Source organism: Nicotiana tomentosiformis, chromosome 8 (assembly GCF_000390325.3).
Source record: "Nicotiana tomentosiformis chromosome 8, ASM39032v3, whole genome shotgun sequence".
NCBI lineage: Eukaryota > Viridiplantae > Streptophyta > Magnoliopsida > Solanales > Solanaceae > Nicotiana > Nicotiana tomentosiformis.
This window is the reverse complement of record NC_090819.1, coordinates 66,459,127-66,517,122: the sequence shown is the minus strand read 5'-3', so window position 1 is coordinate 66,517,122 and position 57,996 is coordinate 66,459,127. Positions and strand designations below refer to the sequence as shown.

The 57,996-nt window shown below is 37.7% G+C and overlaps 2 protein-coding genes and 2 long non-coding RNA genes across 5 annotated transcripts; 1 reads left to right on the top strand and 3 right to left on the bottom strand.

Annotated features, from left to right (window-relative positions):
- Nucleotides 1–10,575: 10,575 nt before the first annotated feature.
- LOC104116569 (uncharacterized) lies at nt 10,576–12,790 on the bottom strand. 2 transcript variants are annotated; one of them, XR_004512206.2, is made up of 2 exons: nt 12,340–12,790; nt 10,576–10,767 (listed from the first exon to the last, which is right to left on the bottom strand). It is a non-coding gene; the product is annotated as an uncharacterized lncRNA (long non-coding RNA). The 2 variants fall into 2 exon arrangements; XR_011410383.1 differs by having other exon boundaries at nt 12,437–12,790.
- Nucleotides 12,791–15,952: 3,162 nt separating this feature from the next.
- Nucleotides 15,953–45,711, bottom strand: LOC104116585 (nudix hydrolase 3). The gene is made up of 21 exons (XM_070182408.1): nt 45,476–45,711; nt 44,824–45,003; nt 43,833–43,910; nt 42,813–42,909; nt 28,614–28,747; nt 28,114–28,195; nt 27,131–27,217; nt 24,680–24,786; nt 23,589–23,760; nt 23,200–23,441; nt 23,037–23,118; nt 22,045–22,110; nt 21,157–21,234; nt 20,975–21,070; nt 19,633–19,739; nt 19,342–19,510; nt 19,029–19,112; nt 17,860–17,954; nt 17,675–17,765; nt 17,451–17,597; nt 15,953–16,369 (listed from the first exon to the last, which is right to left on the bottom strand). Exons 1-21 carry the CDS (start codon nt 45,568–45,570, stop codon nt 16,307–16,309), a joined length of 2,352 nt encoding a protein of 783 aa, XP_070038509.1. The 5' UTR covers nt 45,571–45,711; the 3' UTR covers nt 15,953–16,306.
- LOC138896881 (uncharacterized) lies at nt 19,910–21,069 on the top strand. Its single transcript, XR_011410382.1, has 2 exons — nt 19,910–20,162; nt 20,216–21,069. It is a non-coding gene; the product is annotated as an uncharacterized lncRNA (long non-coding RNA).
- Nucleotides 45,712–46,891: 1,180 nt separating the features above from the next.
- On the bottom strand, nt 46,892–49,144 carry LOC104116595 (protein TRI1). Its single transcript, XM_009627482.4, has 2 exons — nt 48,791–49,144; nt 46,892–47,394 (listed from the first exon to the last, which is right to left on the bottom strand). Exons 1-2 carry the CDS (start codon nt 49,010–49,012, stop codon nt 47,269–47,271), a joined length of 348 nt encoding a protein of 115 aa, XP_009625777.1. The 5' UTR covers nt 49,013–49,144; the 3' UTR covers nt 46,892–47,268.
- Nucleotides 49,145–57,996: the final 8,852 nt, after the last annotated feature.

Here is a 57,996-nt window from a genome sequence, read left to right as displayed (position 1 = left end):
GCGATTCCTGAGAGTTTATGGGCCTTCGTGAGGTGTTTCCATATTTTAGAGGTCGTCCTAATTGAGTTTTTACTTCTAGCCACATTTAGGCCACGTAGGTTATTTTGCAAAGATAGCCTCACTCGTGCCTTGCATAGCCCTATAGGAAGCATTATGGTCTCACATAGTGCATCGAGTCACTAACTCTATTTGGTCTTATTTTTCTTATTCAGGTATGGATTCATTTATCAGAGCTCGAGCATGACAGATACTCCATGACCATCTTAGTCAGGACCGTTGCTTTCAGCAGCTGTTTGAGGAGACTTTTTATATTTTGAGTCTATTTTATCTTTTATTTTACATGCCTTGTCCAGTAGTATTGATTCTTTTAGGTGGTGTCACAGTTTGTCATAGTCTAGTTGTGAAAACCAAAAAGAAAAGTTATAAATGAAAAATCCAGAAAAGATTTTATATTTTTAGTATATTTTGTCCATTACTTTTCCAGAACTACGCTTGGTCTGATTCATGTGGAACATGATATGCAGGCAACCTACATAGGGTTCGATCAAATAGTTTTTGAAATTTAAAAAAAAAAAGAAAAAGAAAAAAAAAGATGAAATTATGGAATGTGAGAAGTGAGAGGAAAGAAAAAATGATAATCAGAAAGAAAAAAAGAGGAAAGAAATGATCAAATCAAGGAGCGCAAGAGAGGAGATGAAGAAGAAAAGGGCAAAGAGAGTAAAATTGGGATGATGTCATATGACCTTCGTACCCTCGGAGTTATTTTAGAACCGATAACTGTGACTAGGTGCATTGCACATAATGTGAGATTATCTTATGTTAAATTCCCTAACGCTAACGTGATAACTTCATTTTGTTCCTCTTTGTTATCTTCATTATAGCAGAAGGGTGGTTGATTTGTGGTTCTTAAGCTGATAACTCTTTCCTACAACATAAAGTCGAAAGGCAATGGCAGACGACAACAGAGTTGAGTTGGTCGATACTGGTACCCGAAAGCAGTTGGTTGAACAGGACATTGAGTTGGTTGAAGAGGTAAGGATGTTGAGACAACACATGGCGGACACGTATCAGGCTTGGATGACTGGGAAGGCACCACCCCCGCCACTACCTAGCTTCCTAGATGCTACCCTTACCCAAGCTCCGATCGTAGTGTCAAATGATCCACCATATTCTCTGGATTTTGCCGCTTATCACAGCTTTACTAACCTCCCTAGTAGCTCTATCGTTCGTCCTCCAACTACCTTTCCCAAAAATAGCCCTCCTGATGTTGTTGAGCTCCGCCAACGACAAGTCCCAGTGGGCATTCCTGCTAAATGCTTTTAGCCACAACATCGACCCCATGAATATACTCGTACTCCAGATAATCCTCCTCGATGCTACTTCTCTCCACAAAATCCCAAAAGTCATACCTCACCTCCCCACTACTCTATCAATAATGCACCGCCATACGCTCCACATCCACAGGACTCACATTCGCCTGCACCACTTTCACAAATATTTTACCCGTCTCCTCATGCATGTCAACCACCTACCCGCAAGAGATTCTAACCGAGGCCGGAGTACAAAATGAAAAGGCAACAACAAAGAAAAAAGTCTTTCACTCCTATTGGAGAATCATATTCTAGTTTGTTCCAAAGGTTAAGGCAATTGGATATGTTGAAGCCAATTCAGATAAAAATGCCGAACCCCCTTCCAAAGAATTTTGATTTTTCTCAAAGGTGCGCATATTGCTCTAATGCCCCAGGGCACAGTATAGAAAAGTGTTGGCATCTGAAAAGAGCAGTCCAGAAGCTTATTGATGCATGTGACATTACCGTGCAAAATCCAGATGCAGCAGATACTAGCCAAAGTCTATCACCTGTTCATAATGAGATGCATTTGGTGGGCCTTATTTGTGTTGAAAAGGAATATGAGAACTCTTCTGAATCCCTTGGAGGGCCACTTGCCCGAAATTTTCAGCGGTATCAATCTCGGTTCCAGAAGTTGATCTTAAGAACGAGTTGGTAAAGAGGACCCAAAAGCAATCTGCTCAGGTCAATGTGATGGAGATTTGTGAAGGTCCTAGAAATGTTGATGTACGACTCAGTGGCTAAGATGTCGAGCTTGGTAATTGGAAATACACTCCTTTCTTGGCTAGCCAGGGAGGAATTTTGGTGGTTTATTTTGTTGTCATTTCTGTTGTCCGGGTTATTTCAGGGTTGTAATCCGGATATTGCCTTGTGGCTCAAACCCTTCTTCCTCTTATTTTGCCTAGTTCATTTAGTTGTAGTAACTCGTCTAGTGTTATCTAGGATTTTTCCAGGGTTGTAACCCATGTCTATTTTGCTTGTTTTGTTGTTCAAACCCTTTCACCGTCTGTCTAATGCAATCTCCTGTTTTCTGTTATTTCTAGTCAGTTTTTGTTTTGTTCTCTTTTCCTTTTATAGTTTTTTTCATGGTGACTCTAGTGACATGACATGCACGCGTAATTCTCAGCCTGGTCTTAAAAGTTAGTCTAATCATGAAGCAATGGAACAAGTTTTGAAGATGAACATTTGAGGAAAATAAGTAAAGATTTGGATATTTTGAGATCATTTAAAGCCCGAATCGTGTGAAACTGGGGCAGATAGTTTGGGGAGTTAAGAGGACGATAAGAATTTGTTACAAGAGAGTGCATCCCAGACAATTTGAAGCAAGCAACTTTGAGTTCAAGTGCATCTCAAGTTACAAGATAAAGCCAAGAGAGTTTGCTCCAAATTGACGGAGCACATCCATTGTGAAGAAGAAATCACACAACGAGAGTTCTGTACTTGACAGAGCACTAAAGAGAGATGGAAGGCATATCTGTGAATCAATGCCGATGCTGCAAAAGAAATGATATGCATGATCTTCATTTTTCATCCTCAAGTTGCATGTGTTGTACTTGGCTTTTTCAGATATTGGGAGGCTCTCTTTCAGCTACCCAAACACTTTATACCCTTCGGTACTCTTTTGAGCATATGCTGATTTCTTTGACCTCCCCTCTTTTGGAATCAAGCTAGAGTCATAAAAAAAAAGTTCATGTCCCCATAGGTTTGTTTTGTAAAGTTCATTCCAAAATAAAAAATAAAAAAAAAGACATAAAGAAGGAAAAAAAGATGGAAAAAAAAGAAGAAAAAGAAAAATAGCAACAAAGAGTAGTCTTTTAAACTACGTTCGACCTGATTCTTGTCACCACAAGATACGTAGGCAGCCTTACGGTTCGGTCGCACCAAATAAAATATTTCATAATCCCACGAATTCAAGAATGGGAAAGTTTTTTCTTAGAAATTCCATCTTTAAAAAAAATTCTCTTGTTTTAGAAATGGGGGCAAAGTTTTAAAATGGATTCCAAAAGTTGTAAATAAATTAACCCTATTGTCTTAGTTATTTTGAGCCTTTATGATATCATTTCTTTCTAACCTTGTCCAAAAGCCTCATTACAGTCCAAAAAAGACCTCCTAGATAATCTTTGAGAGTGTCGAGTTAGACATGCCAGGAGCATATAATATTTTTACCATGGTTAATGCTTTGTCATCTGCAGAATCAGAAGAAATGAGGAGAAAAGAACAAAATGAGAGAGTCTTATCGGTGAAAACCCTCACGGGCACCATAAGGCGACGGTGAGTTGACAGAAAGAACAAAATGAGAGAGGCTTGAAAGTAAAAACCCTTCAGGGCATTACAAGTCGAGTGAGGATCGTGAATTAGATAGGACAATTGGAGCATTGAAGCCTAGTTTCACAACTTAGAGGTATGACAAGAATGGAAGATTAGACTTGCTTGACAGATCAGGCCACTTAATCCAAGATGCACGTCATGATCATTAGAGTTGGTATCATATCAGATAACTTTCTATTTGGTAATTCTCTTGTTAGATGTCATCTCTTTCTACTGTCCCCTTACTTTGTTCTTCTTGCTTTGTTTAAGTCCTCTTTTTGAGTCTGCTCTGTCAGAACAAGTGAGAAATGACTTCAAAATTTGCTGTCAGCTTTCCAATTGCACAAAGCGGAGTGTGACTAGCACATCAAAGTGGCATAAGTCAGGGAAAAGTGGCATGCGTACTGAGTTGACAACAATTGAAGTGCTTTGGGATTCATGTGAAATGCAAAGGTTCGGTAAATGTCAATTCATGGGCACAATGCTACAGATAGAGGATTTGGGTCTTGAACGGATCATAGGTATTTTCTATGATAAGGGTGACCGAGAAAGTGGTTAGCCAATAACAATCAAGGTCTTCCAAGTTGAAATCAAAGTTATCATGGCAAGTGTAGGAGCAATCGCCCTCAAGATCAAGGCCACAAACCAACCACTATGTTTTAAACTCACAAGTCTTCTTTGCTTGAAACATGGACGAAGACTATGTCCAAATCAAAGATTGGAAGCTTGAAATTTTCAGGTGTCGTGCCCAAATTTTGTGAGCACAAAGGTTGTTTGAGAAGGTTTTTACCTAGTTGAGAAGATCATACCTCCTAGGCATTCTCCCAAGTCGGAAGAATTTTTAGTTTTTCCTTAAGTTCAGGGGTCCTGCCTGGAGAATAGGGTCAATTGTTAGTTTCCTTAAGTTTTAATCTTTAGTTTTTCTTGAGTTCATGGGTCTCGCCTGGAGAATAGGGTCAATTTTTAGTTTAGTCAAGCTCAGTTTATAGTTTTCCTCAAGCTCAATTTCAAATCTAGGAGATGCACTTCCTAGTTTGGGTTTTTCAGATTTTATTTCTTTATGAGACACACTTCCTAATTTTAGGTTAAAGGTTTCACCATTAGGAGATGCACTTCCTAGTTTGGATTTTTTAGATTTTATTTCTTTAGGAGACACACTTTCTAAATTGAGATTTCACCCCTAGGAGACGCACTTCCTATTTTGGGTCATTTAAGTTCATCTCTAGGAGACGCACTTCCTAGTTTGAGTTATCGAAGTTTCACCCCTAGGAGACGTACTTCCTAGTCTAGGTCTTTCAGGACATACTTTTAGGAGACGCACTTCCAAAATTGAGTTTTACAGTTTTGCTAACAACTCACAAATCCTCCTAGTGCAAACTGGGGTAAAATTTTTTGTTTGTTTTATTGTTTTGATTGCAGGCACCCACCTGGAGAACGAGGGTCAATATTTAAGAAATCAGTTTTAAGTTCAAGTCAAAGAGGCATCAGGAGCCCGCCTGAAGAATAGGGTCAACTTTCAATTTACAAGTTCAAGAGGCATCAGGAGCCCGCCTGAAGAATAGGGTCAACTTTAAATTCACAAGTTCAAGAGGCATCAGGAGCCCGCCTGAAGAATAGGGTCAACTTTTAATTTTCAAGTTCAAGAGGCATCAGAAGCCCGCCTGAAGAACAGGGTCAACTTTCAGTTTTTAAGTTCAAGTCAGAGAGGCATCAGGAGCGCGCCTGAAGAATAAGGTCAACTTTCAATTTTCAAGTTCAAGAGGCATCAGGAGTCCGCCTGAAGAATAAGGTCAACTTTCAATTTTCAAGTTTAAGAGGCATCAGGAGCCAGCCTGAAGAACAGGGTTAACTTTAAGTTTACAAGTTCAAGTCAGAGAGGCATTAGGAGCCCTCCTGAAGAACATGGTCAGCGTTCAGTTTTCAAGTTCAAGTTAGAGAAGCATCAGGAGAATCCCGCCTGAAGAACAGGGTCAATTTTCAGTTTAAAATTTCAAGTTAGAGAGGCATCAGGAGCGCGCCTGAAGAACAGGGTCAACTTTCAATTTTCAAGTTCAAGAAGAATCAGGAGCCCGCCTGAAGAACAGGGTCAACTTTCAATTTTCAAGTTCAAGGTATAGAAGCATCAGGAGCCTGCCTGAAGAACAAGGTCAATTTTTAGTTTACAAGTTCAAGTCAAAAAGGCATCAGGATCCCGCCTGAAGAATAGGGTCAACTTTAAGTTTTCAAGTTCAAGTCAGAGGCAGCAGGATCCCGCCTGAAGAATAGGGTTAACCTACAATTTTTTCAAGTCAAATCAGAAGTAGCACGAGCCGCCTGAAGGACAAGGTTTGCAAGCTCAAGTCTACCGCAAGTTCAAGTTTATTTCAAGTGCAAGCAACAGGGTGCCCGCCTGAAGAATAGGGTCAACTTCTAATTTTCTTCAGATTCAAGTCAACAGGATGCCCACCTGAAGAATGGGGTTGAATTTTGAGTTTCATGATTGAAGGATCAAGTGGATATTCAAGGAAGATTCGAGACAAGAAGTAGATAGGATCTTGTATTTTTCTTTTATTTTTGATGTAATTTTTCCTTTTATTTTTGATATAATGGCAGGAACCTCGGACCGGAACCTCGACGGCACCTCAATCGGCTCTCCACCTCGGTATACTCCATCACTCTTCTCACTTTTGAACTACACGTGGCCTGATTCCTTTATAACCAAAGATATATAGGCAGCTCAAATACCAGGGCTCGGTCACAATCTCTTGTCCATCTTTGTTTCGTTTTGAATAAGCGTCGGGTCATAAATCAATTACATTGCTTATAGTTCTTTGCTCAAAAAACTCTTCGAGTTTCCGAGCAAAGAGGGGCAGCTGTAAACACATAATTTTTGACCCGCGCAACTTTTAAAAGTAGTATTTTTAAAATATTTACTTATTTTTAATTTGATAGGATTTAGCCTATTTTTTACTTTTAATCTAATAGTAGAACATAAAATTCGAAAACATAAAAAATAGTTTCACTTTGTTTTTTACCTCATTACATATCTTTTTCAAGAATATTAGTATTTTTGGTAGAAATATTATTTTAATTTTATGATGATTTTAACCTAATCATATTTTTATTTTTAGTATGATATTTGAAAGATACCAAAAATAGTTTTGTTTTAACGGCTATTTTTATTTTAATAGTTATTTCTACTTAAGTAGGGCTAATTAATATTTTTGTAGTATTTTATTTTTATTTTTTATTTAATAGGCAAGAGTTGATGTGGAGTGGATAGATTTTTGGTTAATTAGGCCCATTTTAAACACAAATCTGGCCAAAAAGGCCCAAAGTGGACGGCTCATTCCCTCAGCCCACATACCCCATCAGATATAACACCCTAGAACTCCTCCATTCTAAAAGAGAACTAACTCTAGAGCCAGCGGCAGACCACTCCCAAGAAGAAAAACGGCCAGACCCCCTCATCTTCCTAAAAAAATCGGCGGTCCTCTCTGATTTTCCGATCTCCCTGACTTGAGCAAAGGACAAACGCACACAGATAGAGAGGGAAAGAGATGAAAAGGGGGACATTAGGGGAAAAGAGATTGATTTTCTTTAGGCTAAAACTAAGACGTGGGGAAACGAAAAATGGAAAAGAGAAACTAAGGCTTGGTTTTTGTTTCTGATTCTCTCTTTTCTGATTTTTCATTTAGTTCTTTGATATATATAAAAAAGAATTAAGTCCAATCTAATTTCAAACTCGAAAATACACAAAACATATTTCAGTTTTCATTGGTGGTTTTCAATCATGGAGTTCAGTTGAAATTCGGGTTGGTTTGCTGTTTGCGGTCTCAATTTTGGAGTTCGATTGCTGCCCAGTCGAGGTTGCCGTCCGAGGTTCGAGGTTTGCAGAGTAATTTTCTGTTGCTGCTGCTGCTGTTTTCCATCCCTGTTCGTGCTGTGATTTATTCGATTTTGGCCGGAGGTCCTTGTATATTTTTTCAAAGTATCAAGGAAAAAAGAAAATCTATTTTTGCTGCTATAAGGTCCGCTCGTACCTCTTTAACCTGCAGTCTCTTATTTGCTTTATTTGGTATTGAAATTGATTCATGAAACTCTCTGCTTACTTGTCTTGATTTGGATATTAATTGATGCTTTGTCTTCTTTGCTTTATCTATTTGATGTCAAAATTGATTTTCTCACTAAGCAATTAAGATGGATTAGCAGTTAATGAGTTAAGTGGCCGTGGGGTTTGGGGTACTGCAAATTGAAAAGAAGGATTTGAGAATGTGGGTTGTTGGGGATTAAAATTAATGGCATTTGGGCTTAAGATTATTCCAATTGTTATTATTTTATTCTATTGAGTCGACAGTAGTATCTTTAGGTCCGCTAACACTCGAGTAGGCAAATCGTAGGTCGCTTCTTTTCATTTTGTCGAGGTAAGAGGTTGTTCTCTTTACTTTATATTCAGGGGAATGCCTCGTAGAGTTTGTATATATTATTATTACCCGGGGTATGCCCCGAAGTGAATGTAAACGGAGGCCGAGACTACACTGTAGAGGAAGTATAGTGTAGGTTAGCTTGAGATTTTAATTTTTATTTTTTTATTTTTTTATTAGGCGGGGACAACCTCGAGCCTCTTCTGTATTTATTCTTGCTCTTTGTGTGTTTCTACCTCAATTAGAATATTTTAAAAGCCAACTTGATCATGTACACAACCGTACTAGTTACGGGACTCGGGGAATGCCTAACACCTTCTCCCCGAGTTAAATGAACCCCCTTATCTAAAATTTCTTGTGCAAACTGATTTAAGAGTCAAATGTGTGAAGGAAAATTATTATTTTAAAAATGGTGACCTGGCACACCGAAACCAAATGTCAGGTGGCGACTCAAAAAATTCTTTGAAACGTAATCTTTTTGTCACTTTCAAATTGAAAACTCTTTTGAGCTTAAAAATCTTCTTTATATTTTTAAAGAGGGTCAGTAAGGTGAAAAAATGGGTATGACAGTGTGAAGAGTAACAGGAGCCACCAAAATCAGTGAAGGCGGGAGTATGAAGTAAGGTCAAGAAAACAAAGATTCTGATTGAGGAAGGAAGAAGAAGATATGAAAATTCGATTTTTAGAATGCAAAGAGTGAATCGAAAGATTGAGTATCCCTATTTATAAGAATTAGGGCATCAATATCGAAGAAGAAAATTGTTGTTACCAGCTCAAGAATTGAAACGGCAGAGGCGCGAGAAACGATACAGGGTATCGAAAAAATGCGTAATAATGACGCATGATGACATGACGTCACTCTGAAACGATGTGACCCTAGGTTGCGTCTCACGGAAGGCTACGTTTCCATCCCGTCTAAAGCGCTACTACTCGACCTGCTCGCATAAAACTTCTCAACCCTAACTAACAGAGTCCACTCATCGAGGTTGCCCAAGATCGACATCATTAAGTAGAGGGATTAACTGTATAGGTCAAAATCTGCCTCAGTGGGATTTAGCATGGAGCGATATCATGAAAAATGATATGGTCGAGGTCGACTAGTAGATAACGGGACTCGTAGCCGAGCAATCAATAACGGCCGAGGTCGAGTATCAAGGGCAGTGCTAACGGCTAGTTTTTGTAATAGGATATTCAAGAGAATATTCCATTGAATATTCTTGGTATTTGTACTTTTAGGGTTGACTAGCGTATATCCCATATAAATAGAAAAAGAGATAGGGGGAAAAGGGCATGTAACATTCTCTAATAAGAACACTTTTTGAGAAGAAGACTTTCTCTCTAGAAAAGATACAAACACTACCTTTCTGAGAAGATTCGATTATCTATTATTCCACACTTTTTCATCAGATCCGAGAATAGTTTCAATATTATAGCATTTGCCTATCACTCATCACTATGAGAAGGAGAAATCATCCACCCCATTCAATATTGGGTGAATCATTCTCTTTCTTTACGTTAATGCCATTTATTATTATTTATTGTTTGAAATTCTTCCATCATTAATGATCTTGAAACATTGAATGTATACAACATTTAATCCTCTACCAACACTGTCCGATTTTATTTGAGTTGACTAGTTATAAGTCTGGGGATATTATTATTAACGAGGTTTAATCCCTTTTTATATAAAATTAATTAGTTTAATCAAAAGTTTATATTTATTGGTCAAACAACTCAAATGGTAATTAAGGTCATGTTTTCTTTTGATAGATACGGTTGTTCTTAATTAATGCACAAAACATGATGTTTCATCAGCAAACCAAATGTCCATCTAGGTCTAATTTCCACGCGTTAACACCATAGTATATATTAAGATAATGAAACTAATATATATATATATATATATACTCTAGGTACAAGTGGCATGCACCTCAGGCTTGAGCGTCAGAAATTAGACAAAAATTAAAGAGGTACTTAGAGCTAGACCAATTGCAAATTAAACTCGACATTCAATTCCTGGAATAGCTACTGCTGATAGCTAAGCACAACTTCGGATTTATACCGCTTATATTTTTTAGCTTTTTCAGTGCGTGTTTCAGTGGTGGTGTCATCGCACCATATTTCTGTACAAGTGTTCTAGCAGCTTCTTTGTCGCGTCTTAGTTACTTGTATTGTGAGTATTTCCCTACTCAAGCTTGCAACACTATCTTCAACTTTTGAATAGAAGCAAAACAGTGACTTCATTTGAAGACTGAGTTTTTGAAGTATGAAACAGTTAATTAGTCCCATACGTCATACCTGTTCAAAGTCAACGGCAAAGTGCAATGTCCGTCTGTCACGACCCCAAATCCCCATCTTAGGATATCGTGATGACATCTAATTTCTAAAACTAGTTAAGTCTAACACACATTGATAATTTAGCAGAAATAACAACTAAGATATTAAATTAATATGATAAAATGTCATAACATGCCAAAACGAAACTACAGTCAAGTTATCCCCAAAACCAATGGAACTGAGTCATAAGCTCTACTGAAAAATGCACGAAGAATCTCTAATACAATACTGTTCAAAAACAAAAGAAACAATAGCATAAGATCTCTAGAAGGTGACTACAAGGCCTGTGAGTATCAGGCAGGTATACCTTGAAATCTCCACAAATTATGAGTCAACTCACCGGCGTCCGGCACGAGCAAGAGTACCTGGATCTGCACAAAAATATACAAAAGTGTAGTATGAGTACACCACAACGGTACCCAATAAGTATCAAGCCTAACCTCGGCAATCTAATAATATGAAGCAAAGAAATAAATGACAACAAAACAGTATAATGATGTAAGGCTAACAACGAAAATTAAGGCAATAAAGGACAACAAAGAGTGAACATATGATAAGAACAAGTGATCAAGTACCGTAACAATACAAGTAAAACGAATGAAGGAAACATAATAACCGTTCAAATCAACAAGCCTTTTCAATATAGAATATTGAAAATTGATCAAAATCACTTACCCAATAGTTGTATGTGAAAATTCCATCTCCAAATCACCTCCTACCGAATCTTGGGTTCTAAAATATGAAAAATGAGACTAAATCCCGTCTTCCCAACCCTTTTGCTCACATGCAGAAGTCGCAATTACGACACTGGGTTTGCAATTGCGAACACTGACAAATGTGAAGAAGGACTCGCAAATGTGGCACCTAACAACCTAGAGGGATGTCGCAATTGCTACACCGACCTCGCAAATGTGAAGTCTGCCCTATTCGCAAATGCGACCAAATGGTCACAAATGCGACCTACCCAACCTAAGATCGCAATTGCGATAACTGGAGCACCAGCACGCCAACAAATCTGAAACCAGCTCAAACCATTCTAAAACACGTTCAAAACTCACCCGAGTCCCTGGGGCTTTACACCAAACATCCACACAAGTCTAAAAATATCATACGAACTCGCTCGTGTGATCTAAACATCAAAATAACATCCGAAATCACGAATCATACATCAAAACGTATGGAATTCAAAAGAAAACTCAAGAATCACTACAATCACAACCAAGCGTCTGAATCTTATCAAACCAACTCTGAATTACACCAAATTTTGCAGGCAAGCTCCAAATAGAAAAACATACCTATTCCAAGTCCCCAAACTAAAATCCGAACCCGATAGTCATAAAGTCAACCTACGGTCAAACTTAAGAAAATTTTTAAACCTCAAATTGCCAACTTTCGGCAAAACAAGTCAAATCAACCTAGGGATCTTCGAATTCAATTCCGGGAATACGCCTAAGTCCAAAATCACGATATAGACCTATCAGATTCATCAAAATACCGTTCCGAAGTCATTTTCACAAAAGTCAAACATCGGTCAACATTTCCAACTTAAGCTTCTAAACCAAGAACCAAAGGATCCAAATCATTTCAAAATTTCCCCGAATTGAAACTAACCATCCCCGCAAGTTATAAAACTACAAATAAACATACGGAAAACTTCAAAAGGGGAAACTGGACTCAAATACATAAAACAAACGATCGGGTCGTTACACTATCCTTTCCTGATTATATTTGAAATATTAAAGATTGATGTGTGGAAGGTCAAAGACTAAAGGGGATGACTAATTGACAACAAATGCATACCCATGAGTTTCCTATAATTCAAAGCGTACTGAGCGGAAACATCCAGCAAGAAAAGAGACATACATTGACTTGGCCAGGCTTCTCGGAAGTAAATCCTAGGCCATATAAGAACTAAAAGATCATTGGCTTTTGACTTTGATTACCATTAGAAAGATAAGGAATGTAATAGCAGTATTCATTTCCAAGTTGAAAGGTATAATGATCTTCAACTACCAACTTAAAATGGAGTTCCCCTGTTACCGTATTCCTCAGTTTAGAGTTGGTAGTTTCCATATCGATGTACTCCGAGACCCATCGGAGGTGGGGTTAGCATTGTAGCTGTTGCACCACTTGTCAGGGCCCTCAATACCTTTCCGATTTGAGCATTCAGCTGTTGTTACTATGTCATGAATTCTTTCACCGTCTCCTCCAACCTATGTCGTTCATTACCCCTGCTAGCAGATCTTGCAAGGGAATTTTCACTCTAACGAGATGGCTATTGGCTAGGTCCCAGTTGATTGATCATTTGAGGTCCATGTTCCTCCGGTTTGCTCCGCTAGTTGCCTACGGGTTGGTTATTGATTCTAGACATGGTATTTCCCTTGAATAAGTGAGAATAATAGAAAATTGAAATTTAGTAATACTACTTTGGATTAAACGCCCAATTGCTTGGACCTAGGAAGCACCAAATTATTTAACCCAAAAACTGATTTTAGGATAAATAATTGAATTTATATTTTAAAGCGACTAGCAGACAGTAGGGGTGTACAAAGAAAATCGATAAACCGTACCAACCTGATAATCCGAGTTAAACCGGAGAAAAAAAAAACCGATTGTGGTTTGGTGTTGAAAAAAAAACCATAATTTGGTTTGGTTTTAACTAAAAAAAGTCAAACCGAAACCAAACCAACCCGACAATATATTTATACAATTTTTAAAAATATTTTATACATATAAATATTTATTGTAATATAATTTATAAATATTTCTTAAACTTGTTCACAGTTTTATCTTTAAACGTATTATTTAAAATTTGGACTTAACATTCTTAAATGGTCCAATAAATTTTATAGCCCATAAAGGTAGTAAGTCAAATAAAGTTCAAATCAATACTAATGCTAATAAAGGAAATTCAATTCAACACTAGGAATGACAAATGTGTTGGATATTTATTTTTTAGTTTTGTATTGGTTTATAACAAAAATATATAACCTAATTTATCTTTTTCTTTAATACTTAGTTGTGTAATTAATAGTACTTATTAGTTGTACGTATTTTAGCATGACATATATAGTATTTTTAGATTATGTAAATTTTTATTATGGTGAATTAATTAGTAATATTTTCTTTGTGCGATTTTATTATCTTTGTTATTGAATATTTTAGTACAATATTATGACTCATCTCATATTATTATTATTATTATTATTATTATTATTATTATTATTATTATTATTATTATTATTTTATTTTCTTGAAAAATACATTATATAGTTGTATCCTACTAGGACTAAAATAAATATTTGGAACACAAGTTACATATTTTGTGCTATGAACACTTTACCGGAAAAAATTCGAAAACCCCAAAAAACTGAAAAACCCGAGAAAAAACGAGATTGAAAAACCCAACTTTATTGGTTTGGTTTGGTTTATAAATTTAAAAACCCAACACCATTGATTTGATTTGATAATTAAAAAACCCGAACCAATCCGATCTATATACACTCATAGCAGACAGATTAATCCAAAGTGTGTATAGTCAATCTAAGAACAATAATGATAAATAGAACGAAGATTAAGATTAAAAAAATCTTATTGATCGTTGGCCTTTGAAGTGGCTGTGTTAAAATGGAATACATCTTAGCAAGAGAGAAAGATAATCTTGCTAATGAACATAATAGAACACAATGAATGATCATACAATGTTATGTGTCATCAGATATCCTTGACAAATGTGTAGAATAAGGTATTTATAGGTTAGAGGGGATGAGAATGAATTTTGAGTCCTTAGTCTCCAGACCAACAACAACAACCCAGTATAATTTCACTAGTGGGGTATGGGGAGGGTAGTGTGTACACAGACCTTACCCCTGCCCTAGGGTAGAGAGGTTGTTTCCGATAGACTCTCGGCTCCCTCCCTCCAAAAAGTGTCCATCTTGCTATTGGGGTGACTCGAACTTACAACCTCTTGATTCAAAGTGGAGGTACTCACCACTAGCATGCATACCAAGTATGCGATTAGTGGGGTGGTGAGATCCTCTCCAATGACAACCATAATTGCGCAACAGACGGAGACCATAATCTCGGAAGGGTTCCTGATACAGTTGAGTTCAGTACCAAAAGTATTTGATCTACTCCGGGCGTGTATTCTTCCGGTTTGCTCTTGTTTCAAATTGAACAAGTGATTCCAGTTACGGTTCTTTTGCTCTCAGGTCTTGATTTCCGTGCTCATGGGTCCAAAACCACTATCACCACATGTCACCATTTTGTTGTGCCACGCAACAAGGCATCTTTTACCGAAATAGAGTATGTAAATACTGAGTATAGTAAATTTTTACTAGTGTACTAAAAGAACCACCACCACCACCACCCCCCCCCAAAAAAAGAGCAGGGACATAATTTATACTTGCACTATATGAGAAATCGCCCTAAAGTGCAATGTTCCTACAAATGTTTAGTCAACAGTTAAATTGGTTGAAGGGCAAAGCGTTGATGACTGACCAACTAAAACAAATTTTATATTAGGGATCTCAAGAGAATTTATAAAAAGTCATTAGATGGGCTGTGCATTGGTTTTTTAGTTTATAATAATTTGATTGTTAGAACTTAGAATAGCAAGTATACAGTTCAATTCGAATCAAAATAGCTCGATTTGATTCATTTTTTATATGGTACGCCACATTTTTCGGTTTGTTATTCTAATTTTCAGTATTCGTTTTGGCTGACCGATATATTTTAAATTTTCAGGTATCTTTTTGACGAACCAAAATTACAATTGCATTGCAAGCGCTTCATCATTCTAGTCTAACGGCTTTACATTGCATTCTCTCATATTGTTAAAGGGTCAGTCACCTTCTCCTGTAATCATGAAAAATTTAATTATCTTACTCTCCATTAAAAAAGATCTGCTTACTATCTTTCTACCTTCTAAATTTCTAATTTTAGTTCTCGTATTAAGGTCAAGAGAACTAAAATTAGAAATTCAAGAGACACCAATTTCCCCATCACTTCGTACAAGGACGTCATGATACTAATTACTAACTTATTGATCAATTTTGTCTGGCATTACTAATATATTTGTATTGTTGCTATCAAACAAACGGAAGAAATTTTCAAGAAATGCACAGAAAAGAAAAGAAAAATTCTTAGCTCGGGATTGTTATGATGGTTTTATCATTGTACAAGTGACCAAATTTTATGCTCTCAATTCTTTAAAATCCAAATGTTAAAACTATGATCTCAAATCTTTGCAACAAAATATTGAAGACTACTTGTTTTATACTAATCACTATTCATTTCTCTAATACAAACTAACAACATTTTCAACATCCATCCAAGTTGGCACCGAAAAAGCATCATTGCCGCCCTATATAAGAAGTTTACACTTGCAGTAGCAAAATCTCTGCTCCAAACATACATAACCCACCAATCCTGCTCTAACTTCAAATAGACGTAAAAACAAGAAGCTATGCAAAGCACAAAGTTCAACATCTTATTCACGTTTACATTAGTTTGGGGGGGGGGGGGGGGGGGGCAGGCTTATGCATTACTCAGAACTGCAAAAAAGAAAACTGAGACATCATATCATCACGTAGCCTAGGCCATGGACATTTGTATGTGTCTACACAGTACGAGAGAAAATATGATATACTTTTTGGAAAAGAACATTGTAACTAAACTCATGATAAATCAATTACATGCTTTGCAATCTTATTTTGCTTATGAATACTGGTTTTGGAGAGCGCATTAGCACTGGAAACAACATTCACAGAAGCTGGTTTGAGGACTCACCATCTATCACAGAACTGCAACTTCCGTGAAAATTACATTTTGCGCGAGGGCCAACCGGGGGGGTTCCTTTTACTGCCTCTTCCATGACAAAAAGGAATATGAGGTGGAATAATAGATTCTTCAATTGATATCGCGTAAAATTTGGTTAGCAATGGGAAAATCAGGAATAATATCCACCGGGACCTGAAAAATAAGAGGAACAAATGATACACATCCTTCAAAAATTCCTTCAGTTCAAATAATAATTAGAAGATTACACGAAACTGAATCACAATCAATAGTCGGTCTAGGACAAATACTGTCCTTTCAGAATTAAGTTCCCCCTTTTCATGCAAACTATACATACAAAAGGCCTAAACCAAAGATTTTAGCATTGCATTGAGGCACCAAACTAGAGAACAGAAATTTTGTGGACACAAGTAGAAAACAGCTGCCTCCTTCTATTTTATCACAGTATTATATCCGTCCAGGGCCATCTTCCAAGAAACCCTAGCTTTAGGCCTCAAAAATTAAAGGCCTACAAGTTACTGTAAGATATATCATATATATCAATAATAAAAGGTTTCAATTTATTTTTTTTTGGAGATTTGGTTTGAGGTTGTTCGGATGAGTTAGTAAATTATGGTGAATCTCTCTCACATTAATCAATATATTTATTTCCTCTTTTGATTATGAATTTCCTCCTGTGTACATTTATTCATTTTTCCTATTTCTGACAATTTCAGTTTTCGAAAATCAACTATTTATCTCTGTCCCGTTTGACAATATCTATAGATCACAATTCACAAAGTAAGTCTGATGTCTCAAATATATGAATTTTATTAAACAAGCTTAAAACCTCTTATTAAGGTTGACCTTAGACCACAAATTTCATTGAGCCGATTATTACGATTGCAGATAGTAGTAATACTCCATTTAAGTTAATCCTTGGAGTTTAGCTACTTGAGAACATGGAAGACGCTCAATGATAAGGTCATGCTTCTTTCCACCCCCCACCCCCCACCCCCCACCCCCCCCCCTTCTTTTTTTCCCTTTTGATGGGTAAGGTCATGCTTAATACAAAAATTATGATGTTTCATCAGCAAATACCCATCTAGGTCGAATTTCCATGCATTAGCAACACGCTTTAAAATATTGAAATTAATAGTATGAAGACTCCCCAGACTTGAATGTCATAATTTAGACAAATTAATTTCAGACCAATTGCACTAGGGATTCAGTTACTGGTATAGCTATTGCTGATAACTAAAATTAGGGATTATACCTGAACAGTCTCCAGCTTTTCCAGTGCGCGTTTCAGTGGTGGTGTCATCACACCATATTTCTGAAGAAGGGTTCTAGCAGCTTCTTTGTCGCCTCTTGCTTGTATTGTGAGAATTTCCCTGCTCAAGCTCGCAACACTATCTTCAACCTTTGAATAGAAGCGAATCAGTGACTTCATTGGAAGAACTGAGTGAAAATGAAACAGCGAGTCCCATTATGTCATACCTTTTCAAAGTCAACGGCAAATGTTTCATCAGGATGCAAAATAAATGCGCCTTTCTCGAACAAATAGTTAAACTGCAATGCCTGTCCTTTCCTGATTGTGTTTGAAAAATTAAAGACCGCTGAGAACAATACAATGTGGAAAGGTCAAAGACTAAAGAGGATGACAAGTTGACAACAATGCATACCCATGAGCTTCCTCTAATCCAAAGCGTACCGAGCGGAAACATCCAGCAAGAAAAGAGACATACATTGACTTGGCCAGGCTTTTCGGAAGCAAATCCTAGGCCATATAAGAGCAAAGATCATTGTCTTTTGATTTTGTTTATCATAAGGGAGAGAAGGATTATAATGCCAGTATCACTCTCAAATTGAAAGATCTTATAAACTTCTACCATAGTAACCTTCAGCCAGCCACATAACATATATTTGCCACAAGTTTGTACATGGGAAGGCAATAAGATAGCTAATAGACCATAAAAAATTCCTCTAACAAGTAATATTCTACCAGGTTCATACACTACTAATGACATATTAAATATATCTTCCACTTTTCTGATGATCCCCAGCTCCTTCTTGCAAACACTAGAAAATGGCAGAGATATACTTTTCTAAACTCCACATTGTAAATTTAATAAAAGAATAAGTTGGGCCAGGAAAGGAGCCCAAAAGAGTGACTAGGCTAAACACTTTTACAAACCATTAGAAGCTCATCAGAGAGAATAGCATGTTTTCTTTGTAATCCATATGGAGACTAGGCTTCGACAAGGATTGGACAAACTAGGCTTCATTGGAGGGTCTATGGACCGCCTTAAATAGAGGAAAAAGTCTCCCAAATAAAGATGCAATCCATATGGAGACCTTCTAAAACATAAGCTACATAATATTTATTGAAGTAATAAGATAATAGTAAAACGCTGATTTCCGTGAGAGGTTATAGAACAATCAATAAATATATTACTGATAGCTTATATGTATCTTGTTTGACCTCGGTAATTTCTTTAGTCGCCACACATAACACTGTTTTGCCAATCAGATTCATATTCTATTTAAGACTCTAAGAAGACATATTTTGAAAAAAAGAAAAGCCCAATTAGTAAAGGTAACATTTTTTCCAAGAGTTAAACTATAATATTCTACTTCTCACCAAGAAATAATCTAATTAACCTAAAGTATATTTTCCTCAATAAACCACAAAAACAGAAAAAACTAAGAAAAACAATGTAAATTAGCTAGTCTTCACTCTTCAAGCAAAATACTTTTTGATAATGATTTTTTTTTTGATAATGTCAAGCAAAATACTAACTCTATATGCAAGAGTGAACTGCTCTTAATCAGCTGTCATTTAGTTTCTTACCTTGTCCATTAGAAACCTAAGAGCCCAAAGCCCAACAATATCTGCCTTTGCTTCTTCCAGTGATGAATGAAGTTCTTGCAGCTCCTATAATATGGTGCAGGAGAATTTTATGTCAAGATGAGGTCATTAACAAAAAGGAATTTTCTGTCAAGATGATACGACAACAGATGAAAAAGATAACAGGAGTATTTAAAAAAAAAAATTATCCAGAAGCAATGAGATGGAATCTGATATTTCAAAAAACAATCAGAAGAAAAGTGATAGAAAAAGGAGGACATAAATTTGGAGAAATAAAGCATAGGTTAATACTGACTAGTCTGACAGTCGACTTCTGCCCATTCGGAAGTGTGATTGTGTGAGGCCCAATTCCATGGCAGCACTCATGACAAATTGTGTGAGTGAAGAAAGATTCAAAGTCCACAAAATCCCGTTGTTCTTCCATAATACACACATCAGCTATAGGCTTAAGGATAAGCTTGAACCTGATCAAAGAACCAGCGAAAGTACATAATCTCTAAATATAAGAATGTCAGAGGTGCTTACAACTGTTTGTTTGATCAGTGACATAGGAAATCACAGAAAAGGGAGGAGAAGGAATTTGTACTTTGCTTCTGAAACATTCTTAAGCATGACCATTGACGTTCCTCGATCTTTAACTATACGTTCATCGTTTGGAAGATTAAATGCAACTGTTTGAGGGCCCTTCACATCCTGCCAAAGAAAGGAAACTCTAAACAGTAATTGTCCCGAAACCTGAAGTGACCAATTTAGTGGTCTTTGCTCCCCACTTGTGTATACTGTGCTTTTGGCGAGAAAGAGAAGAGGTGCCAAGCAGGAACTACCTATGCTGTAAGAACAGAGAACAATGCTTTTCATTTTGAAAGTTCTTTAGCATCAGTTCGTACAAGGCTAGCACTCACTTTTGTGTGCAGTCAAAAACGACAATTTGCAACTTCTCAAACAAAATATATGTTGGGTTAGCTTTCAAGTTCGTAATCCAAGTATATGTTACATTGTTCCTACTTCAGCACCTGAGTTTACAGGCATTTTAGTAAAGGAAATAATAGTCCGACTCTAGTTTTCAAGGAAAGAAATCCAACTAAACAAGAATTGAGCCCCATTCGTCTTTGAAAAGTCCAGAAATTCTTTTGGGAGGCATCATCTCGTGAGTTTTTCCGACTCTGTAGCTCTTCTTTATCAATTTTTTTATGAAGCAATAAGAGATGTCATTACTGACATCAAGAAGATTCAAAATATTACAAAAGTTAGGAAAGCAAAAAAAAACTGTCATCTCTTCTTCATCAATTGTTAATGCTGCCTTTTGAAATTAATAAAAGCCTAGCTTGCTTTCACTCCCAAAAAGGAAAAGGAATCTTCATCCTCCCCCCACCCCTGCTTTTCTTAACTGACTTTATAGTCTTAAAATCTTCATTGGTGCTAGAAGAATTTTCATCAGTAAAAGTATCCTTTCCTCCATTTCCACCCATTTTTACATGGAAAAAGAGCTTGATATTAAATTTCTTTTAAAAAAAGATAAAACTTATTCCTCTCGGTGCATCCCTAAATCTTCATGGCATATTCTCCCTTTCTTTCTTTTCTTTTAAATTGTAAAAGTAGATGTCATAGAGGTTCCTGTCAGTCGTAACGATGTGCAATACTGTTCCAACTCATCCAGCAAAGGAGCAGAGATCTCAAGATTTACTCAGAAAAAAGCTTGAAAGGAATAATCCCTACAACTTTGGGAACAGATCTTACTTTGTGAAGACTTGGACTGCACAATCACAGACACAAACTCGCAGCACACATGTAAGACTTTTATCTGGCGTTATCTTCCCAAAAATTCAGTTTTTGTGAGATAAAGCTAAGGAAACATTTTCTTTTAGATGAGTTTCACAAGGAGAAAAAGATCTAAAATAAGCTTCATTGATGTAATAAAAAAGACTCACCCCTGCATTGTAAAGAAGCTGGATAACCCTGATGGGAGCAGCTGTAACATTTTCTGACTTGTAAATATTATCCATTGGCAGATTCTTCTCCAAAATCTAGAATAGCTTATTTTCAGCAAGTAAAGGGGGAAATAAAGATATAATGGAGCAAAAGTTGATATAGAATGGGGGTCTATAGGCACCTGCAGATGATCACCAAACAATTTGAGTTGAGCTGTTGCTTTGTCATCACGGACTCCTATAAATGCCTCAAATGTTGCCTAGCGGATAAGATTGCATTAGCTATATGCATCACAAGAAAAAACGTACAAGGTCCAAATTTCCCACAACAATTTTATTATCAGCAAGCAAAAGATTTTATTAATATCAAAAGAGTCAAGCTATAGGATCGTGCTGCACATTACGAAAGGATCCATCATTTACAAGCTACTTTCTTGTAATGAGCTAATGAATCAAAGTGGCCCAGAAGCTCTGTCCATGCCAAATTTAAATCAGCTATTTCGCGCAGCATATGAGCTGCTACATGGACACAGTCTAGGATATATCACCTATAAAGTGGCTACACAACGTAATGTCAAGTTCCACAAGACCCTAAACTGAAATGAGCTTCCCAAAAGGAAAGTAAGTCAAAGGCTAAGTACTGTATCTGCGACTACCATAGAAGAAAAATGCATGTGGCAGTGATCATTGAATTTATATATATTAAGTACTGTATCAGCAACTGGAGACAACATTAAATGAATAAATGGCATAATGCACCTCCCTTTTATATATATTTCCAGTTTACTAGTCATCTGAATCCATCAACATTATGAGATAAGTTTTTTGATAATGATTTTTTTTTTTTGATAACCAAAGTTTTTTGATAATGATTTCAATGTCTCAATCTTGGGTCTGCGCTGTTCAGCATTCAAAAACCAGCTGATCCAAAAGTTTGACCCTCATTATCAAACAGTAAGCCAATGTGGTACAATACCCAATTGTAAGTTTGAGCATTCTGGATGACGGCAGCAAATCCGAATCATACTAGAAATTGTAAGCAAGGATCGAGTTTCAAAATTAGTTGATACCTTGTATCCAAAAAGTGAATCTTCATATGTTTCATATGGGCCAATGGTGACATCTAACTTGGAGTCCTTCATAAGTTAGGAAGCAAAAGAATCTGTCAGCTCTAATAGTGACTGTCAAACCCAGAAGAAAAGCATATATAAATACTACACACTGCTTAAATAGCAAGCTGAAACTCATCAAGGCATTTTTTCCCGAAATCAAGGCATTTAACTTGGGAAGAATTGGAAGAACACATTAAGGAGGAAATTGGTTCCACACTTCAAACAAATATGTTAAGGACAGTGCAGGCACCAATATCAGTCTAATAAGTTTCATACTTCCCCTTTCCAATTTTTTTTTTTTAATTGTTAAAGGTATTGTATTGAATATCCAGCAACAAGGAAGTGCAGTAGGAATATATACAGGGGGAGCATTACTGCTGCAAATGTAATGAACCCTTTTCCGATTGGCAACCTTGTTTAAACTTTTAACATTATACTTCTGCTATGCCTAATAAATAAAGTAAAGACAAACAACTGAATTTGATAATCCTAACTTTGCTATTTCAGCCCTAGCCCATGAAGCATTTGAAAAAGAAAAATTAAATAAATGAGAGCCCAAAAACATAAGCAGAAAATCAACAAGATTCAAGGAAGAAAACGATTTCATTATATCAAGGACATAGCTGATATCAATTCCCAAAGTTTGGATACCAAAGTTGGAAATTCATTGGCAGTGAATTTGACTAATTTTGCTGCTTTCTATTCTGCGAGTACTATCTTACTCAATAGTTTGAGAAATCAATTGCAAAAGTTGCTCAAACTGTTACAGTTAAAGAGTAGTCTTGTGTAACATTAAATTTCATCGGATAGACTTTCTTAGCCATTGCATAAGAAATGCCGACCCATCAGCTCAAAGAAAATAAAGAGAAGTCATCAAGATAGATCTTCATAAAATTAAATAGTGCCAAAAATATGCACTATAGCCAGAGAAGCAGTAACAGCATCCTTACCAACTCCATCCAGGCGATATCTGAATCATAGTAGTCATTTGAAAGGAAGGCATCAGACTTGCTAGAAAGAAGTCTCTTTAAACTGAAAACAAGAGCAACTTACCAAGTCAACCTGTATATGCCAAGATTCAAAATAATTAAATACCTAAAACAAATCGAATACCTAGATGAGCTGGCCATTTCTCCTGCTTCACGAAGCAAGGTGGCTGCTTCAGCAAGAAGAGAGTTGTACTCTTGAGAATAAGGAACCACATACAGATCATGAGAAGAGCTAGTGACATTTTCCGTTTTTTGGGATATTGTATCTTCAAACAGTGATTCACTATGCCTTCTAATAACATTGAAAAAGCCCATTGCTTCTTCCCGTTTATCTTCTTGAAGACTATCTTTCCATAAGTTGAATTCCTTAAAGAAAAACAAAAAGGCAAAGACTACATGTTTTTACCTTGGTTAATATCAGCCAAGGATATTCAGAGCTGAGAATGGTTTAGAAAAATGACTGTAGAGAAAAGACTATTTTTAAGCATATGAGAAAGCATTGCCATGGTATACCATTTTGTCCATATCTGGTGGATAGAAATTTGCACCAGGAGGTTTCGCAGCAGGAAATGCTGTTCTATATTCAAGACCCTTCCAACCTGGTACAGGCTTTGTTGCGTTCGGAAGCAGCTTGACAGCTGAATCTGCAGTCGTCAGAAAAGCCTTGTTTTCATCCAGGCAAGACCTAACAATGCAAGAGTGAGCTCAGAAAGTTCCAATCAATAGTCACCTTGCAATAATGAATCCAAAAGAAACGAAATTGCCATTTGCGTTCAAAGCAGAGGATTATGATACAGAGGTATACTGCAACAGATCATAACAAATAGTGCTGGTAGAGAAACACTCTATTGCAGATAAGTCCTTTTTTTTTTTTTAATTAAGGAGTTATATTAACTGTCATCAAGAATCAATAACAGATAAGCCTTGTAGAAGTTCGAAGGATATTCAGCAGAAAATTTACTTCGATAAGGAAATCCTGAGGCAACTACTTGATAAGCAGTTCATAAAAAAATGGCAGCAATGATACCCAGAGATCGTAAGGTGACAACACGAGTGTGATGGGAAGTATTGAGTTGGTTTGGAGTACAGTGGTAAATATTGCATACAGTAAAGGAGATGCTTTTCAGCTGGACCTATAGAAGAAGGAAGAGAATACACAGGGCTCGGGGTGTTGCCTAACTGGCACTTTTTTAGGTCTCGCGGCCGGAGGGAAATAGGAGAACTTTTGATGAGGTAGAAACCGATTTTATACATATAAGGAATCGCCTTTTTTTAAATGTATCCATGAGGTTCTAGTCTGTATAAAAGAGTGGTTGCACTAAGCAGAAAGCTGTACTGTTTTGTAGGTTTGCTATTTTTTGGTATATTTCTTGTATACAAGATATTTCCCTTATTTAATAAAACATTTACCTAATAAAAAAGTGACTCGAAATATGCCCATTTTCTTTGACTTGTTTACATATAAACTTTCAACTAACAACGTTATTGCATTCACCTATACCCTGTTCAAACATACATATTCACCGGAAGCAAATAAAGACACAAAAACACAGAGAGGAAGAAGGATCGAAAAGGGGGCATAACTTTTCATAAGGGGAACATACCATGGACTTTTGTTTATTACGTAGTACATCCATTTCAATTTGTCCAACTGTGATTTGTCAGCATTTTCTTTTAACCAGTCTCTCAAAGATGGATTGCTATACCAAACCTATGTTATGGAATAAGAAAATGAAAGGAGCAAATCTATGAGCCACTGCAAGCACTGATAGTTGACAACATCACATAAATGACACATATTGGTTTTATTTCTCTGCGTGAATTTTATAATGGATCACTTTCCTCTAGGTTGAAAGAACATAATACGGGACTGGGATAAAATATTAGAAGAGTTATGAAGGCACCTTTAAAATGTAAGGCATCATTTAAGTTGAACCTCAAAATCACAGGTCGTATGTCAAAGTGTAAAATGGTTAAAGTTAATTTATATCTAATTATAGAATAAATACTTACCTTACTAGACCTCGAGCAATTACCTGTCATATTTAAATGGCCTACGACTCCTATATAAAGAACTCCTCTTGTACATTGCTAATCATCAATTCAACAAGTTTCTATCTTCTGTTTTCTTTTCTTTTTTAAATTATCTTCGCATGATTTCGGAACTTCTACAATCTTCATAGAGACGTAACTAACTTCTCATCTACTCAAAGTTTTTTATTCTTTTTCATAATATTCTGGTCTTTGTTATGAGACATTTCTAGCAGTACCACTTTTACTCTCGGTGACTGTTCTGAATTCTCCATGCCTATTTTTGGTGATCCTTCCGGGGGAACTGTCTCCTCCGACCACTATTTTGGCCATTTTTCAGAACATCTTTTTGCTTTTCTTTACAGGATCAAAGACTGGATATTGAGGTCTTCCTTTTAATATTAAATTTACAGTTTCGAAAAGGTCTTGTATACTTCTATATCTTAATAATATCAGAGTTTGGATATTGCGCTCATCCTCTAAACATTATTTTTATTCACTGTTCCAGGAAAAAAGTCTACTTCCCTCCCCATGGATATATAGTAGAGCGCTTAGCTAGTTAGTTTTGTCTGACTGCAGTGACGAGGAAATAAAAGCGATCCGCCATACTCAACATGGCTTTCCAACTTTGATTTGCAAATTCAAGTTATTTCAACAACTTAACTTTGAGGGAACATGTTGAAAGTCATAAGAACTAGAGAAGTTACATTTGTCTAGATTCACAACTTATCTAGTTTATTATATTTTGTGACAAGTCTAGTACCAACATATCTATATTCATTGAATTTGAGTAAGGAAAATATATGGAAGATACCGTATAATATTTATATTTAGTTATGGAATAATTGCTCACCTCAGTACGCACAGAGAATAATTAACTACCATATTGACCAAGCCTAAGCTCTAATGTAAGAACCCCTCTTGAACATTGTTAATGATCAATTCAACAAAATTAATGAGATACTCTCTTTACTTGCTACACACTTCCCGTCCCCCACCCATTTTTAGATAAGGTAAATAATATTATTGATGTTGGGAGAAAGCTACCATATAGGAGCAGTATACAGGTAATATAGAGAACCTACATCAATTTCTTTGAAATGAATCACAGTCAAATATTTACTAATTTCTTTGAAATGAATCACCAATAAGGACTTGGTAACACATGGTTTTAAACTGCCGTGCCCATGTCCACAAAGAAAGTCAACTGTTTACTAATTTCATAGAAATGAATCAACAACAAAGACTTGGTAACAGAAGGTTTTAAACTAGTCTAAGGTACTAGGATCAAAAAATTTGTTCAATTTCAACGTATCTAAATTATTTTCAGGATCTTCAATATATATGGTTAAATATATACATTTTGACCTAACTTGAAAATTGATTCAGTCCAACAAAAAAAACTAGCCTGCCTATGACTGAGACAACCAAATCCCGTCCTTCAGATTGATTATGATTCATTTTGCTGTGCATCTCACAAACCTAGGAACGTTAGAGCACATTCTTTCCATATTGAAGATGACAACAACATACATATCAGTCATGACAGTGATGATACTGCAATCTATTAAGGCTATGTCCTCAAGATTATACAGCACCACCGACAACCCCACACCAAAAAGGGAAAAGAAAGAAGAAATTGACTTCTTGCTTCATCAAAAAATAAAATCTAAAATTTTGGTTAACAAAGATTAATTGCAGAGGCTATGTGTATTGCAAATTTGTACTGTTGGTCTAGACTCTACCCTATCAATAATATCGATCATCTTTTGGATTTCATTAGTTCCTTAGCTCTGGCTTAGCCAATTAAGTATAGAAGACGGAATATTTTTTGTAAGCTCAAATGCCAAATCATGTACTTCTTGCATCTTCTGGATGCCATCTATTGAAATCACTTACTTTATCAAAAAAAGATTAATTGCAGAAGCATAGTAGAGTACTTGCTAATCTGAACTAATATACACTCTCTCAACCTTCTTACGCATCAGAATTTGAACTCTGACTAAAAGACGCTGTGATTATACCTGCAGATAAAAGATCTTGTCCATGATTGTTGCAGCTTTAACCAGAAGAGTTAAGGCTTCTTTGTCTGCTGCAGTCAGCCCAGTCAACTGTCCAAAAGAGCTGGCATCAGTGACCACCATTTAGGAGAAGCCATAACTGTTTCACTAACTCAATTTTTTCTTTAATTAAATTGTGTAACTCTGACATACAGAGATACACAAAGAAGATAGAGGAATAAATAAATAAAAAGCCCCCATAAGACCGGAGCAGAATTTCATTAACCGATAGAACCCAGAAAAAAGAAAGAATAAAAGAAACGACCTAACAAATGATCATTTCTTTACTGTGCAATACCCAACAAGATGAGATTCCGTCACACTCTCTTGAAGAAATATGCAAACAGCTGAAATCTGACACCCTTTCAGAACTATAGGCAGTAAGTTGTCACTATTAGCCAGCTAGTTTTGCTTAGCTTTTTACTAAACATCACAATTGTATCTAGGGTGTCAATGTCAAAACCCAAAAGCTCAATGAGTAATGTTAAACCTGTTCGTCAAATCTCCAGATCAATAACAAAAAATGGATTTGTAACAAGGAACGTGAAACTATTAAAACTACTTAAGGCATCACCTCCTCACCAAAATGGTAGTCCTACTTCCCTTTTTGGATTAACTTATAAGTGCTTTTAAGGATAACTAAGATATATAATGCTTAGAGCTAAACAATCGGAAGTTCACTAATTATGATAGATGCTCTGTACTGAGTTTCTTAATTTCCTTAGAGCCCAAGAAGCAGAAGAATATGACATGTAGATATAAAGATATGCTCTTTTATGAACAAGCAAATGCCACACCCAGAAAATTACCCCCCCCCCCCCCCAAAAAAAACCACCACCAGCACACACAATATAAAAAGAAGTGAATTTGGAGAGCGAGCATTTTTGCATCAGAGTTTGTGGTCAAGATTAACTGTGAGAATGATGCACATGATTTAGAATTGAAACCTCTGCAGAGAGGGAAGTACTAGCATAGCGGTTTAGCTGCTTGTCAAGAGTCAAACTTCTAGCTTCAGCATTTTCCTTGTACCTGTAGATATTCCATAGCAGCTAGCTCAGGTGCACAAAGTAATATAGTCGACAGGGACAGGAATATTATGCGATTGATTAAGGAAAGAAACCTGAAACCTTCACCTATATATGTTTACAGTGATACAAGGTTTATGCACAACGAAAAGGGAAAGAAACCAAGTTTGGAACATAGGACGCAATCTCATGCACAATTTATGGATAAGCTATATGAAACTAAGAAAACAGGTAATAAGAAATGTATTGAACTAATTACAGAAACATCACTGAACTACAAAAAAAATTGAAAATATATTTAAAAGAACCTGAAAGGAACCATAATGCACTTATATTTACAGCAAGCTGAAGTAACCATTCTCGAAGAAGAAATGATTAGGCAGTTATATACTAAAACTTTTTCTACGTTATATAAGACATACCTCTTTTCAATTATCGTAAAGAGCTGACCATATTCCTCATTCACATCATAAGGCACATAGTCAGGATGCTCTTGAGCAAGCACTTGTCTGTACTCCTCAAGAGAGAGATATTTTACAGCTGAAACTTCTGATTCCTACCAAGAAAGAAATGTCAATGTGACAATTTTGACTTTTGGTGCAACAGAGAATTTAGTTAAAAATGAGGAAGAGAAAAAAGGAGACACTTAATTATTTCAGAGCATTTTTACTAGTCAACAAATAAGCTTTCAGAAGCTATGGTATTGGAGCTTCAAGTTATTAGATAGTGCATGTATATATTAGTAGGCTTAGTGCCCCACATTGGAACATAGGTAGTATGTATTGTGTAAAGTATATGTATAAATAAGGTTGAGTGTAAGGAAATAGTTGAGATGCTTATCAATAATATTTTTCTGTGCCTATATTTCTCACATGGTATCAGAGCATTAGTGAGAAACATACGGGAAAGCCAGATAGTCATTGTGCGTCAATTTCTAGTAACTTTCTAGCGCTTATTTACGTCATCTCAGTTTCTATCAGTGTTATGCAAAACCCACATCATCACAAGGTTCAGTATCCTCCGGCAAGCACCCCAGTCAGACCCTCCAGCAACAAACACCACATGCACGTGCCTTCAGAAGGTAGGGCTCCGGCGAGCCCGTCTATTGCACGCGCCGGCGCGTGCGAGTTTTTCCGGCCAGATGTTTTAACGATATTCTTCTGTGGTTGTGGTTGCCTGCCTCTTCCGACTCTACCAATAGAGATTTGGCTATTTTTCAGTCACCAGAACAGTGCTTTTCCAGCAGTACCCTTGATATTCTCGGGCTTTTTCACTGTTTCCGCAAATGTTTGACTCTTTCAAGGTCGTATCAAGCATCTGAAGAGTGTTTAATCCAGTGTTGTGAAAAGCGAGCGCTTCCTCGCTTAAAGCGAGAAGCGAAGCGAGGCGAGCCATCGAACGCTTCTGTTAGCTGAAGCGTAGCATGTTTAAAAAAGCGAGTGCTTCCCATTAAAAAGCGAGAAGCGACGATGCGAAGCGATGCGTAAGAAGCGAGCGCTTCTCTGTATTACAGGGCTGCCAACCTATTTAATTAAAAAAGCTGTTCTTTTTTTAAAACATCATCGACCAGCAGCAACAAAGAAAGAAAGAGGCGACCTAGGGTTCAAGTTTTCTACACTTTTCAACTTCAAGATCATCGAGTTTGGTCCAGGTATGTGATTTCTTCTTCTTCCTCCTCCTCCTCCTCTGTCTTCTTCTTCTTCTTCCTTTTCTTTCACTGTTTCAGCGTCCAAATAACAGCGAAATGCTGGCGAATTTTTTTTTTTCCTTCAATTCTTCTTTCTCATTCTTCTCCTCTTCTTCTTCTTCATTTTCTTGCACTGTTATTTCGTTTGAAATGCTGCCCAATTTTTTCGTTTCAGTTATACTTATAATGCCCTTCTTCTTATTTTCATATCCTTTATTCTTAGTTCTTATTATCTTTCTTATGATGAAGAAGAAGAAGTTGAAGAAGTTGACGAGCAATATAATAATGATAGTGGAATACAAGAATTTGACAATCTTGTAGAAGAATAGGATGCTCATTTTGTGCTTTAATTGATGCTACTCTTTAGTTTTTACATTAAAGTATTGAACATTTGCTTACAGTTACATGTGTTGTCTATGCAGTATTTATTTTAATTTTTTTTTTTTTAAATTCCGCTTCACTTCAAAAAAGCGAGCGCTTCGCTTCTCGCTTTAAGCGAAAAGGGGCTTGTCGCTTTTCCTCGCTTCACGCTCTTCACAACACCGGTTTAATTCTTTTAGACCCACTTTGCAAATTTTTTCAGCAGGTTCCATTGTTGTTTGTGCTTTCTGGTTATTTTTTCATCAATTTCTGGTGTTTTTCTCTCAGATTTGCTCTCTGGTTAGCTTCTTAGACCTCTCTTCAATCCAACCATGTCTCTCGGATTTGATGCTTTTAGTTCCAAAAAAATGTGGAAGTTGGAAATTCAAGTCCTATGATTACTTCTGAACCCTTAATGGGAAGTTCAAACTATTTAGCTTGGGCTTCCTCGGTTGAATTGTGGTGCAAGGGCCAAGGTGTTCAAGATCACATAACCAAAAAAGGCGAGTGAGGAAGATGGAAAGGCCAAAGCACATTGGAAGAAGGTTGATACTCAATTATGTCGTCTCTTGTGGTGATCAATTGATTTCAAGTTGATGCCTTTGTTTCGTCCATTCCAAATATGTTATTCGGTTTGGGAAGGCTCACACCTTATACACTAATGACATATCTCACTTTTATGATGTGATATCTCGGATGATAAACTTAAGGAAATAGAAATTAGATATGTCTACTTACTTGGGACAGGTACAGGTAGTCATGGAGGAATTTGAGAAGTTGTTGCTAGTGTTGAAAAGCAATAGGAGCACAGGTAGAAGATGTTTCTATTCCTTACACTTGCTGGACTTCCTAATGACCTTGATTCAGTATATGACTAGATTTTGGCTAGTCCTACTATTTCTATAGTTGATGAATTATTCTCTCGATTAATTCGCCTTGTTGCACCACCAAGTGACACAGTGATCTCATCACAAACAGTTGACTCCTTGATTCTTGCATCTCAGATAGTGGAAAACCAAACATCTCAGACAATAGAGAATCAATGAAGAGGAGGTCGTTTTGGAAGATCTTGAAATGTAGTTATTGTAATAGGCTTAAACACACTCGTGAAGTCTGTTATTCTTTGCATGGTTAACCACCCAAATATGTTCATATTTCTCAGACTGCCACTACAGGTAACCACAGATTTTCTTTATCCTAAAGAAAATATAATGAAGATAGTTTGTGAAAGGTAGGGAAATTCTTGATGCCGCTCTAGCGGCTAGTGAAGTGGTTGACTCGAGAATAAAGCAACGCGAACCTGGGATCTTGTGCAAATTGGATCTGGGGAGGCCTTTGATCATGTTAAATGGGAGTTTCTTAATTTCATTATGACGAAAATGGGATTTGGTACTAGATGGAGAAAATGGATCAAGTTTGTATCTCTACTGCCAGGTTTTCTGTCCTGGTGAATGGCAACCCATGTGATTTTTTTGGCAGCTCGAGAGGAATGAGACAGGGTGACCCACTCCCTTATGTTGTTCATATTAGTGATGGAAGTATTGAGCAGGATGATGGGCAAAGTTGTGGCCGGGGGGTTGCTTAAAGGGCTTTTCTGCATGACTTAATTATTAGGAAAGATTTGATTCTGATTGAGATTTGATTTTATTGTGATTGATTGTAATTGACTGTAAATTGATTGTAATTTATTTTCCTTCCTAAAATAGTCATAGAACTTACTGTATAAATGCCTTTATTTAGGGATGTAAGAAATACACAAAAATACAATAAGCCTTTTTTTCTACTCAAAAATCTGCATGATATCAGAGTCATTGCTGCCTTATTGAGGTGAGTTATCTCCCTCGCAGCACTAGGGTTCTATTTTTATCAAAAAGGTCGGGTTTTCTCTCTTGGTGGCTGTCCGCAACACAAACCCCTTCTGGTTCCGTCGAGACATATTTGGTTTCCGGTGAGGCAGATTATTTTTGAGCAATTTTCTTCAGATTTCCTTCTGATTGAGCAGAAAATATGGAGGCATTCAAGGAGACGGTTTTTGGAGAAATCTTGTCTTCGGGTGAAATTCAGCTTCTTCGTCGCCTCCTAGCCAAACTTGACTCCGCTAATGTTGCCACATCCAATTATGTGCAATAAGGCTTTGTTGCTCACCTTAATTCTTGGATTGTTGATTCTGGTGCAAATAGACACATGACAGACTCTTCTAAAGGCATTCAAAACTATTCTCCGTGTCTCAAAGGAGATAATGTTAAAATAGCCAATGGTTCTTTAACACGTATCTCTGAAACAAGTTCTGTCGTTTGTACTCCTAATATTAAACTATCATCTGTGCTCCATGTACTTGAGTTCCCTGTCAATCCTTTATCTGTTAGTGCCATCACCAAAGCTCTAAACTGTAAAATCGAGTTTTTTTCCTGATCATTATACTTTTCAGAATCTTCAAACAGAGAAAAGGATTGTCAGTGGTAGATTGCATGATGACTTGTATATATTAGATGGAATTCAAAACTCTGGTCAAGCCTTTTTTGGAGAAAGTAAGGATGTCAACCAAGAAATAATACAGCGACATAGACGGTTAGGACACCCATCATTCTTTGTTTTGAAGAGGTTATATCTCGATTTGTTTTCAAGGACTCAATTTGAACCTTTGTTCTATGATGCGTGTGAACATGCCAAGCATACTAGAAACTCTTATCCTGTGAGTGATAATAGAAGCACAACTCCGTTTATGACTATTCATTTTGATGTATGAGGTCTTACACAAACTGTTTCTTTGTCTGGTAGTTGATGGTTTGTTACTTTCCTTAATTGTTGCACTAGGATGACTTGGGTATATTTGTTAAAAGCCAAAAGTGAAGTTTTCTTTTGTTTTCAGTCATTTCATAAGATGATTTGTAATCAGTTTGATGCCAAAACAAAAATCTTGAGAACTGACAATGACAGCGAATACATGGATAAAAGATTTGGTGCTTATTTAGAGTCCAATGGGATAGTCCATCAAACTAGTTGTCTTTACACTAGTGCACAAAATGAGGTTGTTGAAAGAAAAAATAGGCATTTGTTAGAAGTAGCACGGTCTCTTATGTTCACCATGCATCTACCAAAACCTTATTGGGGGATGCTATTCTAGTGGCTGCCTATCTTATCAACATAATGTCACTTAAAACCCTCAATTGTCAAAGTCCTCTGGAAGCTTTAAAGGGTAAGAATGAATATAATGTTCCTCCAAAGGTGTTTGGGTGTGTTTGCTTTGTCCACACTAGAAATTTTGGGAAACTTGATCCTAGAGCTATAAAGTGTGTTTTCATTGGGTATTCTCCGACACAGAAAGGTTACAAATGTTATCATCCTCCCTCTAGGAGATCTTTTGTTAGCATGGATGTTACTTTTCAAGAATCTGATCCCTATTTCAGTATTACCTCATCACCTTTTCAGGGGAAGAGCAGTAAGGAGGAAGAAGTGATTCTACCTAGTTCCATTACTGGACCTCTTGATGACATTGTCATAGGGGAAAGTGAAATTGGAGAAAGAAATTAGGGGGAGACTATTGGGCGTTTGAATAGGCCTAATTTGAAAACTTACTCAAGGAAAAATAGAGCAAAAGAAGCCATCATGCAATCTACCAAAGATGAACCTTCTTCTACTGGTGTGAGTTATCTACATTTCCTAATGAGTTAGATGAACCAATTGCTAACAGAAAAGGAGTCAGATCTTGCACCACCAAACACCCTTTATCTAGTTTTGTCTCCTATAATTCTTTGTCTCCCTCCTATAGAGCCTTTGCCTTGTCTATTTCTTTTGTGTCTATTCCCCAAAATTGGAGGGAAACTTTTGCAGATCCTAAATGGAAGTAAGCTATGATTGAAGAAATGAAGGCCTTGTCAAAAAATAAGACTTGGGAACTTGTCACTTCACCACCAGACAAGAAGTTCATTGGATGCAAATGGGTCTTCACTGTGATGCACAAAGTTGATGGCTCAATTGAAAGATTCAAAGCAAGAATTGGTGGCGAAGGGATTTACTCAGACTTATGGAGTGGATTATCAAGAGACATTTGCCCCTATTGCTAAGATGAACACTACTATTTTGTCTTGTGCAACAGTTTACAGTTTAATGTGAAGAATGCATTTTTTCATGGAGACTTAGAAGAAGAGGTGTATATGGAGATTCCTCCTGGATTTGATACTGCAAAAGGTCAAGAAAAGATATGCAGATTGAAGAAAACCTTGTACGGACTGAAGCAATCCCCCAGAGCTTGGTTTGACAGGTTCTGCAAAGCAATGATCTCCTTTGATTAGCAACAAAGCAATGTTGATCACACCCGCTTCATAAGACATCATATGGGTAAACTCACTCTTCTCATAGTTTTTGTTGATGACATAGTAATGACAGGAGATGACAAAGAAGAGATGGCCTGATTGAAGAAGTTGTTGGCACATGAATTTGAGATCAAAGATCTAGGAAAATTGCAGTACTTCTTGGGAATTGAGGTTGCTAGATCAAAAAGAGGAATCTCTATTTCTCAGAGGAAGTATATTCTGGATCTCTTGAAAGAAACTGGTATAATAGGTTGCAGACCCGCAGAATCGTCCATCGAAAGCAATCACAAGTTACATAGCGGAGTTGGAGAGTCAGTTGATAAGGAGAGATATCAGAGGTTGGTTGGAAAACTCATTTATCTCTCTCACACTAGACCAGGCATAGCCTATTCAGTTAGCCCGGTGAGTCAGTTCATGCATGATCCCTGAGATCCTCATATGCAAGTTGTCTTTCACATTTTGCGGTATCTGAAGTCTGCTCTAGGGAAAGATCTACTTTTCTCCAAACATGATCACCTCCAAATAGAAGCCTTTACAGACGCGGATTGAGCTGGATCTCTGGATGACAGAAGATCTACATCCAGTTACTGTACGCTCGTAGGAGGAAACTTAGTTACTTGGAGAAGCAAGAAACAAAGTGTAGTTGCTAGATCAAGGCAGAATATAGAGTTATGGCCAAGGTGTTTGCGAACTGCTTTGGCTACAAAAACTACTAGAGGAATTGAGACTGTCTGAAAAAGGAAAACTTTCCTTGTACTGTGACAATAAGGCTGACATCAGTGTAGCTCATAATTCAGTCCAGCATGACCGAACAAAGCATGTGAAAATTGATCGATACTTCATCAAAGAAAAAATTACAATTGGTGTCTTGTGTTTGTTTCATGTGCCATCAGAAAAACAGTTAGCTGATATGTTTACCAAGGGTCTCAACAAACGGACTTTTCATACGCTGGTTTGCAAGTTGGTCATGTGCAACATCTTTGCATCAACTTGAGGGGGAGTATTGATTGACTTAATTATTAGGAAAGATTTGATTCTGATTGAGATTTGATTTTATTCTGATTGATTGTAAATGATTGTAAATTGATTTTAATTTATTTTCCTTCCTAAAATAGTCATAGGACTTACTCTATAAATACTTTTGCTTAGGGATGTAAGAAATATACAGAAATACAAGAAACATTTTCTTCTTCTCAAAAATCTACAGTGGACAAGGTACCATGAGGGTGTCTCATCTTTTGTTTGTGAATGACATTTTAGTTTTTTGTGATGCTGACAATACTCAGTTGTTTTTTCTTATACAAGTGTTGACATTGTTCGAGGTCGCGTCAGGCCTAAAGATCAATTTCAAAAAATGCGAGTTTATCCTGGTTGGTGAGGTGGAGAATATAGAGGGTCTAGCACAGGTGATGAATTGCATGATTGGAGCTCTTCCTACTACTTATCTGGGTCTCCCATGAGGAGCATCTAATAAGGACCAAGTAGTTTGGAATCCGGTCATTGAGAGAGTAGAAAAGAGGTTAGCGGGTTGGCAAAAGTGGTACTTATCAAAAGGGGGAAAGGAAGTGCTGATTAAGAGTACTCTATCAAGCATACCCACATATTTCATGTCCTTATTGCACGCCCCAACTACTGTTACAAGTTGGAAAAACTTCAAAGGGACCTCCCATGGGACAGTGCAAACATGGAGAGAAAATTTCACTTTGTCAATTGGAAGATTGTTACTACATCGAAATGTTGTAAGGCACTATTAGGTAAGTGGCTATGGAGATTTAGGGTAGAGGTGAATACTCTTTGGAGAGGGGTAATTGCAGAGAAGAACGGGGTTTTAGAAGGGGCAGAGGACAAAAAATATCTCACTTTCCTATGGGTGTGGGCTATGGAGGAATATCTAAAAGGGGCGAGAAGAGTCTAGTGACAACATCTCAATTAGGGTGGGTGATGGGAGGAAGATAAGTTAATGGCAGCATAAGTGGTGCGGGAACAACGCTTTGAGAATCACATATCCGAATATGTACAATATTTCAAGCCAAAAGAAGATGCATGTCCAACGGTTGTGGAGTCTACAAGGAGAAAGTACAATGGGATGTGAGGTTTAGAAGAAACTTGCTCGGTATGCTTCACAATCAAAAAGTTCCCAAAGACAGACATGATGCATGGAGATGGGGAACCGGGAAAATGGCAATTTTTCTGTTAAGTAAGAAGCTTCTAACTAGGGAGGAGCCGGTTTTCCCACATAATTCGATATGGATTCCTAGGGTACCGAGAAGGCAGAATAGTTCGAGACCCCAAACCTGGCAACTTTTTTTTAGAAGGTAACGACAATAACAACAACAAACCCAGTGTAATCCCACAAGTGAGGTCTGGGGAGGGTAGTGTGCACGCAATAATATTGATAAAAGTAGTCCCTAGCACAAAGATTGTGCTAAAGAGTAACAAGATAGTGGATACAAGACCCAAAATTGACAAAAACCAATCTTGTGACAGCTACAAGGAGCCAATGAGATCTACTAGAGATTCTACATCTTGTACAAGAGCTTCTTTACAATAAAACAAAAATTTACCGTTCATCTTAATCCTTTGTTCAGGGTTTGTCAAATCTTCAAAGCATCTAGAGTTTCTTTCCTTCCAAATTGTCCACCAAATATATGTTGGGACAATGTTCCACCACTTCTTTTGGCCTGTAATTATCCCGGAGCCATTCCAACTTGCCATCATCTCATCAATTCTCCTAGGCATTATCCAGCTTAGGCCTTTCATGCTCATGAACAGCTGCCACAGTCTAACAGTCACCTGGCAGTGGATGAATAGATAGTTGATTGTCTCATTCTCATTGCCGCACAAAACATTTTGAGCATAGTTGTGTTCCTCTCTTCATCAAATTTTCATGAGTTAGAATAGCCTGTTTGACTACTAACCAGCAAAAGATTGTCACCTTGAGAGGAACTTTCGCCTTCCATATATGTTTCCAATGCCAGGGGCCATAGTTCTGATCACACTTGTTTAAGATCTTGTATGCTGACTTTACTGTAAAGATACCATTGTTGCTTCTATCCCACACCAGCTTGTCTTCTTGTTCAGTAGTTCCCCTCAAATTGTGAAGAAGACCAAAGAAATCAATCCCTTTGCTCACTACCCAGTCATTAAGATATCTTCTAAAGGTTAGGTTCCAACCCTGTAGACTCCAAGTTTCAGCTAGAGTTGCATCAGGTTGTGCTAAGCTGAAAATATCTAGGAAACTCTCTTTGAGGGGACCATTTCCTATCCAATTGTCATTCCAAAAGGAGATCCTCAAGTTTGAACTGATGTTGGAAGCAAATAGGGCTCTTATTGGAACCATTTCAGTTTTGTTTAGTTCCCCCTTAAACTTTACGTGGCCTTTAATACCCATTTGAACTTGGTATTTTGATAGCCTCAACCCCCCTAGACGTTGACAATCCATGGGAGAGTGACACACGCGCTACTACATGGATTATTTTTGTCCATGTGGTATTTTTCTACAATAAAATATATATTTTTACCTTTTTAAGTCCACTGATTATTTAAATTATTTTTTATGTCAAATCTATAAAACAAAATTGGAACAACATTATTTTGACTATAAATTTTTATTTGGATAAAGATAATGATATGTCAATCAAGTTATTTTTACATATTTGATCAGGAAAAGAAGGAATACATAGTTAAAACATATACGCATTGCATCTAAACAATATATATATAAAATATATGTTATTGGATATTTTGGAAAAAAATATTTTGGCTAAAAATAATAAAATTTCAACCAAATAATTTACGAATTTGACCATGAAAAAAATAATGCATAGTTTAAATAAATAGTCATTGTAACAATAACTTTTTCTTTTTGTAGAAAATACATCATTTGAACTTCATTACTTTGGCTAAACCTTCTTTTTATTTGGCTAAAAGAAATAGAGTTTCAACTAACTTTTGCATATTTGGTCCGGAAAAAAAAAATACATAGTCGCAACAAATATTCATTGTATCTAAAATACAATTGAGATAAAGTGCAATGTATATTCAGAAGAGACAACAACAAATACAATTAAGACAAATAAATCATTATATTTGATTATAAGGCAATTAATATTTGAAAAATACTCCACTTAGAAGTTGATTTTTCGATTTTTCTTCCCTCCCACGCGCCTAAAAGAGAGTATATTCACGCCCTTTGCCACATCAACATCTAGGGAGGTCGAGGCTGTTAAATTTCCAAGTTCAAGGGATATTAAAGACCACGTAAAGTTTAAGGGGGAAACTAAATAAAAGTTGTCAAGTTTAGGGGGGATCCCGAATATTTCTGCCTACCGAGAAAGGTGTGCCTCTTTTAATTGGCTAGCTACAAGAGGGGTGATTTTGATGGCGGAATATTTGAGGAAAAAGAAGATTATTTATGTTAGTTGGTGCTTCATGTGTAAAGGATCGGGAGAAGATGTGAATCGCCTCCTTATACATTGTCAAATAGCATCTTATTTGTGGGGGAAAATTGTGAGTTGGTTCAGTTTCAAGGGGTTGATGCCAGACACGGTGAAAGAAACTATTTTTAGTTGGGCCTTCAGAAGACAGAGGAGAAGACGCAGATGTTGCTCCTCTAGCACTCATGTAGGTTGTTTGGAATGAGAGGAATAGGAGAGTTTTTGATGGAGTAGAAAAAGATCTTATTCACTTGAGGAGTAGTTTCTTTTCCCTTATTTATTTTTGGTGTACCCATGGGGTTCCTATTTTGTATAGAAGATTGGGTGTCTTCCGTAGAAAAACATATCCTTTTGTAAGATTTTCTACCTTTTGGTATGCTCGTTGTATACGGGCATATTTTGCCCTTTTTTAATGATATTTATTACCATATCAAAATATATAATGAGTTCTTTCAGCATCGAGCAAGTAAGCAGACATATCCACAAGTAGCCTTTGTTGCTCATACTGATACTTCTGTAGCTGGTAATTTTTTTGCTTGTGTTTCACAGTCTAGTACTCTTGAACCGTGGGTCATGGACTCTGGCGCTTCAGGCCATATCACTGGTAACAAAACACTTTTGTCTAATATTATTTATTCCCAATCTCTTCCAACTGTTACTTTAGTCAATGGGTTTCAAACAAAAGCAAAAGGAGTTGGACAAGCTAATCTGTATCCTGTGTCACTCTAGATTATGTTCTTTATGTTCCTGGCTGTCCTTTCAGTCTTGCATGTGTTAGTTGTTTGAGTCGTGCCCTCAATTATAGTATATTATTTATTGATGATTCTTTTATTATGCATGACCGCAGTACGGGACGAACGATTGGCACAGGGAGTGAATCACAAAGCCTTTACTATCTTAACTCTCTCAATCCATCCACAACATATATATCCAGTTACAAATCCTCCATACTTAACTTACAGGCGTTTGGGACATCCGAGTTTAGCCAAGCTTCAGAAGATAGTGCCTAGTTAGCCTAGGATAAGAGGCTACCCCATAATTGTACAAAGTTTATCTCCTACAACTTCAAAAACTCTCCCATTTCTCTTTCTTCAAAAGGCAGGTGCTAGTGGAGTAACTTTCTAGGCCCTGCACCTTGTCAGCTACCATAATCCAGTTGAACATTACTTCTTTCACTATGATTGGCATCACTAAATGTATTCATGACCAACTCGGAATTTCTCACCATAGCTTTGAAACTACCTGACAATGTAGGAGGAGATGATTGACATCCTTGCCCAAGCCCTTACACATAAAACACTAACTGATGTAAGTAACCTTCCTCTTCCTCAGATTCATTCTATGTCATTAAGATCACATCTCTTGCTGCTAGCCATGTGAAAAAAACACATTTCTATGTGTTTTATGGTTCCAAATCAAGCTTTGCGGGAAGGCAACCCCATCCCAAGTCAAATGTCCTCCATTTATCATTTGGATTCCCAAAGAGCCAAAAAATGTATGTTTTTTTCTTTTGCTTGGTTCTAGGGATGGCAATAGGGTGGGTTGGGGTAGGGAAGCGCGGGTTAAGTCCTCCCCTGCCAAAAATTTCTCCTACCCTGCCTTGCCCCATATAACTTCCTGCCCCACCCCGCCCCACTAATCATTTTATTTATTTTTGTTGGCAAAACAAAATATTTTTCTGATTCATTTGTAATTAAGCAAAATAAAAATTATTTTATGTTCACAAACACGTCTCTAACTATCAACTTGTTAATTTTTTTACTCTTTGTTAAACAATATTCTAACTTAATATTCTCTGTTTTCAATGTCACTTTGGGTATTATATACTAATAAATAGTGATTTGGTCTTCCATTTAAGTGTTTGCATGTAATATTAGAAGAGGTGAATGTAACTTAATCAAAACTGTGAATGAAATTCTTGCAATAACTTTTTAGTAGGGTGTACAACTTTAAATTTTAAATTATTTAGTACCTTTTGAGGATACCTATAAGTTCTTTTTGGTGTTTTTAAAACAAAATAGAGAAAGAAGTGTACAGAAATGAGTAAAAGTCTGTTTCATTTAACGTTTTGTGACTATTGTACATTTAAAAGATACTATAATGAAAGATAAGTATTTAATTCAAATTAAAAAAAATTGACGGGGTTATTTTTAGGGAGATAGCATGGGCTAGCCAGTTTTCGGACTGGTAATTGAAAACTAGCTAGCGTTTGCAAAGTCATTGAAAAATAGCCACTATTTTGCTGCAACACAAAAAATTCCAGCATAATATATTGGAGATTGGTGCATCTGTGTATGAACTCCCATCATATTATGCTGAAACTCTAGCACACCGAAAGTTCCAGGATAATATACTGGAGATTGGAGCATCTGTGTATGAACTTCCAGCATATTATGCTGGAACTCCAGTATATTATGTTGGAACTCCAGTATATTATGATGGAACTCCAGTATATTATGTTGGAAGTTCACATGTAAAAAATTCGAACTCCATAATATTATGCTTGAATATTTTCAGGATTTTGAACTGCGTTTTCGTTCAGATTTATCTTTACATGAAAAGTGGCTAAATTTCGATTACTTTTGAAACTGTGGCTATTTTTCAATTACCACTTGTAAATCTGGCTATTTTTGAATTATAGCACGAGCTAGCCAATTTTCGGACTGGTAATTGAAAAATAGCCAGCGTTTGCAAAGTCATTGAAAAATAGCCATTATTTTACTGCAACACAGAAAGTTCCAGCATAATATACTGGAGATTGGTGTACATGCGTATGAACTTCCAGCATATTATGCTGAAACTCCAGCACACGAAAAGTTCCAGCATAATATACTGGAGATTGGAGCACATGTGTATGAACTTCCAGCATATTATGCTGGACCAGTATATTATGCTGAAACTCCAGTATATTATACTGGAAGTTACCATGCAAAAAATTTGAACTCCAGTATATTATGCTGGAATATTTTTCGGATTTTGAACAGTGTTTTCGTTCAGATTTATCTTTATATGAAAAGTGGCTAAATTTCAATTATTTTTGAAACTGTGGCTATTTTTCAATTACCACTTGTAAACCTGGCTACTTTAGATTAAAAAATCGAAAACCACACACCATATTTTACAAAGCTATCACCATTTTTTGGCATGAGCTTGTTATTTCTTTTGAGATATACATACATATTCAAGTACATATTTAGCAATTTAAAACAAAAGAAAAAAATGAAAGTTACAGAAAGCAAGGAATGAACTGGGCCTCAAGCTACCAAATGGCCCACTATTTGGACTAAGGGCTGACCTGCCACCTGCCCTGCCCCATTAAATTTTTTCAAAAATTAAACTTTGCCCTACCCTGCCCTGTTAAGTGTTTCACCTGCCCCGCCCCGCCCCAATTGCCATCCCTAGTTGGTTGGCATCCAAAAATCACCTCTTCATTTTATTTTATTTTTTGTGCGCCTATGAGGTTTCATTAGTTGGATGCTTCCGTAGAGAACCATATTCTTCAATAGGTTCTATACCTTTTGGCATACCGGGAGATTTCCCATCATTAATAAAATTATTTACCTTATCAAATTAAAAAAATTAATAATCTATAAAATTTCAAGAATTCATCTCCAACACACTTAAGATAAAAGACAAAAACTGTGAAGACGTTACACTTATAGACAGCTTAGTCCCTTTACATTCATTCTTATTGCAGGAATTCTATTTCCAGTTAATGAACAATAAACCTAAGGCAAAACATGAGATACCAAGTGATGAACACATAGTAATCTCAGGCAATCTGAGCAACTACAAGAAAATTTAACGACAAACAAAACCACTAACCTGAAGTGTAAAGGCCTCCAAAGGAATTGGATCTATTGTTGTCACTAGATATACATCATTGTATTCATTGTTGATGAACTTGCCATCATTGATAGTGCTGCAATTTAATGGGACATTCAGCGTACTCCATTGACCAACAGAATCTCATGCTTCGAAAAACAATAGCTTGAGAAAATATTATTGAAGCGATGATTGCACATGTTCTAGAGTATGTATTATTTTCTTTCCTTCCTAGTTGGTTATGATATAACTTTCAACAAAGTATTTGATTTATCCAAAAAAAAAAAAACACTATCAAGAAAGTGCTCTAATAGTTAAAGTCCAATAAATTGTATATGTGTAAAAGCCCTGGAAATTTTGGGCAAAACGGACACAGAAATTTGAACATCATTTGATAGATATGTGCTTGAAATATTAGTTTATATTAAGGTAATAACCACATATTATAGACATGCTTGAGTTATACCTGTAAAATAGAATTATACTACAGTCTAGTCTACCGGATCAAACAAAAAGATCAGCACCAATAACTCATATTAGGCAGATGGGCTGCAAATTTAATGACTGAGGTTTTGTTAACTCTGGGCTTCAAACACATCGCCAAAAGTATCACATACTCGATCTATTAGGAGCTAATTAGTGATAGTGTTAATAATGAAAACTTATGGGATTAAAACCTTATGAACATTTCCAACAGTATAGCTATCAATATTTCTTTTCTTTGGTTGCCCCACTTCTATATGCCACCAAGCTCCCTGACAGCTCAAGGTGCATACGAAATAGCAAACATCATTATCAAAATTTGCATTTAGGTAACTCGGTTGTATTCATCAATTGCAAAGAAAAATGTTTTCATTATGTAATGAGATCTTATTTACCAGTTGACAGATAACGGACAACACATTTGTCCAGAAGATTCAACAAGAAGAAGAACAAATTCATAGCTCTGAAGCTAACAGACAGTCTGCTTGATACCGTATAATAAGAAGACATGATGAATTAGAGCTTTAGTATACCAACCACTCTTGAAGAAAAACAAATATTAATTCAAATGCATCCTTCGGAAGAGTTACACCAAGTTCTTCTTGAAGCTCTCGCCTGCAAGAATGTATTAGTAAGCAACAGTACAAGCCCCAGCAGAAAAGCATTTAGAAGTAAGAGTGCTCATGCGAAGTATGTATGCAATAGCACAGAAGAGAACATTCAGCATTTCAAAGCGGGTTATGCATGGGTTATTCACTGGCATGAAAAAATTCTCTTTGTATGATAAATGTGTGTTACAAAAATAACATATTTTATATTTCTTCATAATTAAAGAGGTTTAGAAGTTGCAGTTTGCGTTTTTATAAGGAAGAAATTATTGACACTTGAATGATCATATGCACTGCAAAATTGTGACAGCTGACTATTACTTAACAAAAGAAAAAAGCAAGTTCTAAGAGCTGAGCATTTGGTGAAGTGTGAAATTACATCAGCAAAAGCTATTCCACTTTATGCAGCACGTGAAGTGTTTGTATCAATTAGCATGATAGCAAACCAGAGGAGTCATTGCTGCAAGATCCATTCATTGTGAAATAATATCAGATACGACATTTTCCATTAGAAAGTTTAGAGAGAGAGACAGAAAGCTTTATGATGGTAAAAAGATCACAGATAGAGGGCAAAGAGTTTTTCATTTCACTCGTCATAAGCCACAGAGAGAGTTGGTTCAAGATATGGTTTCTTCTTTTTATTTGAGAAAGATAAGGAAGAAAAAGAAATCCATTGGTAGATGAAAAAAGCAGCAACACAAAGAGGCAGGAGAATACAGAATCACTGAAATTTCGAGCGACGCAACGAGACAATCTACGATCATGGGACAAAAGTTACCAAATAATGGTTCAAGAACATGCAAAAAACTTTATGTTTAAGAATTTGCCTGAGGCATCAACAGATGAAAGCAAACTCGGAAAAATAAAACCAGTTCATGTGAAACTATATCCCGAAAGTTCAGCTTCATGCTGGAACATACATTGCTGAAATAAGAGATGAATCTCCAGCAGATATATGACCGGCACTTGAGATATCCCACAGACCAGCCCAGGAATCCTTGCAATCAGCACGACGTTGGAGTAATAGTTGTTGTGTACTCTCAGCAAATATCCATACATGAACAGCGCGATGGTACTCTCCAGCTCTGTGAACATCCCCTCTGAACAAGTAGCACAATTATGGTAATTGGTACCAAGACATCATTAAAACGTGATATATTTAGGGAACTATGAGCTTAAATATATCAAATTCTATTAGTCAATTTGACAAATTAGGTATCTTGTCAAGATTCAATTCACTTTTTCTCCTGTTTATTTCTTTTGGAAGAAAGTACAAGAGATGGGAAGCTGCTTTCTCCTATCCAACTCAACAGCCCTGCCTCTAACCGCATATATTTTAAGACTGTGTCGGTGAGAACTTGCTGAGTTGCCACATTCTAGCATAAAAGAAGCCAATAGCAGTAAGTAGGCTGATGGAGGAGTAAAAGTATAATGAATACATAATTCTGTCCGTTCGAACCCAACTAGTTGAATCAAAATTCCAATCAGCAAACTTATACCAAGAATTCAAACTAATAAGAAATGAAAAATTGATCAAAATTCGGTATAACCCTAATTATGTGGGATTGGTACCTGGGCTTAGAGATGCCAGTTTTTTCTCCAGTTTTAGTAAGGACGTCCAGATACTCTTCTTCCTTCACTGGCATTTGATCATGTTCGGCAGCCATTGACTGACACTATTTGTAACTATCAAACAAACCTTTGAAGAAATGCTTGTAAATGGTGTTTCAGAAGGTTTGACAAGTATAGGAAATGAGTGTAATTGTTTTCTAACACCTGTGTGGCGTCTTTGTAAATAAATGGGGATTCGTCTTCGTTAAATAGGGTAGGTGGTGACCGGTGAGTGGTTAGTATAGAAAATGGGTATAAAGTGAAGGTAGACAAGACACTAAAAAATATTCCCAAGCCTATATTCGTTTACTAAGGTATTTTGCCTAATCGCCAAAAGTTTTCATTTTATTTTCAATGAAAAGGTTTTCAATTCACCTATTAAAAATTATCTGACATCGTCACTTAATTTAAAAAGTACAACTTAGGGGCAAAATTGCCTATTAGGAGCTGTGCGGAGTCAAGTGTTTGAAAGGATGTTCAATTGAATCTTTTTGTCGTGTATTTATTATGTAAACTAATTTTTGGTATATATATAATATATTGAATCTTTTTAGTATGGCATGTTGTTTTGAGTTGCACATTTAAATCTAAAATGTGGTACGCTTACAACTTTTTTTTAATCCGAAAAATGTCACCAAACGTACTCATTTTCCACAAATTTAGGCGTTCAAAGCCACATTAGAAGACCATGGGTAGATTGTTTAACTAATTTTTTAGGTCTATTTTCGTACCTATAATATAGTCAATTTTCCTACCTATAATATAATTTTGAGCATATTTGATCTTTCAGGTATGGAAAACTGAACACTTTCGATTCAAATAACATAACATCAAATAAAACCGTTTAAATTTTCAGTGCAAGTATTGTATTTCCATACTGTAATTTTAAACACAACGCTTTATAAAACAAGATGTTGACTCAATTTGTAATTCCGTGCTCAATTTTTGCAAACTTAGAAGATGTAGGCTCAGTAAGATGTAATAACTAACTGTTGTGTCCTCTTTGTTGTCAACATTGATGTATTGGGATAAGATGTAATAACTAACTGTTGTGTGCTCTTTGTTGTCAACATTGATGTATTGGCATATGTCATCAAAACTCCGAAGCTACCGTGCTTGTATGAGAGTAGTACTAGATGCATGACTCCCTAAAACATTCTCGTGTTGCATAATCACTAAAAAATGTGGTGGGATGATTTGGTTTTCTCTACCCTTAACAAAAGGTCTCGAGTCCAAGACACGTGAATGAAGAACCTTCTAATAAGGAGTGTTATACCCGGGTAACCCCCTACCCCTAGTATCCGGATTATTCAAACTAATGGGCTCTGAATATCAATTAGCTAAACCAGAGCAAAAACACTGATGAATAGGCTAACATTTTTATCAGCAAAATGAAGAGAACTGATATTGCTGCAATAAGAATTTTACATTTCAACTAGTACAAATTCTGCTCCAAATGCATTTTATCCCACATACCTAGCTTAACTTCAAATTGTGAAAGGAACAAGAAAGGATCTTTGGGATGGATGAACAATGGTGGTGTTAGTTTTACCATTACCCTGTTGCTTTTCGTTTCAACTTCACAAAACTTGATTTAAAGAGCATCTGATCTACCCCCCTTGGCAACTCAAACCAGGGTGAAGGAAAACAGAAGAGCTACTAGAAACTAAAAAAAGGAAGCCAGCTAGGTAAACAACAAAGTTCGGTATCCACAAAGTGCCTAATGTTTACAGACGTAGCCGCCTGACTGGAACTTAAGTAGCCTTCTGAAAATGCTGGGTTAATAGCCTCGCAATCTCTAGAAAACCAACTTTGTCCTTGCCATCAAATATCGTCTTCAACTTATCGTCACAATGTATCTCTCGCTTGTTTGCAGGATTCTGTAAATCGCAAAGTTACAAGCACCGTGTCAGGAATTAAACCAAAGGGAGGTGATAAACATTTACTTCAGCTGAAACAATAATACCGTTGCACCAAAAAAGAAAAACTGGAAACAAAAATAGTTAGCAGTGATCAAATTGACCAACTCAATTTCTTCTTGCACACATCAGAAATCTCTTGGATTGAGTTGAGTCATAGACAAGAAAGACCAACTCCCAAACGCCAATATTTTTTTTATAATGGCGGTGATTGGGGCAGCTTACGCAAACTCCACCTGATACCTGCAACCTCCCACATGCACAAGTACCGGATAACTCTGCCAACCAAGGCTCAGACAAATGGAAAGAAATCACCTAGTATTTTTTGTCTCTGCTAGAATTTGAACCTTGGTCTCACATGGCTTTCATCTACCTCATTGACCACTACGCTATACCCTTGGATGCAAATGCCGAACATAATTTTCTTCATTTATTTTTGTACGGGGGAAAGGAGAAATTAAATAGTGAATACTTTGATGAACCATGGCAATCATCTGGTCATAAATGGAAGCGGGTGCCACGATTACAAAAAATCCCTCTACAAGGTCATAGTGCACTGTTTTGCACTAACAGCCTATTGCAGGCCCCTGTAGGTAGGGATAGCAGATATGAAGTTTCCCAGTCACATGCAGCTATGACGTATGTACAGATTCCAAATTCAAAAAGTGGTGAAAAACTCTGTTCAGGCAATGCTGGCATTCCCGACAAGTAATTTCATCTCAAACAAGAAACTAAGAAACAAACTTTAGAAGCATAAGTGGACCTGTAGATAATCATGGTTGCCTTCATTGTGATTCCACTCAATGCCATCTAAGGTTGATCTCAGAATTACAACACTCGGAATTCTAATTTGTAACACTTTACCAATCTGATGCATAGCACACACCCTTGTAGCACTTATTTGAGAAGCAGGCACTATACATCAGCTATGCTTCCACAGAATCAATAAACGCCAGCACTATATATCAGCTATGCTTCCACAGAATCAATAAACACCAGCCATCGTATAACAGAATAGTAGCCAAAACCAATTGTATTCCTACTGGACAACTAATCCAGTATTCCACTGTACACAAATACTGCAAGTATTCATTTTATCTAGCTAGACTATAAGATGCATAGCTAACATGATTACCTCGGCAAAGACAAGTAAGACAAAAATATTAGCAAAACAAGTACACAAGCACTAAATTCCACATTTGACCTTGTCTTAGGCAAAATTTGGGAGAGAGGCATTGTTGAAAGACTGATTGAACTTCAGTGGTTGAAAAATAAATGTTTATTTACACAAAATAGAAGTATAATGTCTTTTATCTCAAGTTCATCCAAGTGTGATATTGAGCAAAAGGAAACAGACCTGAAGATTATGAGTTTTGATGTATTCCCAAACTTTTTTGACAGCATCAGTGCGGGAGGCTTCAGCAGTACCTAGGAACTTTCCGAGAGCAGGGGAAACTGGTTGCGGTTTCAGTATTCCTTTGGGCCGACCTCTGCTTTTGGTCACCGTGGCTGCGGAAGTCTTAGAAGCAGCACTAAGAGCTCGACAGCAGTTTCCGAAGATCCGAGTTGATGATGCCATTGATTTATTTTGGATTTTCGTAAAACCCTAGGGATTGAGATCAACTGAGGGTTTTTGGCAAAGTCGTAGTTTTCTTGGGTTCTTCCACCTCTCAAATACCACGTCAATGATTAATTATTTTAGACATGGCTCTTTCATAATTCTCAAGAGATTTTCTATAGATTACTAATGTTTGTATTTTTATATTTTTTTAAACAAAGAGCTAACGTCTGTAATTTTACCAAAAAGGATTAGAACATGACCAAAATCATTTATGACATGAAGAGATCATCTTGTGACAAAATAATTTGTCAAGCACTAAGTTATAAAAGGTGAAACAAACAAAAGAGTTATATTTGCAATTAAGCATTCTATCTCAAGTTTGTTCTATTTAAATACTTTAACCAGGTGTTTATTATGTTATTTAGATACAAAATTGATAAGCAGCAAAACACAAAAGTTGTGTGTAATTCACATGTCATGATAATGAATAAAACGTAAACAGATGAATTTAACTAAAACAAAAAAGGTTTTAAAAAATAGGGAAAAAAACTAAAAGATAAACAAGAACCATTAGAAAAAGGTTATGGCCGAGTTCTTCTTCCATTCTAGTCAATCATTCATATTTCTTTGGCCAAATACATATACACCCTTTAAACTTGGCCCAAATTTTCACTTAAATACTCTAACTAAGATTTGTTACATTTAGACACTTAAACTCCAACGTGTATGTGTCTATTAAACGCATAGCGATGATGTGGCATATTGTGTGATTTACATTTCTCTTGGGCGCGTGAAATGCTAAAAGAATCATATTTTTTGCTCCACCCGCTTCAGGCATCATCAGCCGAAAATTTCATAACCAAAAAATCACCATCCACTATTATCTCCATAAAGACAACACCAAAATAACACCTTCATCTATTTCATTCCTTCATGTCTTTGGTTAGAGAGGCCCAACTAAACTCATTAAAGATTTGTCAAATCCAATCATGAACGATTTGAAGGTAGTAGAGTGGTTGTTCGGTTGTGATTGCAGCGGAGTTGGGTGCCAAAAGTGGTGGTCGATGGCGACACATATCATATCATATCATATATATATATATATATATATATATATATATATATATATATCATTACAAAAAACAAGGAAAATAGAAGAAGTACGGCTGAAAACTTCCACCTCTTCTTTCTTTCATTTGGGAAGAACAAAGAACACATCAACTTCGGATAAATTCAAACAAAATTTAACTCACAAATAAAATTGGCCTTATGGGTATCTGAAAATTGTGAGTAGGGGCTACGGTGGGGAGACAACAGCAGTGTAACGGGGAGGGGGCGTTATAGAATAAGACAGAGTGGGGATTTGCAAACGATATCTAAACTATTGTTTGAGGTGGGGGTGAGTTGTATGGAAGAAGAAAGTTAAAAGTTATTTGTTGAAAAACTTTATTTTTGGGATTAGCCAAAGTTAAAAGTCACATGGCATTTTTTAGTCGTTCTTTTTGATATGTCAGGCGTGTGAAGTTCACGTATGATAGTTTTTGTAGTGGTTAGTCATGAGCGGTTTGGTTGGTACAGATTAAATAAGGTTAGAGTGTCTAAATGGAACAAACCTTAGTTAGAGTGTTTAGGTGGAAAATTGGTGTCAAGTTTAAGGGGCTACGCATGTATTTGGCCTATTTCTTTCTCCATCTCAGTTGGCTTTCCACATCCAGATTTGCTAGGAGGTCTCCTTTTTTTTTTTTTTATATCTTTTTCAAATTTCTCCTAGTTTGCTCGATTGAAGAAGGCAATCAGTGCAATATCGAAAAGAGCACCGGGCTCTCAAATTTTTGCTTCTTGTGATGTGAAGAACTGAAAATATCTTGGACAGAAGCAAACTCAGGTAGCAGATTTTACAACTGCAAAATCGATCAAATTAGTGTTTTCGCTAATTTTCTGAGTTAAGGTTGGGCATGTTGTGTCGTCTCACCCCGATTACCGACCAGCTGAAGCTATAAAGAAGAAGAAAGATTATGATCAGCACTTGTCTGAGAATCTGCTTGCAATCCAGCATCAGTAGGGACTTTAGATGAGTTCAGAAGTGCTTTAACACCAATTTGTTGCTATATAACTGGTGGGAATTCACTGTGTCATTTTGTCGAATACCTTGTATGCTCGGAACAGCTGAAATTTCTTTTTGCATTATCATGGAGTTTGACTGGATGAAGTAAGTGGGAGAAAGCTTAGACACATTCGCCATGACAGCAGAAAAGCTTTTCGCATTGGGTTTTTTCGATTTCGACCGTCGGAACTCCATTTCCGGCCAATTGAAGAGCTGACATTTCCAACAGTAAAATGGTTACTTACAGTTTATGAAATAGTCAATAATACCAAGAATGATTCCACGAAGATGCTTCAATCCATCGATGACGAAATCAAATAATACCTCCAGTCAACGAGCTGTAAAATCACCAGGAACACTTCGATTCACCTTCACTCGTTCGAAGCGAATTCAATAGCGTGAAATTGGAAACTAAATCAGCTCCAACATTTTAATTGATAGCAAAACTTGGATTTGATATCAGACCAGCAAAAATTACATTTTCCAGCAAGAAGTATGAAGAGTTCGTTATCGGGACTACTTCACGCGCTTGACTAATGTGAGTAACACTTGCCTTGGCCATGTCAGCTTTTTGTGTCTAAATGACACAGTAAAAACCTGGTTAAAGTGTTCGAATGGAACAAACTTGAGATAAAGTATTTAAGTGAAAACTGTAGACAAATCTAAGGTGTTGTCGATGTATTTTGCCTTTGCTAGAAAATGATCAAAAGAGTTAGTATTTCATAGAGATTTGATGTTCCAACTATAATGTTTAAATATTTATCGGGGAGATTCACCATAGATATTAATTTGACTCAATATTGTAGAGATAATAGTACACTTTTTCACATCCTTCATGTAATATTCAAGTTTTTTTTTTTTAGTTAGAAAATCACCAATATGGTGAGAGTTTTAGACTGGACCTCAATCTATATATTGGAATCCAAAAGGTAAATACATTGAGGATTGGGACAACTAATGTCCTTATCCTGAGCAATTACTAGTTTGGGGCATTCCCTTGGGCAAAATTCATATTGGGATGCCTTATAATACACTTGGGAAGGATATAAGACAAAAAGGACAAGTTAGACATACCATGTAGTAACAAAACTATACATCAAAAAATTTCTTTCTAGCTTGTCTGTCTTCATTGAGGATTTCACCTTTCTCGGTAAGGAAAATAGAGGTTTTCACATGCAAGTTTCAATTGACAAGTAAATCAGCCGGCCCATTAGCCTCTATATAGCAGTGTTTGAACTTTGAAACTATAGTTGCCTATATTCTTCAGCATACAATCTACTTAACTAGTTGGTTGATTTGCCTAGGAATAAACGACTGTCTGTTTATAGCATTAATCAGACTTTGAGTCTGATTCAATCACTACATCCTTGTAGCCTCTGAGTATGTTCATGCTACAAGTTTCTAGCAGAAGATACATGAAATGTAACAACTGAAAGCGTCTATTTTACTCCATCCTTAGAACCACGAAGAGGTGTGAAATACATCACTTCCTATTGCATCAATCCAAAGGATTGCATATGCTTTTAGCCTTTTAGGACCGTTTAGTTGCAAGAATAGGAGAACGAAGGTTCTATACAAATTTACTGTCTTCGTTTTTCTTTTTTTGGGTTGTTAATTTAGTAAGTCATGAAGTTGTGAGGAAGTCAAGTCTCGCAACAATAAGATACAATGTGTATCTATTTTTATAAACAAGCCCTTTTCCTGACTTCAACTCAATATATATGCTCTCTTTGCAAAAAACATGTACTAAAGAAACTCTCATTCACGAACATGGATTACATCCATTTTCCCCTCGTAATCCTTCGAAATTAAATGTATATACAAGCAGATAATTTACTCTTAAGAGTTCAAATGTTAGATTATGCGATGTTGCTTTCAAGAAAATATTAGACAGGGCGTTACCATAGCAGAAGTGAGAAATCTAGCCTTGTCATTTAAGAAAACAAAAATACCTTAAGATCATTATGAAATATTATGTTATAAGTGCCTGTTGTGTTCTGTTTGAACTGGCTGCGCTGCAGTGTATCATGAGTAATGTCATAGGCGGCTTTCCAACCATGCCCCATGACCCCTTGGACGCGCCCCGTGGCGTCCTGGCCAGCCTCCCAACGCCCGTTGCCACGGTCGGCCCCGTGGTCTCGGCAGCTCCAAGTGACAAGTGCGCATGTGCCTCTGTCGCCCCACCGATAGCCATCGCCAGTGCCCAGCCACAGGCAAAAGCCAACAGCGCCGCGCGCGCAGACCCTGATGCTAAAGACAAAGTTGCTGCCAACGGACTTGTTGCTGCTTTGTAGAAGACTAAGTCCTTTTCATTGTAAATATAGAGTAATTTTGCTGCATTTTCTTTAAGTGTGATTTTTCAGCTTTCATAGGTCTAGTCATGTAACTTTGGTTTATTTTTTTTAAGCATTATTAAGGGGGATCAAGCAATCAAAACTTTCAAGCAAGCAAACAATTCTCTGTACTGGTGTCTCTCCCCCCCGACACTGTCTTGTTTTCTGTAATAGCTTTCATTCAATGCAATCAAGCTTTCTTTTATTCTCAATTCTCTTTTCTGCTCTCTTTCAATTGCTCATGACATTGGTTTTCCCGTACGGCACTGACAATCTAGTCTAGCGTACGGAGGGGACCTCAGTTGGCGGACAGCAACCGTACTGACATCGGTTGCCTAGCCTTACGTCGCCCTTCCAAGGAACTTCAGGAAGGCGCCGCGTAACAGTTGGTATCAGAGCCTAGGCTCGACATCGGACGAGGGATTACATTGCAATTACCACCATTTCTGACCATGGTGAATTATGGGGATCGCATCGCGACCCTTGAGGGAATGGTTGACGCATTACGGCCCATCGTGGAAATGGTGTCCGATCTAAAGACCAGCCTAATGCAAAGGTTGGACGACCTGGACCGCAGACTCATCCAGGCCGAAGTTGACATAGAAAACATCAGTCGCGACTCTGAAGGAGACCGGCAAACAGCAGCCACAGAGGCAGCTAAAATTTTTGGTAAATTTGAGGTCCTCCAGCAGGAGCGTGCCGAGGATTTGGCCAACAGGGAACAAGAGGCAGATAGGGTGACTGCCATGCAACAAACCATAGACAACTTGACAGGCCAGCTCAATGTTGTCAATGCTGCTTTACAAGGCCTACTTCAAGGAGGCGGAAATCAATTTGGGGGTGGTGTGAACCTCGCCCCCATGGCACAAAAGCTGAAAATTTCTGAGCCAAAGCCATACAGTGGAGCTCGGAATGCCAAAGAAGTGGAAAATTTCATTTTCGACATCGAGCAATACTTCGATGCCGTGGGAAGCCTAGAAGAAGCTAAGAAGGTAGCAACTGCTGCCATGTATCTTCAGGGTGATGCCAAACTCTGGTGGCGGGTGAAGTACGAAGCCATCAAGGCTGGTGAAGATGCCCTCGAGACATGGGCGGAACTGAAGGCAGCCATACGCCTACAGTTCTTCCCCGAAAATGTTGAGTACAATGCCAGGAGAAAGTTGCGGGAGCTCCGCCAGACCAAATCAGTGCGAGATTACGTGCGGGAATTCTCCGCGCTCATGCTGAACATCCGTGACATGGGGGACAAAGACAAACTCTTCACCTTCCTGGAAGGGTTGAAACCTTATGCCCGGATAGAGTTGCAGAGACAAAGGGTAGACACGTTGCCTAAGGCAATCCAAGCAGCAGAGTGCCTTGGGGATTACCAAGTGGAAGCCCGGAAGGATAGGCCTCAACAGCCTGTCCGAGGAGGATACAAAGGGGGCCAACCAAACACTGGTGGCCCTAGCAGAAGTGGAGGAGACCGGAGTGCACCCAAATCCAAGGCTCCCTCTTCCAGCAGTACTAGTGCTGCATCCAACAACAATGATCGGGGGAGGAAGCCCCCCTCAGGATGTCGTCATTGCGGCGGACCACATTGGAATAATGAATGTCCACATGCACAGATGAACGCCCATCAAGCTTTTGAGGATGGGTCGGATGACGAGGCCGATGATGCGGACCAGACCGAGCCAGTAGGTGCATTCAATGCAATTGTTGGCTCCATTTCTGAGCCCTTAGCGGGAACCAGTGCCGGTATCCGCAAGAAGAAGGCCCCCTGTCCAACTGCCAGGAAAGGAAATAAGAAGGCGAATTTGAGGACTCCTCCTCATCAAGAGAGGACCCTAATGTTCGTTGACATGAAGGTAAATGGCAAGCCCATTCAGGCAATGATAGACACGGGTGCCACCCACAACTACTTAGCCTCAACTCAGGTGGAGCGTCTTGGACTAGTTGTAGGAAAGGGCAAAGGTCGTGTGAAGGCTATCAACTCGCCACCTCAACCAGTGGGTGGAATAGCCAAAGAAGTACCAGTGAAGCTTGGCCCTTATGAAGGAAAGTTCAACCTGCGCGTAGTGATCATAGATGACTTTGAGTTAATAGTGGGGTTGAAATTCCTGAGACAGACCAATACCATGCCCGCACCGTATGCAGACATGCTACTGATGATGGGGGCAAATGGGGCCAAGCCTTGCATTATTCCGTGCATTCCCATGAAGATGGCAGCCGAGAACATCTCGGCCTTGCAGTTAAAGAAGGGGGTAAAAAGACATGAACCCACGTTCCTGGCTACCCTCTGCATGGAAGATATAGAACGCTCCTCGGGTCCCATTCCTGCACCCGTGAAGGAGTTACTTCTGGAATTTGAAGACATCATGCCACAAGACATGCCAAAGCGTCTTCCGCCTAGGCGAACTGTGGACCATGAGATTGAGTTGGTGCCGGGTGCGAAGCCACCTGCCCGGGCGCCATACAGAATGTCACAACCCGAACTCGCCGAGCTTCGGAGACAATTGACGGAAATGCTAGACACAGGGATCATTGTGCCCTCCAAGTCCCCATACGGGTCCCCTGTGCTATTCCAAAAGAAACATGATGGTAGTTTACGACTCTGCGTGGATTACCGGGCTCTAAACAAAATCACCGTGAAAAACAAGTACCCTATTCCGCTAATGGCAGACTTGTTTGATAGACTGGGTGGTGCGACGGTATTCACCAAAATAGACCTGAGGACAGGTTATTAGCAAGTTCGGATTGCAGATGGTGATGAGCACAAGACGACCTGTATGACAAGATATGGGTCGTACGACTTCCTGGTTATGCCCTTTGGCTTGACTAACACGCCAACCACATTTTGCACCTTGATGAACCAAGTCTTCCGAGAATACATTGATGAATTCGTCGTGGTTTATTTGGATGACATTGTGGTATATAGCCAGACACTAGAAGAACACCTGGAGCATTTGCGGAAGGTCCTAGCCCGATTATGGGAGCACGAATTATATGCGAAGCTATCTAAGTGCTCCTTTGCTCAGAAACAAATTGACTTCCTCGGACATGTCATCGAGGAAGGGAGGATCAAGATGGACCAGCAGAAGATTCAGGCCATTACAGAATGGCCGCCTCCTAAGGATATACATGCCTTGAGGTCGTTCCTTGGCCTATGCAACTTCTATCGGCGGTTTGTGAAAAGTTACTCCCTCATTGCAGTGCCGCTGACAGAACTTCTCAAGAAGGCCACCCCGTGGGATTGGGGCCCCAAGCGGGCAGAGGCCTTCGACGCATTGAAGATGGCTATGTCTAGTAGCCCAGTCTTGGCCCTCCCTGACTTGGCCAAGCCATTCGAAGTGCAAACGGATGCCTCCGACTATGCACTTGGTGGAGTATTGCTACAAGAAGGGCATCCCATAGCGTACGAGAGCCGGAAACTGAAGGATGCAGAGCGGCACTATGCCGCCCATGAGAAAGAATTATTGGATGTCATTCATTGCTTACGCCTTTGGAGGCATTATCTACTGGGAGCCCCATTCGTGGTCAAGACAGACAACACAGCCGTTAGCCATTTCATGACCCAGCCAAAGCTGAATGGACGACAGGCTAGGTGGCAGGAACTCCTAGCGGAATTTCACTTCAACCTGGAGTACCGAAGTGGAAAGACCAATCATGTTGCTGATGCACTCAGTCGGAGAGCTGATCTAGCATCGATGTGTGTACTCGCCGCCCTAAAGGGAAGCGAAGTAACCACCACCATAAAAGACCAGATACAGGATCTACTCATCAAGGATCCTGCTGCACAGTATTTGGTTGATTTGGTAGGACAGGGCAAGACTCGCCAGTTCTACACCGAAGATGGGTTCCTGAAGGTGAAAGGGAACCGACTTTATGTTCCTAAAGGAGGAGATCTGCGACGGACTCTTCTTGCAGAATGCCACGATACTTTGTGGGCCGGTCATCCCGGCGAGGAACGCACCATGGCATTACTTCGCCGTGCATATTATTGGCCTCAAATGGTCGATGACGTCGCTCAGTATGTGAAGACTTGTCTAGTATGCCAGAAAGATAAGTCAGACCGCTTGACGCAGGCAGGGCTCTTGGAACCACTAGCTGTACCAAAAAGACCTTGGGAAAGCGTTTCCCTGGACTTCATCACCGGATTGCCCAAGGTCGGAGATCTCACAACTATCTTGGTTGTGGTGGATCGGTTTTCCAAGTATGCTACCTTTATAGCAGCCCCACAATATATATCAGCAGAAGATACAGCTCGACTATTCTTCTCTCATGTCGTCAAATATTGGGGCTTACCTAAAGACATTGTTAGTGATCGCGACTCACGCTTCACTAGCAATTTTTGGACCCAACTCTTTAAGTGCCTCGGGTCAAAATTGAGTCATAGCTCAAGTTTTCATCCGCAATCTGATGGCCAGACGGAGCGATTCAATGGCATGCTAGAGGAATATCTCCGGCACTTTGTGACCGGATCGCAGAAGAATTGGGTGAAGCTTCTGGATGCTGCTCAACTGTGTTTCAATTCACAAAAGAGCTCAAGTACCAACAAAAGCGCTTTTGAAATTGTTACCGGACAG

Excerpts from the sequence above, each read along its gene's own strand:
- LOC104116595 (XM_009627482.4), bottom strand. The coding sequence starts at position 49,012 with ATGGCATCATCAACTCGGATCTTCGGAAACTGCTGTCGAGCTCTTAGT. Across the intron at positions 47,395-48,790 it reads TCAAAACTCATAATCTTCAG|AATCCTGCAAACAAGCGAGA; the intron begins GTCTGTTTCCTT and ends TGCGATTTACAG.
- LOC104116585 (XM_070182408.1), bottom strand. The coding sequence starts at position 45,570 with ATGGCTGCCGAACATGATCAAATGCCAGTGAAGGAAGAAGAGTATCTG. Across the intron at positions 24,787-27,130 it reads ACAAGATCTTTTATCTGCAG|GTTTGGTATAGCAATCCATC; the intron begins GTATAATCACAG and ends TCCATAACATAG. Across the intron at positions 17,955-19,028 it reads TTAGGTTTCTAATGGACAAG|GATTTGCTTCCGAAAAGCCT; the intron begins GTAAGAAACTAA and ends TATATGGCCTAG.